This window comes from Nansenia antarctica (genome assembly GCF_963989245.1).
Source record: "Nansenia antarctica genome assembly, chromosome: 12".
In the NCBI taxonomy this organism is placed as follows: domain Eukaryota; kingdom Metazoa; phylum Chordata; class Actinopteri; order Argentiniformes; family Microstomatidae; genus Nansenia; species Nansenia antarctica.
Window position 1 is genome coordinate 6,418,015 of NC_137682.1, and position 67,820 is coordinate 6,485,834.

Genomic DNA, 67,820 nt, shown 5'->3' on the forward strand with positions numbered 1-67,820 from the left:
TGGGCGGAGCTTAAACCAAAGTGGGAGGAGCTTAAATCAAAGTGGGAGGAGCTTAAGTCAAAGTGGGCGGAGCTTAAGTTAAAGTGGGAGGAGCTTAAATCAAAGTGGGAGGAGCTTAAGTCAAAGTGGGAGGAGCTTAAGTCAAAGTGGGCGGAGCTTAAATCAAAGTGGGAGGAGCTTAAGTCAAAGTGGGAGGAGCTTAAGTCAAAGTGGGCGGAGCTTAAGCCAAAGTGGGAGGAGCTTAAATCAAAGTGGGAGGAGCTTAAGTCAAAGTGGGCAGAGCTTAAACCAAAGTGGGAGGAGCTTAAATCAAAGTGGGAGGAGCTTAAGTCAAAGTGGGCGGAGCTTAAATTAAAGTGGGAGGAGCTTAAGTCAAAGTGGGCGGAGCTTAAGTCAAAGTGGGAGGAGCTTAAATCAAAGTGGGAGGAGCTTAAGTCAAAGTGGGAGGAGCTTAAATCAAAGTGGGAGGAGCTTAAGTCAAAGTGGGAGGAGCTTAAGTCAAAGTGGGCGGAGCTTAAGCCAAAGTGGGAGGAGCTTAAATCAAAGTGGGAGGAGCTTAAGTCAAAGTGGGCGGAGCTTAAATCAAAGCGGGAGGAGCTTAAATCAAAGTGGGAGGAGCTTAAGTCAAAGTGGGCGGAGCTTAAATCAAAGTGGGAGGAGCTTAAATCAAAGTGGGAGGAGCTTAAGTCAAAGTGGGAGGAGCTTAAATCAAAGTGGGAGGAGCTTAAGTCAAAGTGGGCGGAGCTTAAATCAAAGTGGGCGGAGCTTAAATCAAAGTGGGAGGAGCTTAAATCAAAGTGGGAGGAGCTTAAATCAAAGTGGGAGGAGCTTAAGTCAAAGTGGGCGGAGCTTAAATCAAAGTGGGAGGAGCTTAAGTCAAAGTGGGCGGAGCTTAAGTCAAAGTGGGAGGAGCTTAAGTCAAAGTGGGAGGAGCTTAAGTCAAAGTGGGCGGAGCTTAAGCCAAAGTGGGAGGAGCTTAAATCAAAGTGGGAGGAGCTTAAGTCAAAGTGGGCGGAGCTTAAACCAAAGTGGGAGGAGCTTAAACCAAAGTGGGAGGAGCTTAAGTCAAAGTGGGCGGAGCTTAAATTAAAGTGGGAGGAGCTTAAATCAAAGTGGGAGGAGCTTAAGTCAAAGTGGGCGGAGCTTAAGTCAAAGTGAGAGGAGCTTAAATCAAAGTGGGAGGAGCTTAAATCAAAGTGGGAGGAGCTTAAGTCAAAGTGGGAGGAGCTTAAGTCAAAGTGGGAGGATCTTAAGTCAAAGTGGGCGGAGCTTAAATCAAAGTGGGCGGAGCTTAAGTCAAAGTGGGCGGAGCTTAAATCAAAGTGGGAGGAGCTTAAATCAAAGTGGGAGGAGCTTAAGTCAAAGTGGGCGGAGCTTAAACCAAAGTGGGAGGAGCTTAAATCAAAGTGGGAGGAGCTTAAGTCAAAGTGGGAGGAGCTTAAGTCAAAGTGGGAGGAGCTTAAGTCAAAGTGGGAGGAGCTTAAGTCAAAGTGGGAGGAGCTTAGGTTAAAGTGGGCGGAGCTTAAGGCAAAGTGGGAGGAGCTTAAGTCAAAGTGGGAGGAGCTTAAGTCAAAGTGGGAGGACCTTAAGTTAAAGTGGGCGGAGCTTAAACCAAAGTGGGAGGAGCTTAAATCAAAGTGGGAGGAGCTTAAGTCAAAGTGGGCGGAGCTTAAGTCAAAGTGGGAGGAGCTTAAGTCAAAGTGGGAGGAGCTTAAGTCAAAGTGGGCGGAGCTTAAATCAAAGTGGGAGGAGCTTAAATCAAAGTGGGAGGAGCTTAAGTCAAAGTGGGCGGAGCTTAAGCCAAAGTGGGAGGAGCTTAAATCAAAGTGGGAGGAGCTTAAGTCAAAGTGGGCGGAGCTTAAATTAAAGTGGGAGGAGCTTAAATCAAAGTGGGAGGAGCTTAAGTCAAAGTGGGCGGAGCTTAAGTCAAAGTGGGAGGAGCTTAAATCAAAGTGGGAGGAGCTTAAGTCAAAGTGGGAGGAGCTTAAATCAAAGTGGGAGGAGCTTAAATCAAAGTGGGAGGAGCTTAAATCAAAGTGGGAGGAGCTTAAATCAAAGTGGGAGGAGCTTAAATCAAAGTGGGAGGAGCTTAAGTCAAAGTGGGAGGAGCTTAAATCAAAGTGGGAGGAGCTTAAATCAAAGTGGGCGGAGCTTAAATCAAAGTGGGAGGAGCTTAAATCAAAGTGGGAGGAGCTTAAATCAAAGTGGGAGGAGCTTAAGTCAAAGTGGGCGGAGCTTAAATCAAAGTGGGAGGAGCTTAAGTCAAAGTGGGCGGAGCTTAAGTCAAAGTGGGAGGAGCTTAAGTCAAAGTGGGAGGAGCTTAAGTCAAAGTGGGCGGAGCTTAAATTAAAGTGGGAGGAGCTTAAATCAAAGTGGGAGGAGCTTAAGTCAAAGTGGGCGGAGCTTAAGTCAAAGTGGGAGGAGCTTAAATCAAAGTGGGAGGAGCTTAAGTCAAAGTGGGAGGAGCTTAAGTCAAAGTGGGAGGAGCTTAAGTCAAAGTGGGCGGAGCTTAAGTCAAAGTGGGCGGAGCTTAAGTCAAAGTGGGCGGAGCTTAAATCAAAGTGGGAGGAGCTTAAATCAAAGTGGGAGGAGCTTAAGTCAAAGTGGGCGGAGCTTAAACCAAAGTGGGAGGAGCTTAAATCAAAGTGGGAGGAGCTTAAGTCAAAGTGGGAGGAGCTTAAATCAAAGTGGGAGGAGCTTAAGTCAAAGTGGGCGGAGCTTAAATCAAAGTGTGAGGAGCTTAAATCAAAGTGGGAGGAGCTTAAGTCAAAGTGGGAGGAGCTTAAATCAAAGTGGGCGGAGCTTACATCAAAGTGGGAGGAGCTTACATCAAAGTGGGAGGTCTTAAGTCAAAGTGGGCGGAGCTTAAGTCAAAGTGGGTGGAGCTTAAATCAAAGTGGGAGGAGCTTAAGTCAAAGTGGACGGAGCTTAAGTCAAAGTGGGCGGAGCTTAAGTCAAAGTGGGCGGAGCTTAAGCCAAAGTGGGCGGAGCTTGTGTAAAAGTGGGCGGAGCTTGTGTAAAAGTGGGCGGAGCTTGTATCTAAGTGGGCGGAGCTTAAGTCAAAGTGGGCGGAGCTTGTGTCTAAGTGGGCGGAGCTTAAGTCAAAGTGGGCGGAGCTTAAGTCAAAGTGGGCGGAGCTTAAGTTAAAGTGGGCGGAGCTTGTGTCTGAGTGGGCGGATCTTAAGTCATAGTGGGCGGAGCTTAAGTTAAAGTGGGCGGAGCTAGTGTCTGAGTGGGCGGAGCTTAAGTCAAAGTGGGCGGAGCTTGACTCCGCCCACTTGACTCCGCCCACTCATTAGCATGAAGCTCATTAACATGAAGCTAATTAACATACAGCTCATTAACATACAGCTCATTAACATACAGCTCATTAGCATGAATCTCATTAACATACAGCTCATTAACATACAGCTCATTAACATACACACAGACACACGTATACACACACAGAGACACACACAGCTAATTAACATACAGCTCATTAACATACAGCTCATTAGCATGAATCTCATTAACATGAAGCTCATTAACATACAGCTAATTAACATACAGCTCATTAACATACACACACACACAGACACACGTATACACACACAGAGACACACACAGCTAATTAACATACAGCTCATTAACATACAGCTCATTAACATACAGCTCATTAGCATGAATCTCATTAACATACAGCTCATTAACATACAGCTCATTAACATACACACACAGACACACGTATACACACACAGAGACACACAGCTAATTAACATACAGCTCATTAACATACAGCTCATTAGCATGAATCTCATTAACATGAAGCTCATTAACATACAGCTCATTAACATACAGCTCATTAACATACACACACACGTATACACACAGAGACACACACAGCTCATTAACATACAGCTCATTAACATACAGCTCATTAACATACAGCTCATTAACATACAGCTCATTAACATACATAAGCATACACATACACATACTCATACACACATCCACACATACTCATATCCACATACTCATACACACACATCCACACACATACTCATACACACACATCCACACACATATACACATACTCACACATCCACACACATACTCATACACACATCCACACATACTCATACACACACATCCACACTCATACACATCCACATCCACACACTCATACAGCTCATTAACACATATATACACACACACATCCAGTCACACGGTGAGACACATTGAATGTAGACATCCAGTCACACACGCGCACAGACACGTCCAGCAGGTCTGATAATGGTCTGACTGGATTCGCCTCGAAGAGTAGATGTTCTTTGGTGTGTTTGGTGTCCAAAACGGTCATATAACTGACACATAACTGACACACTGACACACACTGACACAGAAGAAAAAAAAAAAAAAAAAAAAAAAATATTTTGAGGCGGGATTTTCAAAAAATATATTTTCAAAAGGGAAAATTCCTCTCTCTCTCTCTCTCTCTCTCTCTCTCTGGACTGAGCCCAGGAATTATTTGCCGCTGCGCATGCCTTTTTTTTTTTCTTCCTGTTTGGCCTTCACATTGAAAAGTGCAAATTGACCTGCCCGCCTGGGATTCGAACCCAGGACTACAAAGTCTACCTTGCGGCAGACTTACACACTGAGCTAACGAGCCAGTCATACAAACATATAAAAAAAAAAAATCTCGACATCTACTGGCCAGTGTGGAATCGCGGACATTGGCTGTCAGAGAATAGAATCCTATTATCCCATTTCTCTCTTCCTCTAGAATGACCTGTCGTTGTCTCCGTGTGTCTGTGTGTGTCTGTCTTTATTGAAATTGACAAGAAATGATGGACAATGACTCCACGCGGGGCTCGATCCTGGGTGGCTGCACGTCTCTCTCTCTGTCTGTCTTCTGAGACACAGGAGGGACTTCCGCATTAGCGGTGTTAGCTTAGCAATCTCGTTGTGTTTTAACTTCAGTTTAACATGACTTCCCGGGGTCGTAGAGGGCTGGGGTTAGGCTTCAAATGACCGTGTAGACCTAATGAACTTAAATATGAAAACCTTGTGTTTTTGAAATACAGTGTCCTCCATAAGTATTGTGTCTTCTTGTAGGTCTGTATTCCACCGGTTTTACATTTACATTTTTGGCATTTAGCAGACTCTTTTATCCAAAGCGACTTACAACAAATAAGTAAGTCTAAGTAAGTGAATCATCTATCCATCAGACATCATAAGAACAAGTCATCTGTTATGACCAGGGGCCATTGGCAGTTACAATGGTAGAAGAACAAAGTTTGGATTTGTAAACAAACAATTACTATACTGAGTGTCTCAGATTTAATTAAATGTTTTCTTTTTTCAGATTTGTTTCACCATTTAGAAATTACAAACCTTTTTATACATAGTCCCCCTATTTCAAGGCACCAAAAATCAACAGTTTGTAACATTGTAACATTGGTGAACTCAGCAAACTTAAACAGGCTGGTAGGCCAGGAAGTCAATGTTTTGTGAGATGGAACCTTTGTATTTTATGAATTACTAACTAAAAAATGTCAACATTTTAAAAATAACACCACACAGGCATTAATAAACACCTAATGGATCAGATCCTTATAATTCTAACGTCACGATTTCCTGATGATACGATTTTAGGCAAAAAGACCTCAAAACAAACAACAACAGAAGATGGCTTCAGTTACAGCTACAGACACCGGCGTCTGGTGGGGTCAATGGGTTGCAGACTTCATTTATTGCAAAGGATTGTCAACCAAATACTAAACATGAGTACTTTATTTGGACATTATATATTATTATTTTTTGGACCCCTGAAATAGGGGGAGTATGTTTAAAAAAAAAAATATACTTTCTAAATGGTGTACTGTACCCAATCGGAAAACAAACATAATTAAAGCTGAGATTTGCTACTTTGACCCTATAGCAATTATTTGATTTAAAATCCAAATTGTTAGTATCGAGATAAAAGAAGACAAACGGCTTCCTCTTTTCAGTACTTCGATGGTGGGCACTGTATAAGGTCAACCCAGGTCGCAGACAAGCTTAGAAAAGCTCTTTCAACAACACGATAGACAATAAGAAGTCTGAAAGACACACATCTGGCCATACCAATCAAACACAGACAAAGGCAGGTCTCAAGAGCAAGGGTCAACATTTATTCCAGAAAGGATTGGCAATAAACAGAAAAAAAAAGAAGAAAAACACAAACATCTAATAGAATTGATACACAATGAACTTCAAATCACAAAATACTCTTACTTTGTAAGTATTGGTTTAAAGATGGTGAAGACAACAGGAAAGCTAGAACAGGCTAGTCATTCCTTACCTCCTGTTCCTCTCGTTACCACATGCAGTTTGGTGATGCACTTTGACATTAGCAAAACTAACCAAACTAACTGAACCACAGTTCTTTTCTTTTGATCCTTTCGGCAGCATTACAGTGTAATCACATATATGTGCTTCCAATGATCCCAATGTCTCTACCTGAATCACACTGTCTGTTGTTCCAAACATCCACACTGTGTACCAAAGGGGAACCCAAATGTCTCCTTAAGTACAAAGAGCCTCCTATCTTTCCACAGCGCCAATTCATATACCATCTACATCTTTCTCTGTCTCTCCCTCTGTCTCATTCTCCCCTCTGTCTTTTCCATTTCTGTCTGTACTACTCTATGCATTTTCTTTAAATCTATCTATTTTGATGCCCTTCATTTGATGCTATCTGCTTTATTGTACTGTATTTCTCCAAACACCTGCTCAATTCTGATTCACACATTTTCACAATACTCCTATTCAGTCTATTGATGAATCGAAAAATAAAGCTTTTACAGTTTTACTAATATCAAACATATGAATAGCAATATAAAGTTGGATACTTGTATCAAAAAGCAGATAATGTCTATTCATTGCCATGATATGTGCGGCGCTTATGTGTGTGGAGGTGATAAAGATTTGTAGAAATGTCTTAAGTTGTCTTTCCTCTGACAAGACAAGTTAGATTTCCGTTGAGAATCCAACAACATGCTTTTACTAAACAATACAATCATGAGTAACAGGAAATGCCTTTAGGTGATAGTGTACACAATTGATTTGAGCTTGGAGCCAAACTAGGTTTAGTCGATGGATTTCTTTCATGCTGCATAAACTGTCTAATTCAACCCTGGTTCAGCAAACTACCCATGGCTAACAGGTGTTGTCATGCCTTCTTGGGACCATATATGTGTGGATCTATTTATGCATGTGTGTTTGTGTGCAAGTGTGTATGTGTGTAAGAGGGTGTGTTCTGTGCACATGTATGTGAGTATAACCTGTGCCTGTCTAATTGACTCCTTGTTTAAGGTGCTGGGGTTGCTGTAGACCCTGGGATATCTCCCCATTGATAATCTTGAACCATATCGGGATCGGGATCTGTAGGAAAGAAATCTCGCCCCCGTGGCAAATCACAGTTATCAGGGCTGAGCAGGAACCCGGAGAAGGTGCTGCTGCTCTCGGGATCGTGGTACATGCCGTTGTTATTGGTGTCCTTCACCTGGAGCCACACCTCGTCAAACATACTCAGGTGGAGCACCACCTGCTGGCTGATGACGCCTTGATCGATGGGTCCTGTCGTCTTGACGACGGGCGAAAAGTTATGGAACAGCCCCACTTTGAGCAGCCTAGCGGCGACCACTAGGTGGTAGCTGAACACATAGGTGCCGTTGACCACAGCCCGGTATTTACCCGTGGCCGGGTTATAGTTAAACCCTCGGTTACTGATGACAGTACGGAACGGTACGGGCATGCCAGGCTCGGGATAAATCGAGTCGAGTGCGGCGGTAAAAGAGGATTGCATGGCCGGCATGCACGGACCGGGCTGCCCCTGCATCCCCATCAGCCCCATGTCCCCCTTTTCACCATCCATGCCGTTGGCACCGTGGGTGCCTACCTCACCCTCCGGTCCCAGGGGCCCTGGAGGTCCCGGTTGCCCGTTGGCCCCGTCAGTCCCGTCCTCGCAGTTACAGTCACCCTCGGCCCCCTGTTCCCCTTTCTCGCCGTCTGACCCGGGGGCGCCGAACTCGCCCGCATCTCCCATGTCCCCCTTAGGTCCCGTAGCCCCGTCGGTGCCCGCCCCCCCAGGCAGGCCTCTGGTCCCTGGAATGAGAGGACTCCACAGAATCCAAACTAGGAATTTCCAACTTGGAAACTTAGCTTAAGTCAAAGTGGGCGGAGCTTAAATCAAAGTGGGCGGAGCTTAAATCAAAGTGGGAGGAGCTTAAATCAAAGTGGGAGGAGCTTAAATCAAAGTGGGCGGAGCTTAAGTCAAAGTGGGCGGAGCTTAAATCAAAGTGGGAGGAGCTTAAGTCAAAGTGGGCGGAGCTTAAACCAAAGTGGGAGGAGCTTAAATCAAAGTGGGAGGAGCTTAAGTCAAAGTGGGAGGAGCTTAAGTCAAAGTGGGAGGAGCTTAAGTCAAAGTGGGAGGAGCTTAAGTCAAAGTGGGAGGAGCTTAGGTTAAAGTGGGCGGAGCTTAAGGCAAAGTGGGAGGAGCTTAAGCCAAAGTGGGAGGAGCTTAAGTCAAAGTGGGAGGAGCTTAAATCAAAGTGGGAGGAGCTTAAATCAAAGTGGGAGGAGCTTAAGTCAAAGTGGGAGGAGCTTAAGTCAAAGTGGGAGGAGCTTAAGTCAAAGTGGGCGGAGCTTAAATCAAAGTGGGCGGAGCTTAAGTCAAAGTGGGCGGAGCTTAAATCAAAGTGGGCGGCGCTTAAGTCAAAGTGGGCGGAGCTTAAATCAAAGTGGGAGGAGCTTAAATCAAAGTGGGAGGAGCTTAAGTCAAAGTGGGCGGCGCTTAAACCAAAGTGGGAGGAGCTTAAATCAAAGTGGGAGGAGCTTAAGTCAAAGTGGGAGGAGCTTAAGTCAAAGTGGGAGGAGCTTAAGTCAAAGTGGGAGGAGCTTAAGTCAAAGTGGGAGGAGCTTAAGTCAAAGTGGGCGGAGCTTAAGTTAAAGTGGGAGGAGCTTAAAGCAAAGTGGGCGGAGCTTAAAGCAAAGTGGGCGGAGCTTGTGTCAAAGTGGGCGGAGCTTGTGTCAAAGTGGGCGGAGCTTGTGTCAAAGTGGGCGGAGCTTGTGTCAAAGTGGGCGGAGCTTAAGTCAAAGTGGGCGGAGCTTGTGTCAAAGTGGGCGGAGCTTAAGTCAAAGTGGGAGGAGCTTAAGTCAAAGTGGGAGGAGCTTAAATCAAAGTGGGCGGAGCTTAAATCAAAGTGGGCGGAGCTTAAACCAAAGTGGGAGGCGCTTAAATCAAAGTGGGAGGAGCTTAAGTCAAAGTGGGAGGAGCTTAAGTCAAAGTGGGAGGAGCTTAAGTCAAAGTGGGAGGAGCTTAAGTCAAAGTGGGAGGAGCTTAGGTTAAAGTGGGCGGAGCTTAAGGCAAAGTGGGAGGAGCTTAAGTCAATGTGGGAGGAGCTTAAGTCAAAGTGGGAGGAGCTTAAGTCGAAGTGGGTGGAGCTTAAGTTAAAGTGGGAGGAGCTTAAGTCAAAGTGGGCGGAGCTTAAGTTAAAGTGGGAGGAGCTTAAATCAAAGTGGGAGGAGCTTAAGTCAAAGTGGGCGGAGCTTAAGTTAAAGTGGGAGGAGCTTAAATCAAAGTGGGAGGAGCTTAAGTCAAAGTGGGCGGAGCTTAAGTCAAAGTGGGAGGAGCTTAAGTCAAAGTGGGAGGATCTTAAGTTAAAGTGGGCGGAGCTTAAACCAAAGTGGGAGGAGCTTAAATCAAAGTGGGAGGAGCTTAAGTCAAAGTGGGCGGAGCTTAAATTAAAGTGGGAGGAGCTTAAATCAAAGTGGGAGGAGCTTAAGTCAAAGTGGGCGGAGCTTAAGTCAAAGTGGGAGGAGCTTAAATCAAAGTGGGAGGAGCTTAAATCAAAGTGGGAGGAGCTTAAGTCAAAGTGGGAGGAGCTTAAGTCAAAGTGGGAGGAGCTTAAGTCAAAGTGGGCGGAGCTTAAATCAAAGTGGGCGGAGCTTAAGTCAAAGTGGGAGGAGCTTAAATCAAAGTGGGAGGAGCTTAAATCAAAGTGGGAGGAGCTTAAGTCAAAGTGGGCGGAGCTTAAACCAAAGTGGGAGGAGCTTAAATCAAAGTGGGAGGAGCTTAAGTCAAAGTGGGAGGAGCTTAAGTCAAAGTGGGAGGAGCTTAAGTCAAAGTGGGAGGAGCTTAAGTCAAAGTGGGAGGAGCTTAGGTTAAAGTGGGCGGAGCTTAAGGCAAAGTGGGAGGCGCTTAAGTCAAAGTGGGAGGAGCTTAAGTCAAAGTGGGAGGAGCTTAAGTTAAAGTGGGCGGAGCTTAACCCAAAGTGGGAGGAGCTTAAATCAAAGTGGGAGGAGCTTAAGTCAAAGTGGGCGGAGCTTAAGTCAAAGTGGGAGGAGCTTAAGTCAAAGTGGGAGGAGCTTAAGTCAAAGTGGACGGAGCTTAAATTAAAGTGGGAGGAGCTTAAATCAAAGTGGGCGGAGCTTAAGTCAAAGTGGGCGGAGCTTAAATCAAAGTGGGAGGAGCTTAAATCAAAGTGGGAGGAGCTTAAGTCAAAGTGGGCGGAGCTTAAATCAAAGTGGGAGGAGCTTAAGTCAAAGTGGGCGGAGCTTAAATTAAAGTGGGAGGAGCTTAAATCAAAGTGGGAGGAGCTTAAGTCAAAGTGGGCGGCGCTTAAGTCAAAGTGGGAGGAGCTTAAATCAAAGTGGGAGGAGCTTAAGTCAAAGTGGGAGGAGCTTAAGTCAAAGTGGGAGGAGCTTAAGTCAAAGTGGGCGGAGCTTAAATCAAAGTGGGCGGAGCTTAAGTCAAAGTGGGCGGAGCTTAAATCAAAGTGGGAGGAGCTTAAATCAAAGTGGGAGGAGCTTCAGTCAAAGTGGGCGGAGCTTAAACCAAAGTGGGAGGAGCTTAAATCAAAGTGGGAGGAGCTTAAGTCAAAGTGGGAGGAGCTTAAGTCAAAGTGGGAGGAGCTTAAGTCAAAGTGGGAGGAGATTAGGTTAAAGTGGGCGGAGCTTAAGGCAAAGTGGGAGGAGCTTAAGTCAAAGTGGGAGGAGCTTAAGTCAAAGTGGGAGGAGCTTAAGTTAAAGTGGGCGGAGCTTAAACCAAAGTGGGAGGAGCTTATATCAAAGTGGGAGGAGCTTAAGTCAAAGTGGGCGGAGCTTAAGTTAAAGTGGGAGGAGCTTAAGTCAAAGTGGGAGGAGCTTAAGTCAAAGTGGGCGGAGCTTAAGTCAAAGTGGGAGGAGCTTAAATCAAAGTGGGAGGAGCTTAAGTCAAAGTGGGAGGAGCTTAAGTCAAAGTGGGCGGAGCTTAAGTCAAAGTGAGAGGAGCTTAAATCAAAGTGGGAGGAGCTTAAGTCAAAGTGGGCGGAGCTTAAACCAAAGTGGGAGGAGCTTAAATCAAAGTGGGAGGAGCTTAAGTCAAAGTGGGCGGAGCTTAAATTAAAGTGGGAGGAGCTTAAATCAAAGTGGGAGGAGCTTAAGTCAAAGTGGGCAGAGCTTAAGTCAAAGTGGGAGGAGCTTAAATCAAAGTGGGAGGAGCTTAAATCAAAGTGGGAGGAGCTTAAGTCAAAGTGGGAGGAGCTTAAGTCAAAGTGGGAGGAGCTTAAGTCAAAGTGGGCGGAGCTTAAATCAAAGTGGGCGGAGCTTAAGTCAAAGTGGGCGGAGCTTAAATCAAAGTGGGAGGAGCTTAAATCAAAGTGGGAGGAGCTTAAGTCAAAGTGGGAGGAGCTTAAGTCAAAGTGGGAGGAGCTTAAGTCAAAGTGGGAGGAGCTTAAGTCAAAGTGGGAGGAGCTTAGGTTAAAGTGGGCGGAGCTTAAGGCAAAGTGGGAGGAGCTTAAGTCAAAGTGGGAGGAGCTTAAGTCAAAGTGGGAGGAGCTTAAGTTAAAGTGGGCGGAGCTTAAACCAAAGTGGGAGGAGCTTAAACCAAAGTGGGAGGAGCTTAAGTCAAAGTGGGCGGAGCTTAAGTCAAAGTGGGCGGAGCTTAAGTCAAAGTGGGAGGAGCTTAAGTCAAAGTGGGCGGAGCTTAAATTAAAGTGGGAGGAGCTTAAATCAAAGTGGGCGGAGCTTAAGTCAAAGTGGGCGGAGCTTAAATCAAAGTGGGAGGAGCTTAAATCAAAGTGGGAGGAGCTTAAATCAAAGTGGGAGGAGCTTAAATCAAAATGGGAGGAGCTTAAGTCAAAGTGGGAGGAGCTTAAGTCAAAGCGGGAGGAGCTTAAGTCAAAGTGGGCGGAGCTTAAATCAAAGTGGGCGGAGCTTAAATCAAAGTGGGAGGAGCTTAAGTCAAAGTGGGCGGAGCTTAAACCAAAGTGGGAGGAGCTTAAATCAAAGTGGGAGGAGCTTAAGTCAAAGTGGGAGGAGCTTAAGTCAAAGTGGGAGGAGCTTAAGTCAAAGTGGGAGGAGCTTAGGTTAAAGTGGGCGGAGCTTAAGGCAAAGTGGGAGGAGCTTAAGTCAAAGTGGGAGGAGCTTAAGTCAAAGTGGGAGGAGCTTAAGTTAAAGTGGGCGGAGCTTAAACCAAAGTGGGAGGAGCTTAAATCAAAGTGGGAGGAGCTTAAGTCAAAGTGGGAGGAGCTTAAATCAAAGTGGGAGGAGCTTAAGTCAAAGTGGGCGGAGCTTAAACCAAAGTGGGAGGAGCTTAAATCAAAGTGGGAGGAGCTTAAGTCAAAGTGGGCGGAGCTTAAATTAAAGTGGGAGGAGCTTAAATCAAAGTGGGAGGAGCTTAAGTCAAAGTGGGCGGAGCTTAAGTCAAAGTGGGAGGAGCTTCAATCAAAGTGGGAGGAGCTTAAGTCAAAGTGGGAGGAGCTTAAGTCAAAGTGGGAGGAGCTTAAGTCAAAGTGGGAGGAGCTTAAGTCAAAGTGGGCGGAGCTTAAGTCAAAGTGGGAGGAGCTTAAATCAAAGTGGGAGGAGCTTAAGTCAAAGTGGGCGGAGCTTAAACCAAAGTGGGAGGAGCTTAAATCAAAGTGGGAGGAGCTTAAGTCAAAGTGGGCGGAGCTTAAATTAAAGTGGGAGGAGCTTAAATCAAAGTGGGAGGAGCTTAAGTCAAAGTGGGTGGAGCTTAAGTCAAAGTGGGAGGAGCTTAAATCAAAGTGGGAGGAGCTTAAATCAAAGTGGGAGGAGCTTAAGTCAAAGTGGGAGGAGCTTAAGTCAAAGTGGGAGGAGCTTAAGTCAAAGTGGGCGAAGCTTAAACCAAAGTGGGAGGAGCTTAAATCAAAGTGGGAGGAGCTTAAGTCAAAGTGGGAGGAGCTTAAGTCAAAGTGGGAGGAGCTTATGTTAAAGTGGGCGGAGCTTAAGGCAAAGTGGGAGGAGCTTAAGTCAAAGTGGGAGGAGCTTAAGTCAAAGTGGGAGGAGCTTAAGTTAAAGTGGGCGGAGCTTAAACCAAAGTGGGAGGAGCTTAAATCAAAGTGGGAGGAGCTTAAGTCAAAGTGGGAGGAGCTTAAATCAAAGTGGGAGGAGCTTAAGTCAAAGTGGGCGGAGCTTAAGTCAAAGTGGGAGGAGCTTAAATCAAAGTGGGAGGAGCTTAAATCAAAATGGGAGGAGCTTAAGTCAAAGTGGGAGGAGCTTAAGTCAAAGTGGGAGGAGCTTAAGTCAAAGTGGGCGGAGCTTAAATCAAAGTGGGCGGAGCTTAAATCAAAGTGGGAGGAGCTTAAGTCAAAGTGGGCGGAGCTTAAACCAAAGTGGGAGGAGCTTAAATCAAAGTGGGAGGAGCTTAAGTCAAAGTGGGAGGAGCTTAAGTTAAAGTGGGCGGAGCTTAAACCAAAGTGGGAGGAGCTTAAATCAAAGTGGGAGGAGCTTAAGTCAAAGTGGGAGGAGCTTAAATCAAAGTGGGAGGAGCTTAAGTCAAAGTGGGCGGAGCTTAAACCAAAGTGGGAGGAGCTTAAATCAAAGTGGGAGGAGCTTAAGTCAAAGTGGGCGGAGCTTAAATTAAAGTGGGAGGAGCTTAAATCAAAGTGGGAGGAGCTTAAGTCAAAGTGGGCGGAGCTTAAGTCAAAGTGGGAGGAGCTTCAATCAAAGTGGGAGGAGCTTAAGTCAAAGTGGGAGGAGCTTAAGTCAAAGTGGGAGGAGCTTAAGTCAAAGTGGGAGGAGCTTAAGTCAAAGTGGGCGGAGCTTAAATTAAAGTGGGAGGAGCTTAAATCAAAGTGGGAGGAGCTTAAGTCAAAGTGGGCGGAGCTTAAGTCAAAGTGGGAGGAGCTTAAATCAAAGTGGGAGGAGCTTAAATCAAAGTGGGAGGAGCTTAAGTCAAAGTGGGAGGAGCTTAAGTCAAAGTGGGAGGAGCTTAAGTCAAAGTGGGCGGAGCTTAAACCAAAGTGGGAGGAGCTTAAATCAAAGTGGGAGGAGCTTAAGGCAAAGTGGGCGGAGCTTAAATTAAAGTGGGAGGAGCTTAAATCAAAGTGGGAGGAGCTTAAGTCAAAGTGGGCGGAGCTTAAGTCAAAGTGGGAGGAGCTTAAATCAAAGTGGGAGGAGCTTAAATCAAAGTGGGAGGAGCTTAAGTCAAAGTGGGAGGAGCTTAAGTCAAAGTGGGAGGAGCTTAAGTCAAAGTGGGCGGAGCTTAAATCAAAGTGGGCGGAGCTTAAGTCAAAGTGGGCGGAGCTTAAATCAAATTGGGAGGAGCTTAAATCAGAGTGGGAGGAGCTTAAGTCAAAGTGGGCGGCGCTTAAACCAAAGTGGGAGGAGCTTAAATCAAAGTGGGAGGAGCTTAAGTCAAAGTGGGCGGCGCTTAAACCAAAGTGGGAGGAGCTTAAATCAAAGTGGGAGGAGCTTAAGTCAAAGTGGGAGGAGCTTAAGTCAAAGTGGGAGGAGCTTAAGTCAAAGTGGGAGGAGCTTAAGACAAAGTGGGAGGAGCTTAAGTCAAAGTGGGAGGAGCTTAGGTTAAAGTGGGCGGAGCTTAAGGCAAAGTGGGAGGAGCTTAAGTCAAAGTGGGAGGAGCTTAAATCAAAGTGGGAGGAGCTTAAGTCAAAGTGGGCGGAGCTTAAACCAAAGTGGGAGGAGCTTAAATCAAAGTGGGAGGAGCTTAAGTTAAAGTGGGCGGAGCTTAAACCAAAGTGGGAGGAGCTTAAATCAAAGTGGGAGGAGCTTAAGTCAAAGTGGGCGGAGCTTAAGTCAAAGTGGGAGGAGCTTAAATCAAAGTGGGAGGAGCTTAAATCAAAGTGGGAGGAGCTTAAGTCAAAGTGGGAGGAGCTTAAGTCAAAGTGGGAGGAGCTTAAATCAAAGTGGGAGGAGCTTAAGTCAAAGTGGGAGGAGCTTAAGTCAAAGTGGGAGGAGCTTAAGTCAAAGTGGGCGGAGCTTAAATCAAAGTGGGCGGAGCTTAAGTCAAAGTGGGCGGAGCTTAAATCAAAGTGGGAGGAGCTTAAATCAAAGTGGGAGGAGCTTAAGTCAAAGTGGGCGGCGCTTAAACGAAAGGGGGAGGAGCTTAAATCAAAGTGGGAGGAGCTTAAGTCAAAGTGGGAGGAGCTTAAGTCAAAGTGGGAGGAGCTTAAGTCAAAGTGGGAGGAGCTTAGGTTAAAGTGGGCGGAGCTTAAGGCAAAGTGGGAGGAGCTTAAGTCAAAGTGGGAGGAGCTTAAGTCAAAGTGGGAGGAGCTTAAGTCAAAGTGGGAGGAGCTTAAGTCAAAGTGGGAGGAGCTTAAATCAAAGTGGGAGGAGCTTAAGTCAAAGTGGGCGGAGCTTAAGTCAAAGTGGGAGGAGCTTAAATCAAAGTGGGAGGAGCTTAAATCAAAGTGGGATGAGCTTAAGTCAAAGTGGGAGGAGCTTAAGTCAAAGTGGGAGGAGCTTAAGTCAAAGTGGGCGGAGCTTAAATCAAAGTGGGCGGAGCTTAAGTCAAAGTGGGCGGAGCTTAAATCAAAGTGGGAGGAGCTTAAATCAAAGTGGGAGGAGCTTAAGTCAAAGTGGGCGGCGCTTAAACCAAAGTGGGAGGAGCTTAAATCAAAGTGGGAGGAGCTTAAGTCAAAGTGGGAGGAGCTTAAGTCAAAGTGGGAGGAGCTTAAGTCAAAGTGGGAGGAGCTTAAGTCAAAGTGGGAGGAGCTTAGGTTAAAGTGGGCGGAGCTTAAGGCAAAGTGGGAGGAGCTTAAGTCAAAGTGGGAGGAGCTTACGTCAAAGTGGGAGGAGCTTAAGTCAAAGTGGGAGGAGCTTAAGTCAAAGTGGGCGGAGCTTAAGTTAAAGTGGGAGGAGCTTAAGTCAAAGTGGGCGGAGCTTAAGTTAAAGTGGGAGGAGCTTAAAGCAAAGTGGGCGGAGCTTAAAGCAAAGTGGGCGGAGCTTGTGTAAAAGTGGGCGGAGCTTGTGTCAAAGTGGGCGGAGCTTGTGTCAAAGTGGGCGGAGCTTGTGTCAAAGTGGGCGGAGCTTAAGTCAAAGTGGGCGGAGCTTGTGTCAAAGTGGGCGGAGCTTAAGTCAAAGTGGGAGGAGCTTAAGTCAAAGTGAGAGGAGCTTAAGTCAAAGTGGGAGGAGCTTAAATCAAAGTGGGCGGAGCTTAAACCAAAGTGGGAGGAGCTTAAATCAAAGTGGGAGGAGCTTAAGTCAAAGTGGGAGGAGCTTAAGTCAAAGTGGGAGGAGCTTAAGTCAAAGTGGGAGGAGCTTAAGTCAAAGTGGGAGGAGCTTAAGTCAAAGTGGGAGGAGCTTGTGTAAAAGTGGGCGGAGCTTGTGTCAAAGTGGGCGGCGCTTGTGTCAAAGTGGGCGGAGCTTGTGTCAAAGTGGGCGGAGCTTAAGTCAAAGTGGGCGGAGCTTGTGTCAAAGTGGGCGGAGCTTAAGTCAAAGTGGGAGGAGCTTAAGTCAAAGTGAGAGGAGCTTAAGTCAAAGTGGGAGGAGCTTAAATCAAAGTGGGCGGAGCTTAAACCAAAGTGGGAGGAGCTTAAATCAAAGTGGGAGGAGCTTAAGTCAAAGTGGGAGGAGCTTAAGTCAAAGTGGGAGGAGCTTAAGTCAAAGTGGGAGGAGCTTAAGTCAAAGTGGGAGGAGCTTAAGTCAAAGTGGGTGGAGCTTAAGTTAAAGTGGGAGGAGCTTAAGTCAAAGTGGGCGGAGCTTAAGTTAAAGTGGGAGGAGCTTAAATCAAAGTGGGAGGAGCTTAAGTCAAAGTGGGCGGAGCTTAAGTCAAAGTGGGAGGAGCTTAAATCAAAGTGGGAGGAGCTTAAGTCAAAGTGGGCGGAGCTTAAGTCAAAGTGGGCGGAGCTTAAACCAAACTGGGAGGAGCTTAAATCAAAGTGGGAGGAGCTTAAGTCAAAGTGGGCGGAGCTTAAATTAAAGTGGGAGGAGCTTAAATCAAAGTGGGAGGAGCTTAAGTCAAAGTGGGCGGAGCTTAAGTCAAAGTGGGAGGAGCTTAAATCAAAGTGAGAGGAGCTTAAATCAAAGTGGAAGGAGCTTAAGTCAAAGTGGGAGGAGCTTAAGTCAAAGTGGGAGGAGCTTAAGTCAAAGTGGGCGGAGCTTAAACCAAAGTGGGAGGAGCTTAAATCAAAGTGGGAGGAGCTTAAGTCAAAGTGGGCGGAGCTTTAATTAAAGTGGGAGGAGCTTAAATCAAAGTGGGAGGAGCTTAAGTCAAAGTGGGCGGAGCTTAAGTCAAAGTGGGAGGAGCTTAAATCAAAGTGGGAGGAGCTTAAATCAAAGTGGGAGGAGCTTAAGTCAAAGTGGGAGGAGCTTAAGTCAAAGTGGGCGGAGCTTAAATCAAAGTGGGCGGAGCTTAAGTCAAAGTGGGAGGAGCTTAAATCAAAGTGGGAGGAGCTTAAATCAAAGTGGGAGGAGCTTAAGTCAAAGTGGGCGGAGCTTAAATTAAAGTGGGAGGAGCTTAAATCAAAGTGGGAGGAGCTTAAGTCAAAGTGGGCGGAGCTTAAGTCAAAGTGGGAGGAGCTTAAATCAAAGTGGGAGGAGCTTAAATCAAAGTGGGAGGAGCTTAAGTCAAAGTGGGAGGAGCTTAAGTCAAAGTGGGAGGAGCTTAAGTCAAAGTGGGCGGAGCTTAAATCAAAGTGGGCGGAGCTTAAGTCAAAGTGGGCGGAGCTTAAATCAGAGTGGGAGGAGCTTAAATCAGAGTGGGAGGAGCTTAAGTCAAAGTGGGCGGAGCTTAAGGCAAAGTGGGAGGAGCTTAAGTCAAAGTGGGAGGAGCTTAAATCAAAGTGGGAGGAGTTTAAGTCAAAGTGGGCGGAGCTTAAACCAAAGTGGGAGGAGCTTAAATCAAAGTGGGAGGAGCTTAAGTTAAAGTGGGCGGAGCTTAAACCAAAGTGGGAGGAGCTTAAATCAAAGTGGGAGGAGCTTAAGTCAAAGTGGGCGGAGCTTAAGTCAAAGTGGGAGGAGCTTAAATCAAAGTGGGAGGAGCTTAAATCAAAGTGGGAGGAGCTTAAGTCAAAGTGGGAGGAGCTTAAGTCAAAGTGGGAGGAGCTTAAGTCAAAGTGGGCGGAGCTTAAATCAAAGTGGGCGGAGCTTAAGTCAAAGTGGGCTGAGCTTAAATCAAAGTGGGAGGAGCTTAAATCAAAGTGGGAGGAGCTTACGCCAAAGTGGGCGGAGCTTAAACCAAAGTGGGAGGAGCTTAAATCAAAGTGGGAGGAGCTTAAGTCAAAGTGGGAGGAGCTTAAGTCAAAGTGGGAGGAGCTTAAGTCAAAGTGGGAGGAGCTTAAGTCAAAGTGGGAGGAGCTTAGGTTAAAGTGGGCGGAGCTTAAGACAAAGTGGGAGGAGCTTAAGTCAAAGTGGGAGGAGCTTAAGTCAAAGTGGGAGGATCTTAAGTTAAAGTGGGCGGAGCTTAAACCAAAGTGGGAGGAGCTTAAATCAAAGTGGGAGGAGCTTAAGTCAAAGTGGGCGGAGCTTAAATTAAAGTGGGAGGAGCTTAAATCAAAGTGGGAGGAGCTTAAGTCAAAGTGGGCGGAGCTTAAGTCAAAGTGGGCGGAGCTTAAATCAAAGTGGGAGGAGCTTAAATCAAAGTGGGAGGAGCTTAAGTCAAAGTGGGAGGAGCTTAAGTCAAAGTGGGAGGAGCTTAAGTCAAAGTGGGCGGAGCTTAAATCAAAGTGGGCGGAGCTTAAGTCAAAGTGGGCGGAGCTTAAATCAAAGTGGGAGGAGCTTAAATCAAAGTGGGCGGAGCTTAAACCAAAGTGGGAGGAGCTTAAATCAAAGTGGGAGGAGCTTAAATCAAAGTGGGAGGAGCTTAAGTCAAAGTGGGCGGAGCTTAAATTAAAGTGGGAGGACCTTAAGTCAAAGTGGGAGGAGCTTAAATCAAAGTGGGAGGAGCTTAAGTCAAAGTGGGCGGAGCTTAAGTGGGAGTGGGAGTGGCTTAGACCGTTAGTGGGCGGAGCTTGTGTCAAAAGTGGGCGGAGCTTGTGTCAAAGTGGGCGGAGCTTAAGTGGGAGTGGGAGTGGCTTAGACATTTAGTGGGCGGAGCTTGTGTCAAAGTGGGAGTGGCTTAATTGATTAATTCCAATTTTCTTTCATTTGCCAACAAACGACCTACCTAGACTGTACGCAGTTGCACCCTAGGATGAAAGCCTAGGATGAAAAACAGAAATCGGTGCCAGAAAGTCCCAGTCACCCAAAAATCGGCACCGTGAAGCGTCACAGGGGTCCGGTCGCGTGCCCCGAGTTTCGAGGCGCTAGCTCAAACGGTCGCTCCGTGGCGCCCCCTTTAATTACGGATTTCGCACTTACGTCAAAGCTCCCCGTTTGGGCCACGAATGGCCGATCAAGCCGAAACTCTGGGTAAACACTTGTCTCACCGAGATGTTCGACATATGTGAAAACCAGACCTCTAGCTCACAGCTAGGAGGGGAGTTATGAATTCTCTGCACTTACGAATGGCCGATCAAGCCGAAACGTTGGGTAAACACTTGTCTCACCAAGATGTTCGACATATGTGAAAACCAGACCTCTAGCTCACTCAGGAGGGGAGTTATAAGTAATGAGCTTAAGTCAAAGTGGGCGGAGCTTAAATCAAAGTGGGCGGAGCTTAAATCAAAGCGGGAGGAGCTAAAATCAAAGTGGGCGGAGCTTAAGTCAAAGTGGGCGGAGCTTAAATCAAAGTGGGAGGAGCTTAAATCAAAGTGGGATGAGCTTAAGTCAAAGTGGGAGGAGCTTAAGTCAAAGTGGGAGGAGCTTAAATCAAAGTGGGAGGAGCTTAAGTCAAAGTGGGCGGAGCTTAAGTCAAAGTGGGCGGAGCTTAAATCAAAGTGGGAGGAGCTTAAATCAAAGTGGGAGGAGCTTAAGTCAAAGTGGGCGGAGCTTAAATCAAAGCGGGAGGAGCTTAAATCAAAGCGGGAGGAGCTTAAGTCAAAGTGGGCGGAGCTTAAATCAAAGTGGGAGGAGCTTAAATCAAAGTGGGAGGAGCTTCAGTCAAAGTGGGCGGAGCTTAAACCAAAGTGGGAGGAGCTTAAATCAAAGTGGGAGGAGCTTAAGTCAAAGTGGGAGGAGCTTAAGTCAAAGTGGGAGGAGCTTAAGTCAAAGTGGGAGGAGATTAGGTTAAAGTGGGCGGAGCTTAAGGCAAAGTGGGAGGAGCTTAAGTCAAAGTGGGAGGAGCTTAAGTCAAAGTGGGAGGAGCTTAAGTTAAAGTGGGCGGAGCTTAAACCAAAGTGGGAGGAGCTTATATCAAAGTGGGAGGAGCTTAAGTCAAAGTGGGCGGAGCTTAAGTTAAAGTGGGAGGAGCTTAAGTCAAAGTGGGAGGAGCTTAAGTCAAAGTGGGCGGAGCTTAAGTCAAAGTGGGAGGAGCTTAAATCAAAGTGGGAGGAGCTTAAGTCAAAGTGGGAGGAGCTTAAGTCAAAGTGGGCGGAGCTTAAGTCAAAGTGAGAGGAGCTTAAATCAAAGTGGGAGGAGCTTAAGTCAAAGTGGGCGGAGCTTAAACCAAAGTGGGAGGAGCTTAAATCAAAGTGGGAGGAGCTTAAGTCAAAGTGGGCGGAGCTTAAATTAAAGTGGGAGGAGCTTAAATCAAAGTGGGAGGAGCTTAAGTCAAAGTGGGCAGAGCTTAAGTCAAAGTGGGAGGAGCTTAAATCAAAGTGGGAGGAGCTTAAATCAAAGTGGGAGGAGCTTAAGTCAAAGTGGGAGGAGCTTAAGTCAAAGTGGGAGGAGCTTAAGTCAAAGTGGGCGGAGCTTAAATCAAAGTGGGCGGAGCTTAAGTCAAAGTGGGCGGAGCTTAAATCAAAGTGGGAGGAGCTTAAATCAAAGTGGGAGGAGCTTAAGTCAAAGTGGGAGGAGCTTAAGTCAAAGTGGGAGGAGCTTAAGTCAAAGTGGGAGGAGCTTAAGTCAAAGTGGGAGGAGCTTAGGTTAAAGTGGGCGGAGCTTAAGGCAAAGTGGGAGGAGCTTAAGTCAAAGTGGGAGGAGCTTAAGTCAAAGTGGGAGGAGCTTAAGTTAAAGTGGGCGGAGCTTAAACCAAAGTGGGAGGAGCTTAAACCAAAGTGGGAGGAGCTTAAGTCAAAGTGGGCGGAGCTTAAGTCAAAGTGGGCGGAGCTTAAGTCAAAGTGGGAGGAGCTTAAGTCAAAGTGGGCGGAGCTTAAATTAAAGTGGGAGGAGCTTAAATCAAAGTGGGCGGAGCTTAAGTCAAAGTGGGCGGAGCTTAAATCAAAGTGGGAGGAGCTTAAATCAAAGTGGGAGGAGCTTAAATCAAAGTGGGAGGAGCTTAAATCAAAATGGGAGGAGCTTAAGTCAAAGTGGGAGGAGCTTAAGTCAAAGCGGGAGGAGCTTAAGTCAAAGTGGGCGGAGCTTAAATCAAAGTGGGCGGAGCTTAAATCAAAGTGGGAGGAGCTTAAGTCAAAGTGGGCGGAGCTTAAACCAAAGTGGGAGGAGCTTAAATCAAAGTGGGAGGAGCTTAAGTCAAAGTGGGAGGAGCTTAAGTCAAAGTGGGAGGAGCTTAAGTCAAAGTGGGAGGAGCTTAGGTTAAAGTGGGCGGAGCTTAAGGCAAAGTGGGAGGAGCTTAAGTCAAAGTGGGAGGAGCTTAAGTCAAAGTGGGAGGAGCTTAAGTTAAAGTGGGCGGAGCTTAAACCAAAGTGGGAGGAGCTTAAATCAAAGTGGGAGGAGCTTAAGTCAAAGTGGGAGGAGCTTAAATCAAAGTGGGAGGAGCTTAAGTCAAAGTGGGCGGAGCTTAAACCAAAGTGGGAGGAGCTTAAATCAAAGTGGGAGGAGCTTAAGTCAAAGTGGGCGGAGCTTAAATTAAAGTGGGAGGAGCTTAAATCAAAGTGGGAGGAGCTTAAGTCAAAGTGGGCGGAGCTTAAGTCAAAGTGGGAGGAGCTTCAATCAAAGTGGGAGGAGCTTAAGTCAAAGTGGGAGGAGCTTAAGTCAAAGTGGGAGGAGCTTAAGTCAAAGTGGGAGGAGCTTAAGTCAAAGTGGGCGGAGCTTAAGTCAAAGTGGGAGGAGCTTAAATCAAAGTGGGAGGAGCTTAAGTCAAAGTGGGCGGAGCTTAAACCAAAGTGGGAGGAGCTTAAATCAAAGTGGGAGGAGCTTAAGTCAAAGTGGGCGGAGCTTAAATTAAAGTGGGAGGAGCTTAAATCAAAGTGGGAGGAGCTTAAGTCAAAGTGGGTGGAGCTTAAGTCAAAGTGGGAGGAGCTTAAATCAAAGTGGGAGGAGCTTAAATCAAAGTGGGAGGAGCTTAAGTCAAAGTGGGAGGAGCTTAAGTCAAAGTGGGAGGAGCTTAAGTCAAAGTGGGCGAAGCTTAAACCAAAGTGGGAGGAGCTTAAATCAAAGTGGGAGGAGCTTAAGTCAAAGTGGGAGGAGCTTAAGTCAAAGTGGGAGGAGCTTATGTTAAAGTGGGCGGAGCTTAAGGCAAAGTGGGAGGAGCTTAAGTCAAAGTGGGAGGAGCTTAAGTCAAAGTGGGAGGAGCTTAAGTTAAAGTGGGCGGAGCTTAAACCAAAGTGGGAGGAGCTTAAATCAAAGTGGGAGGAGCTTAAGTCAAAGTGGGAGGAGCTTAAATCAAAGTGGGAGGAGCTTAAGTCAAAGTGGGCGGAGCTTAAGTCAAAGTGGGAGGAGCTTAAATCAAAGTGGGAGGAGCTTAAATCAAAATGGGAGGAGCTTAAGTCAAAGTGGGAGGAGCTTAAGTCAAAGTGGGAGGAGCTTAAGTCAAAGTGGGCGGAGCTTAAATCAAAGTGGGCGGAGCTTAAATCAAAGTGGGAGGAGCTTAAGTCAAAGTGGGCGGAGCTTAAACCAAAGTGGGAGGAGCTTAAATCAAAGTGGGAGGAGCTTAAGTCAAAGTGGGAGGAGCTTAAGTTAAAGTGGGCGGAGCTTAAACCAAAGTGGGAGGAGCTTAAATCAAAGTGGGAGGAGCTTAAGTCAAAGTGGGAGGAGCTTAAATCAAAGTGGGAGGAGCTTAAGTCAAAGTGGGCGGAGCTTAAACCAAAGTGGGAGGAGCTTAAATCAAAGTGGGAGGAGCTTAAGTCAAAGTGGGCGGAGCTTAAATTAAAGTGGGAGGAGCTTAAATCAAAGTGGGAGGAGCTTAAGTCAAAGTGGGCGGAGCTTAAGTCAAAGTGGGAGGAGCTTCAATCAAAGTGGGAGGAGCTTAAGTCAAAGTGGGAGGAGCTTAAGTCAAAGTGGGAGGAGCTTAAGTCAAAGTGGGAGGAGCTTAAGTCAAAGTGGGCGGAGCTTAAATTAAAGTGGGAGGAGCTTAAATCAAAGTGGGAGGAGCTTAAGTCAAAGTGGGCGGAGCTTAAGTCAAAGTGGGAGGAGCTTAAATCAAAGTGGGAGGAGCTTAAATCAAAGTGGGAGGAGCTTAAGTCAAAGTGGGAGGAGCTTAAGTCAAAGTGGGAGGAGCTTAAGTCAAAGTGGGCGGAGCTTAAACCAAAGTGGGAGGAGCTTAAATCAAAGTGGGAGGAGCTTAAGGCAAAGTGGGCGGAGCTTAAATTAAAGTGGGAGGAGCTTAAATCAAAGTGGGAGGAGCTTAAGTCAAAGTGGGCGGAGCTTAAGTCAAAGTGGGAGGAGCTTAAATCAAAGTGGGAGGAGCTTAAATCAAAGTGGGAGGAGCTTAAGTCAAAGTGGGAGGAGCTTAAGTCAAAGTGGGAGGAGCTTAAGTCAAAGTGGGCGGAGCTTAAATCAAAGTGGGCGGAGCTTAAGTCAAAGTGGGCGGAGCTTAAATCAAATTGGGAGGAGCTTAAATCAGAGTGGGAGGAGCTTAAGTCAAAGTGGGCGGCGCTTAAACCAAAGTGGGAGGAGCTTAAATCAAAGTGGGAGGAGCTTAAGTCAAAGTGGGCGGCGCTTAAACCAAAGTGGGAGGAGCTTAAATCAAAGTGGGAGGAGCTTAAGTCAAAGTGGGAGGAGCTTAAGTCAAAGTGGGAGGAGCTTAAGTCAAAGTGGGAGGAGCTTAAGACAAAGTGGGAGGAGCTTAAGTCAAAGTGGGAGGAGCTTAGGTTAAAGTGGGCGGAGCTTAAGGCAAAGTGGGAGGAGCTTAAGTCAAAGTGGGAGGAGCTTAAATCAAAGTGGGAGGAGCTTAAGTCAAAGTGGGCGGAGCTTAAACCAAAGTGGGAGGAGCTTAAATCAAAGTGGGAGGAGCTTAAGTTAAAGTGGGCGGAGCTTAAACCAAAGTGGGAGGAGCTTAAATCAAAGTGGGAGGAGCTTAAGTCAAAGTGGGCGGAGCTTAAGTCAAAGTGGGAGGAGCTTAAATCAAAGTGGGAGGAGCTTAAATCAAAGTGGGAGGAGCTTAAGTCAAAGTGGGAGGAGCTTAAGTCAAAGTGGGAGGAGCTTAAATCAAAGTGGGAGGAGCTTAAGTCAAAGTGGGAGGAGCTTAAGTCAAAGTGGGAGGAGCTTAAGTCAAAGTGGGCGGAGCTTAAATCAAAGTGGGCGGAGCTTAAGTCAAAGTGGGCGGAGCTTAAATCAAAGTGGGAGGAGCTTAAATCAAAGTGGGAGGAGCTTAAGTCAAAGTGGGCGGCGCTTAAACGAAAGGGGGAGGAGCTTAAATCAAAGTGGGAGGAGCTTAAGTCAAAGTGGGAGGAGCTTAAGTCAAAGTGGGAGGAGCTTAAGTCAAAGTGGGAGGAGCTTAGGTTAAAGTGGGCGGAGCTTAAGGCAAAGTGGGAGGAGCTTAAGTCAAAGTGGGAGGAGCTTAAGTCAAAGTGGGAGGAGCTTAAGTCAAAGTGGGAGGAGCTTAAGTCAAAGTGGGAGGAGCTTAAATCAAAGTGGGAGGAGCTTAAGTCAAAGTGGGCGGAGCTTAAGTCAAAGTGGGAGGAGCTTAAATCAAAGTGGGAGGAGCTTAAATCAAAGTGGGATGAGCTTAAGTCAAAGTGGGAGGAGCTTAAGTCAAAGTGGGAGGAGCTTAAGTCAAAGTGGGCGGAGCTTAAATCAAAGTGGGCGGAGCTTAAGTCAAAGTGGGCGGAGCTTAAATCAAAGTGGGAGGAGCTTAAATCAAAGTGGGAGGAGCTTAAGTCAAAGTGGGCGGCGCTTAAACCAAAGTGGGAGGAGCTTAAATCAAAGTGGGAGGAGCTTAAGTCAAAGTGGGAGGAGCTTAAGTCAAAGTGGGAGGAGCTTAAGTCAAAGTGGGAGGAGCTTAAGTCAAAGTGGGAGGAGCTTAGGTTAAAGTGGGCGGAGCTTAAGGCAAAGTGGGAGGAGCTTAAGTCAAAGTGGGAGGAGCTTACGTCAAAGTGGGAGGAGCTTAAGTCAAAGTGGGAGGAGCTTAAGTCAAAGTGGGCGGAGCTTAAGTTAAAGTGGGAGGAGCTTAAGTCAAAGTGGGCGGAGCTTAAGTTAAAGTGGGAGGAGCTTAAAGCAAAGTGGGCGGAGCTTAAAGCAAAGTGGGCGGAGCTTGTGTAAAAGTGGGCGGAGCTTGTGTCAAAGTGGGCGGAGCTTGTGTCAAAGTGGGCGGAGCTTGTGTCAAAGTGGGCGGAGCTTAAGTCAAAGTGGGCGGAGCTTGTGTCAAAGTGGGCGGAGCTTAAGTCAAAGTGGGAGGAGCTTAAGTCAAAGTGAGAGGAGCTTAAGTCAAAGTGGGAGGAGCTTAAATCAAAGTGGGCGGAGCTTAAACCAAAGTGGGAGGAGCTTAAATCAAAGTGGGAGGAGCTTAAGTCAAAGTGGGAGGAGCTTAAGTCAAAGTGGGAGGAGCTTAAGTCAAAGTGGGAGGAGCTTAAGTCAAAGTGGGAGGAGCTTAAGTCAAAGTGGGAGGAGCTTGTGTAAAAGTGGGCGGAGCTTGTGTCAAAGTGGGCGGCGCTTGTGTCAAAGTGGGCGGAGCTTGTGTCAAAGTGGGCGGAGCTTAAGTCAAAGTGGGCGGAGCTTGTGTCAAAGTGGGCGGAGCTTAAGTCAAAGTGGGAGGAGCTTAAGTCAAAGTGAGAGGAGCTTAAGTCAAAGTGGGAGGAGCTTAAATCAAAGTGGGCGGAGCTTAAACCAAAGTGGGAGGAGCTTAAATCAAAGTGGGAGGAGCTTAAGTCAAAGTGGGAGGAGCTTAAGTCAAAGTGGGAGGAGCTTAAGTCAAAGTGGGAGGAGCTTAAGTCAAAGTGGGAGGAGCTTAAGTCAAAGTGGGTGGAGCTTAAGTTAAAGTGGGAGGAGCTTAAGTCAAAGTGGGCGGAGCTTAAGTTAAAGTGGGAGGAGCTTAAATCAAAGTGGGAGGAGCTTAAGTCAAAGTGGGCGGAGCTTAAGTCAAAGTGGGAGGAGCTTAAATCAAAGTGGGAGGAGCTTAAGTCAAAGTGGGCGGAGCTTAAGTCAAAGTGGGCGGAGCTTAAACCAAACTGGGAGGAGCTTAAATCAAAGTGGGAGGAGCTTAAGTCAAAGTGGGCGGAGCTTAAATTAAAGTGGGAGGAGCTTAAATCAAAGTGGGAGGAGCTTAAGTCAAAGTGGGCGGAGCTTAAGTCAAAGTGGGAGGAGCTTAAATCAAAGTGAGAGGAGCTTAAATCAAAGTGGAAGGAGCTTAAGTCAAAGTGGGAGGAGCTTAAGTCAAAGTGGGAGGAGCTTAAGTCAAAGTGGGCGGAGCTTAAACCAAAGTGGGAGGAGCTTAAATCAAAGTGGGAGGAGCTTAAGTCAAAGTGGGCGGAGCTTTAATTAAAGTGGGAGGAGCTTAAATCAAAGTGGGAGGAGCTTAAGTCAAAGTGGGCGGAGCTTAAGTCAAAGTGGGAGGAGCTTAAATCAAAGTGGGAGGAGCTTAAATCAAAGTGGGAGGAGCTTAAGTCAAAGTGGGAGGAGCTTAAGTCAAAGTGGGCGGAGCTTAAATCAAAGTGGGCGGAGCTTAAGTCAAAGTGGGAGGAGCTTAAATCAAAGTGGGAGGAGCTTAAATCAAAGTGGGAGGAGCTTAAGTCAAAGTGGGCGGAGCTTAAATTAAAGTGGGAGGAGCTTAAATCAAAGTGGGAGGAGCTTAAGTCAAAGTGGGCGGAGCTTAAGTCAAAGTGGGAGGAGCTTAAATCAAAGTGGGAGGAGCTTAAATCAAAGTGGGAGGAGCTTAAGTCAAAGTGGGAGGAGCTTAAGTCAAAGTGGGAGGAGCTTAAGTCAAAGTGGGCGGAGCTTAAATCAAAGTGGGCGGAGCTTAAGTCAAAGTGGGCGGAGCTTAAATCAGAGTGGGAGGAGCTTAAATCAGAGTGGGAGGAGCTTAAGTCAAAGTGGGCGGAGCTTAAGGCAAAGTGGGAGGAGCTTAAGTCAAAGTGGGAGGAGCTTAAATCAAAGTGGGAGGAGTTTAAGTCAAAGTGGGCGGAGCTTAAACCAAAGTGGGAGGAGCTTAAATCAAAGTGGGAGGAGCTTAAGTTAAAGTGGGCGGAGCTTAAACCAAAGTGGGAGGAGCTTAAATCAAAGTGGGAGGAGCTTAAGTCAAAGTGGGCGGAGCTTAAGTCAAAGTGGGAGGAGCTTAAATCAAAGTGGGAGGAGCTTAAATCAAAGTGGGAGGAGCTTAAGTCAAAGTGGGAGGAGCTTAAGTCAAAGTGGGAGGAGCTTAAGTCAAAGTGGGCGGAGCTTAAATCAAAGTGGGCGGAGCTTAAGTCAAAGTGGGCTGAGCTTAAATCAAAGTGGGAGGAGCTTAAATCAAAGTGGGAGGAGCTTACGCCAAAGTGGGCGGAGCTTAAACCAAAGTGGGAGGAGCTTAAATCAAAGTGGGAGGAGCTTAAGTCAAAGTGGGAGGAGCTTAAGTCAAAGTGGGAGGAGCTTAAGTCAAAGTGGGAGGAGCTTAAGTCAAAGTGGGAGGAGCTTAGGTTAAAGTGGGCGGAGCTTAAGACAAAGTGGGAGGAGCTTAAGTCAAAGTGGGAGGAGCTTAAGTCAAAGTGGGAGGATCTTAAGTTAAAGTGGGCGGAGCTTAAACCAAAGTGGGAGGAGCTTAAATCAAAGTGGGAGGAGCTTAAGTCAAAGTGGGCGGAGCTTAAATTAAAGTGGGAGGAGCTTAAATCAAAGTGGGAGGAGCTTAAGTCAAAGTGGGCGGAGCTTAAGTCAAAGTGGGCGGAGCTTAAATCAAAGTGGGAGGAGCTTAAATCAAAGTGGGAGGAGCTTAAGTCAAAGTGGGAGGAGCTTAAGTCAAAGTGGGAGGAGCTTAAGTCAAAGTGGGCGGAGCTTAAATCAAAGTGGGCGGAGCTTAAGTCAAAGTGGGCGGAGCTTAAATCAAAGTGGGAGGAGCTTAAATCAAAGTGGGCGGAGCTTAAACCAAAGTGGGAGGAGCTTAAATCAAAGTGGGAGGAGCTTAAATCAAAGTGGGAGGAGCTTAAGTCAAAGTGGGCGGAGCTTAAATTAAAGTGGGAGGACCTTAAGTCAAAGTGGGAGGAGCTTAAATCAAAGTGGGAGGAGCTTAAGTCAAAGTGGGCGGAGCTTAAGTGGGAGTGGGAGTGGCTTAGACCGTTAGTGGGCGGAGCTTGTGTCAAAAGTGGGCGGAGCTTGTGTCAAAGTGGGCGGAGCTTAAGTGGGAGTGGGAGTGGCTTAGACATTTAGTGGGCGGAGCTTGTGTCAAAGTGGGAGTGGCTTAATTGATTAATTCCAATTTTCTTTCATTTGCCAACAAACGACCTACCTAGACTGTACGCAGTTGCACCCTAGGATGAAAGCCTAGGATGAAAAACAGAAATCGGTGCCAGAAAGTCCCAGTCACCCAAAAATCGGCACCGTGAAGCGTCACAGGGGTCCGGTCGCGTGCCCCGAGTTTCGAGGCGCTAGCTCAAACGGTCGCTCCGTGGCGCCCCCTTTAATTACGGATTTCGCACTTACGTCAAAGCTCCCCGTTTGGGCCACGAATGGCCGATCAAGCCGAAACTCTGGGTAAACACTTGTCTCACCGAGATGTTCGACATATGTGAAAACCAGACCTCTAGCTCACAGCTAGGAGGGGAGTTATGAATTCTCTGCACTTACGAATGGCCGATCAAGCCGAAACGTTGGGTAAACACTTGTCTCACCAAGATGTTCGACATATGTGAAAACCAGACCTCTAGCTCACTCAGGAGGGGAGTTATAAGTAATGAGCTTAAGTCAAAGTGGGCGGAGCTTAAATCAAAGTGGGCGGAGCTTAAATCAAAGCGGGAGGAGCTAAAATCAAAGTGGGCGGAGCTTAAGTCAAAGTGGGCGGAGCTTAAATCAAAGTGGGAGGAGCTTAAATCAAAGTGGGATGAGCTTAAGTCAAAGTGGGAGGAGCTTAAGTCAAAGTGGGAGGAGCTTAAATCAAAGTGGGAGGAGCTTAAGTCAAAGTGGGCGGAGCTTAAGTCAAAGTGGGCGGAGCTTAAATCAAAGTGGGAGGAGCTTAAATCAAAGTGGGAGGAGCTTAAGTCAAAGTGGGCGGAGCTTAAATCAAAGCGGGAGGAGCTTAAATCAAAGCGGGAGGAGCTTAAGTCAAAGTGGGCGGAGCTTAAATCAAAGTGGGAGGAGCTTAAATCAAAGTGGGAGGAGCTTCAGTCAAAGTGGGCGGAGCTTAAACCAAAGTGGGAGGAGCTTAAATCAAAGTGGGAGGAGCTTAAGTCAAAGTGGGAGGAGCTTAAGTCAAAGTGGGAGGAGCTTAAGTCAAAGTGGGAGGAGATTAGGTTAAAGTGGGCGGAGCTTAAGGCAAAGTGGGAGGAGCTTAAGTCAAAGTGGGAGGAGCTTAAGTCAAAGTGGGAGGAGCTTAAGTTAAAGTGGGCGGAGCTTAAACCAAAGTGGGAGGAGCTTATATCAAAGTGGGAGGAGCTTAAGTCAAAGTGGGCGGAGCTTAAGTTAAAGTGGGAGGAGCTTAAGTCAAAGTGGGAGGAGCTTAAGTCAAAGTGGGCGGAGCTTAAGTCAAAGTGGGAGGAGCTTAAATCAAAGTGGGAGGAGCTTAAGTCAAAGTGGGAGGAGCTTAAGTCAAAGTGGGCGGAGCTTAAGTCAAAGTGAGAGGAGCTTAAATCAAAGTGGGAGGAGCTTAAGTCAAAGTGGGCGGAGCTTAAACCAAAGTGGGAGGAGCTTAAATCAAAGTGGGAGGAGCTTAAGTCAAAGTGGGCGGAGCTTAAATTAAAGTGGGAGGAGCTTAAATCAAAGTGGGAGGAGCTTAAGTCAAAGTGGGCAGAGCTTAAGTCAAAGTGGGAGGAGCTTAAATCAAAGTGGGAGGAGCTTAAATCAAAGTGGGAGGAGCTTAAGTCAAAGTGGGAGGAGCTTAAGTCAAAGTGGGAGGAGCTTAAGTCAAAGTGGGCGGAGCTTAAATCAAAGTGGGCGGAGCTTAAGTCAAAGTGGGCGGAGCTTAAATCAAAGTGGGAGGAGCTTAAATCAAAGTGGGAGGAGCTTAAGTCAAAGTGGGAGGAGCTTAAGTCAAAGTGGGAGGAGCTTAAGTCAAAGTGGGAGGAGCTTAAGTCAAAGTGGGAGGAGCTTAGGTTAAAGTGGGCGGAGCTTAAGGCAAAGTGGGAGGAGCTTAAGTCAAAGTGGGAGGAGCTTAAGTCAAAGTGGGAGGAGCTTAAGTTAAAGTGGGCGGAGCTTAAACCAAAGTGGGAGGAGCTTAAACCAAAGTGGGAGGAGCTTAAGTCAAAGTGGGCGGAGCTTAAGTCAAAGTGGGCGGAGCTTAAGTCAAAGTGGGAGGAGCTTAAGTCAAAGTGGGCGGAGCTTAAATTAAAGTGGGAGGAGCTTAAATCAAAGTGGGCGGAGCTTAAGTCAAAGTGGGCGGAGCTTAAATCAAAGTGGGAGGAGCTTAAATCAAAGTGGGAGGAGCTTAAATCAAAGTGGGAGGAGCTTAAATCAAAATGGGAGGAGCTTAAGTCAAAGTGGGAGGAGCTTAAGTCAAAGCGGGAGGAGCTTAAGTCAAAGTGGGCGGAGCTTAAATCAAAGTGGGCGGAGCTTAAATCAAAGTGGGAGGAGCTTAAGTCAAAGTGGGCGGAGCTTAAACCAAAGTGGGAGGAGCTTAAATCAAAGTGGGAGGAGCTTAAGTCAAAGTGGGAGGAGCTTAAGTCAAAGTGGGAGGAGCTTAAGTCAAAGTGGGAGGAGCTTAGGTTAAAGTGGGCGGAGCTTAAGGCAAAGTGGGAGGAGCTTAAGTCAAAGTGGGAGGAGCTTAAGTCAAAGTGGGAGGAGCTTAAGTTAAAGTGGGCGGAGCTTAAACCAAAGTGGGAGGAGCTTAAATCAAAGTGGGAGGAGCTTAAGTCAAAGTGGGAGGAGCTTAAATCAAAGTGGGAGGAGCTTAAGTCAAAGTGGGCGGAGCTTAAACCAAAGTGGGAGGAGCTTAAATCAAAGTGGGAGGAGCTTAAGTCAAAGTGGGCGGAGCTTAAATTAAAGTGGGAGGAGCTTAAATCAAAGTGGGAGGAGCTTAAGTCAAAGTGGGCGGAGCTTAAGTCAAAGTGGGAGGAGCTTCAATCAAAGTGGGAGGAGCTTAAGTCAAAGTGGGAGGAGCTTAAGTCAAAGTGGGAGGAGCTTAAGTCAAAGTGGGAGGAGCTTAAGTCAAAGTGGGCGGAGCTTAAGTCAAAGTGGGAGGAGCTTAAATCAAAGTGGGAGGAGCTTAAGTCAAAGTGGGCGGAGCTTAAACCAAAGTGGGAGGAGCTTAAATCAAAGTGGGAGGAGCTTAAGTCAAAGTGGGCGGAGCTTAAATTAAAGTGGGAGGAGCTTAAATCAAAGTGGGAGGAGCTTAAGTCAAAGTGGGTGGAGCTTAAGTCAAAGTGGGAGGAGCTTAAATCAAAGTGGGAGGAGCTTAAATCAAAGTGGGAGGAGCTTAAGTCAAAGTGGGAGGAGCTTAAGTCAAAGTGGGAGGAGCTTAAGTCAAAGTGGGCGAAGCTTAAACCAAAGTGGGAGGAGCTTAAATCAAAGTGGGAGGAGCTTAAGTCAAAGTGGGAGGAGCTTAAGTCAAAGTGGGAGGAGCTTATGTTAAAGTGGGCGGAGCTTAAGGCAAAGTGGGAGGAGCTTAAGTCAAAGTGGGAGGAGCTTAAGTCAAAGTGGGAGGAGCTTAAGTTAAAGTGGGCGGAGCTTAAACCAAAGTGGGAGGAGCTTAAATCAAAGTGGGAGGAGCTTAAGTCAAAGTGGGAGGAGCTTAAATCAAAGTGGGAGGAGCTTAAGTCAAAGTGGGCGGAGCTTAAGTCAAAGTGGGAGGAGCTTAAATCAAAGTGGGAGGAGCTTAAATCAAAATGGGAGGAGCTTAAGTCAAAGTGGGAGGAGCTTAAGTCAAAGTGGGAGGAGCTTAAGTCAAAGTGGGCGGAGCTTAAATCAAAGTGGGCGGAGCTTAAATCAAAGTGGGAGGAGCTTAAGTCAAAGTGGGCGGAGCTTAAACCAAAGTGGGAGGAGCTTAAATCAAAGTGGGAGGAGCTTAAGTCAAAGTGGGAGGAGCTTAAGTTAAAGTGGGCGGAGCTTAAACCAAAGTGGGAGGAGCTTAAATCAAAGTGGGAGGAGCTTAAGTCAAAGTGGGAGGAGCTTAAATCAAAGTGGGAGGAGCTTAAGTCAAAGTGGGCGGAGCTTAAACCAAAGTGGGAGGAGCTTAAATCAAAGTGGGAGGAGCTTAAGTCAAAGTGGGCGGAGCTTAAATTAAAGTGGGAGGAGCTTAAATCAAAGTGGGAGGAGCTTAAGTCAAAGTGGGCGGAGCTTAAGTCAAAGTGGGAGGAGCTTCAATCAAAGTGGGAGGAGCTTAAGTCAAAGTGGGAGGAGCTTAAGTCAAAGTGGGAGGAGCTTAAGTCAAAGTGGGAGGAGCTTAAGTCAAAGTGGGCGGAGCTTAAATTAAAGTGGGAGGAGCTTAAATCAAAGTGGGAGGAGCTTAAGTCAAAGTGGGCGGAGCTTAAGTCAAAGTGGGAGGAGCTTAAATCAAAGTGGGAGGAGCTTAAATCAAAGTGGGAGGAGCTTAAGTCAAAGTGGGAGGAGCTTAAGTCAAAGTGGGAGGAGCTTAAGTCAAAGTGGGCGGAGCTTAAACCAAAGTGGGAGGAGCTTAAATCAAAGTGGGAGGAGCTTAAGGCAAAGTGGGCGGAGCTTAAATTAAAGTGGGAGGAGCTTAAATCAAAGTGGGAGGAGCTTAAGTCAAAGTGGGCGGAGCTTAAGTCAAAGTGGGAGGAGCTTAAATCAAAGTGGGAGGAGCTTAAATCAAAGTGGGAGGAGCTTAAGTCAAAGTGGGAGGAGCTTAAGTCAAAGTGGGAGGAGCTTAAGTCAAAGTGGGCGGAGCTTAAATCAAAGTGGGCGGAGCTTAAGTCAAAGTGGGCGGAGCTTAAATCAAATTGGGAGGAGCTTAAATCAGAGTGGGAGGAGCTTAAGTCAAAGTGGGCGGCGCTTAAACCAAAGTGGGAGGAGCTTAAATCAAAGTGGGAGGAGCTTAAGTCAAAGTGGGCGGCGCTTAAACCAAAGTGGGAGGAGCTTAAATCAAAGTGGGAGGAGCTTAAGTCAAAGTGGGAGGAGCTTAAGTCAAAGTGGGAGGAGCTTAAGTCAAAGTGGGAGGAGCTTAAGACAAAGTGGGAGGAGCTTAAGTCAAAGTGGGAGGAGCTTAGGTTAAAGTGGGCGGAGCTTAAGGCAAAGTGGGAGGAGCTTAAGTCAAAGTGGGAGGAGCTTAAATCAAAGTGGGAGGAGCTTAAGTCAAAGTGGGCGGAGCTTAAACCAAAGTGGGAGGAGCTTAAATCAAAGTGGGAGGAGCTTAAGTTAAAGTGGGCGGAGCTTAAACCAAAGTGGGAGGAGCTTAAATCAAAGTGGGAGGAGCTTAAGTCAAAGTGGGCGGAGCTTAAGTCAAAGTGGGAGGAGCTTAAATCAAAGTGGGAGGAGCTTAAATCAAAGTGGGAGGAGCTTAAGTCAAAGTGGGAGGAGCTTAAGTCAAAGTGGGAGGAGCTTAAATCAAAGTGGGAGGAGCTTAAGTCAAAGTGGGAGGAGCTTAAGTCAAAGTGGGAGGAGCTTAAGTCAAAGTGGGCGGAGCTTAAATCAAAGTGGGCGGAGCTTAAGTCAAAGTGGGCGGAGCTTAAATCAAAGTGGGAGGAGCTTAAATCAAAGTGGGAGGAGCTTAAGTCAAAGTGGGCGGCGCTTAAACGAAAGGGGGAGGAGCTTAAATCAAAGTGGGAGGAGCTTAAGTCAAAGTGGGAGGAGCTTAAGTCAAAGTGGGAGGAGCTTAAGTCAAAGTGGGAGGAGCTTAGGTTAAAGTGGGCGGAGCTTAAGGCAAAGTGGGAGGAGCTTAAGTCAAAGTGGGAGGAGCTTAAGTCAAAGTGGGAGGAGCTTAAGTCAAAGTGGGAGGAGCTTAAGTCAAAGTGGGAGGAGCTTAAATCAAAGTGGGAGGAGCTTAAGTCAAAGTGGGCGGAGCTTAAGTCAAAGTGGGAGGAGCTTAAATCAAAGTGGGAGGAGCTTAAATCAAAGTGGGATGAGCTTAAGTCAAAGTGGGAGGAGCTTAAGTCAAAGTGGGAGGAGCTTAAGTCAAAGTGGGCGGAGCTTAAATCAAAGTGGGCGGAGCTTAAGTCAAAGTGGGCGGAGCTTAAATCAAAGTGGGAGGAGCTTAAATCAAAGTGGGAGGAGCTTAAGTCAAAGTGGGCGGCGCTTAAACCAAAGTGGGAGGAGCTTAAATCAAAGTGGGAGGAGCTTAAGTCAAAGTGGGAGGAGCTTAAGTCAAAGTGGGAGGAGCTTAAGTCAAAGTGGGAGGAGCTTAAGTCAAAGTGGGAGGAGCTTAGGTTAAAGTGGGCGGAGCTTAAGGCAAAGTGGGAGGAGCTTAAGTCAAAGTGGGAGGAGCTTACGTCAAAGTGGGAGGAGCTTAAGTCAAAGTGGGAGGAGCTTAAGTCAAAGTGGGCGGAGCTTAAGTTAAAGTGGGAGGAGCTTAAGTCAAAGTGGGCGGAGCTTAAGTTAAAGTGGGAGGAGCTTAAAGCAAAGTGGGCGGAGCTTAAAGCAAAGTGGGCGGAGCTTGTGTAAAAGTGGGCGGAGCTTGTGTCAAAGTGGGCGGAGCTTGTGTCAAAGTGGGCGGAGCTTGTGTCAAAGTGGGCGGAGCTTAAGTCAAAGTGGGCGGAGCTTGTGTCAAAGTGGGCGGAGCTTAAGTCAAAGTGGGAGGAGCTTAAGTCAAAGTGAGAGGAGCTTAAGTCAAAGTGGGAGGAGCTTAAATCAAAGTGGGCGGAGCTTAAACCAAAGTGGGAGGAGCTTAAATCAAAGTGGGAGGAGCTTAAGTCAAAGTGGGAGGAGCTTAAGTCAAAGTGGGAGGAGCTTAAGTCAAAGTGGGAGGAGCTTAAGTCAAAGTGGGAGGAGCTTAAGTCAAAGTGGGAGGAGCTTGTGTAAAAGTGGGCGGAGCTTGTGTCAAAGTGGGCGGCGCTTGTGTCAAAGTGGGCGGAGCTTGTGTCAAAGTGGGCGGAGCTTAAGTCAAAGTGGGCGGAGCTTGTGTCAAAGTGGGCGGAGCTTAAGTCAAAGTGGGAGGAGCTTAAGTCAAAGTGAGAGGAGCTTAAGTCAAAGTGGGAGGAGCTTAAATCAAAGTGGGCGGAGCTTAAACCAAAGTGGGAGGAGCTTAAATCAAAGTGGGAGGAGCTTAAGTCAAAGTGGGAGGAGCTTAAGTCAAAGTGGGAGGAGCTTAAGTCAAAGTGGGAGGAGCTTAAGTCAAAGTGGGAGGAGCTTAAGTCAAAGTGGGTGGAGCTTAAGTTAAAGTGGGAGGAGCTTAAGTCAAAGTGGGCGGAGCTTAAGTTAAAGTGGGAGGAGCTTAAATCAAAGTGGGAGGAGCTTAAGTCAAAGTGGGCGGAGCTTAAGTCAAAGTGGGAGGAGCTTAAATCAAAGTGGGAGGAGCTTAAGTCAAAGTGGGCGGAGCTTAAGTCAAAGTGGGCGGAGCTTAAACCAAACTGGGAGGAGCTTAAATCAAAGTGGGAGGAGCTTAAGTCAAAGTGGGCGGAGCTTAAATTAAAGTGGGAGGAGCTTAAATCAAAGTGGGAGGAGCTTAAGTCAAAGTGGGCGGAGCTTAAGTCAAAGTGGGAGGAGCTTAAATCAAAGTGAGAGGAGCTTAAATCAAAGTGGAAGGAGCTTAAGTCAAAGTGGGAGGAGCTTAAGTCAAAGTGGGAGGAGCTTAAGTCAAAGTGGGCGGAGCTTAAACCAAAGTGGGAGGAGCTTAAATCAAAGTGGGAGGAGCTTAAGTCAAAGTGGGCGGAGCTTTAATTAAAGTGGGAGGAGCTTAAATCAAAGTGGGAGGAGCTTAAGTCAAAGTGGGCGGAGCTTAAGTCAAAGTGGGAGGAGCTTAAATCAAAGTGGGAGGAGCTTAAATCAAAGTGGGAGGAGCTTAAGTCAAAGTGGGAGGAGCTTAAGTCAAAGTGGGCGGAGCTTAAATCAAAGTGGGCGGAGCTTAAGTCAAAGTGGGAGGAGCTTAAATCAAAGTGGGAGGAGCTTAAATCAAAGTGGGAGGAGCTTAAGTCAAAGTGGGCGGAGCTTAAATTAAAGTGGGAGGAGCTTAAATCAAAGTGGGAGGAGCTTAAGTCAAAGTGGGCGGAGCTTAAGTCAAAGTGGGAGGAGCTTAAATCAAAGTGGGAGGAGCTTAAATCAAAGTGGGAGGAGCTTAAGTCAAAGTGGGAGGAGCTTAAGTCAAAGTGGGAGGAGCTTAAGTCAAAGTGGGCGGAGCTTAAATCAAAGTGGGCGGAGCTTAAGTCAAAGTGGGCGGAGCTTAAATCAGAGTGGGAGGAGCTTAAATCAGAGTGGGAGGAGCTTAAGTCAAAGTGGGCGGAGCTTAAGGCAAAGTGGGAGGAGCTTAAGTCAAAGTGGGAGGAGCTTAAATCAAAGTGGGAGGAGTTTAAGTCAAAGTGGGCGGAGCTTAAACCAAAGTGGGAGGAGCTTAAATCAAAGTGGGAGGAGCTTAAGTTAAAGTGGGCGGAGCTTAAACCAAAGTGGGAGGAGCTTAAATCAAAGTGGGAGGAGCTTAAGTCAAAGTGGGCGGAGCTTAAGTCAAAGTGGGAGGAGCTTAAATCAAAGTGGGAGGAGCTTAAATCAAAGTGGGAGGAGCTTAAGTCAAAGTGGGAGGAGCTTAAGTCAAAGTGGGAGGAGCTTAAGTCAAAGTGGGCGGAGCTTAAATCAAAGTGGGCGGAGCTTAAGTCAAAGTGGGCTGAGCTTAAATCAAAGTGGGAGGAGCTTAAATCAAAGTGGGAGGAGCTTACGCCAAAGTGGGCGGAGCTTAAACCAAAGTGGGAGGAGCTTAAATCAAAGTGGGAGGAGCTTAAGTCAAAGTGGGAGGAGCTTAAGTCAAAGTGGGAGGAGCTTAAGTCAAAGTGGGAGGAGCTTAAGTCAAAGTGGGAGGAGCTTAGGTTAAAGTGGGCGGAGCTTAAGACAAAGTGGGAGGAGCTTAAGTCAAAGTGGGAGGAGCTTAAGTCAAAGTGGGAGGATCTTAAGTTAAAGTGGGCGGAGCTTAAACCAAAGTGGGAGGAGCTTAAATCAAAGTGGGAGGAGCTTAAGTCAAAGTGGGCGGAGCTTAAATTAAAGTGGGAGGAGCTTAAATCAAAGTGGGAGGAGCTTAAGTCAAAGTGGGCGGAGCTTAAGTCAAAGTGGGCGGAGCTTAAATCAAAGTGGGAGGAGCTTAAATCAAAGTGGGAGGAGCTTAAGTCAAAGTGGGAGGAGCTTAAGTCAAAGTGGGAGGAGCTTAAGTCAAAGTGGGCGGAGCTTAAATCAAAGTGGGCGGAGCTTAAGTCAAAGTGGGCGGAGCTTAAATCAAAGTGGGAGGAGCTTAAATCAAAGTGGGCGGAGCTTAAACCAAAGTGGGAGGAGCTTAAATCAAAGTGGGAGGAGCTTAAATCAAAGTGGGAGGAGCTTAAGTCAAAGTGGGCGGAGCTTAAATTAAAGTGGGAGGACCTTAAGTCAAAGTGGGAGGAGCTTAAATCAAAGTGGGAGGAGCTTAAGTCAAAGTGGGCGGAGCTTAAGTGGGAGTGGGAGTGGCTTAGACCGTTAGTGGGCGGAGCTTGTGTCAAAAGTGGGCGGAGCTTGTGTCAAAGTGGGCGGAGCTTAAGTGGGAGTGGGAGTGGCTTAGACATTTAGTGGGCGGAGCTTGTGTCAAAGTGGGAGTGGCTTAATTGATTAATTCCAATTTTCTTTCATTTGCCAACAAACGACCTACCTAGACTGTACGCAGTTGCACCCTAGGATGAAAGCCTAGGATGAAAAACAGAAATCGGTGCCAGAAAGTCCCAGTCACCCAAAAATCGGCACCGTGAAGCGTCACAGGGGTCCGGTCGCGTGCCCCGAGTTTCGAGGCGCTAGCTCAAACGGTCGCTCCGTGGCGCCCCCTTTAATTACGGATTTCGCACTTACGTCAAAGCTCCCCGTTTGGGCCACGAATGGCCGATCAAGCCGAAACTCTGGGTAAACACTTGTCTCACCGAGATGTTCGACATATGTGAAAACCAGACCTCTAGCTCACAGCTAGGAGGGGAGTTATGAATTCTCTGCACTTACGAATGGCCGATCAAGCCGAAACGTTGGGTAAACACTTGTCTCACCAAGATGTTCGACATATGTGAAAACCAGACCTCTAGCTCACTCAGGAGGGGAGTTATAAGTAATGAGCTTAAGTCAAAGTGGGCGGAGCTTAAATCAAAGTGGGCGGAGCTTAAATCAAAGCGGGAGGAGCTAAAATCAAAGTGGGCGGAGCTTAAGTCAAAGTGGGCGGAGCTTAAATCAAAGTGGGAGGAGCTTAAATCAAAGTGGGATGAGCTTAAGTCAAAGTGGGAGGAGCTTAAGTCAAAGTGGGAGGAGCTTAAATCAAAGTGGGAGGAGCTTAAGTCAAAGTGGGCGGAGCTTAAGTCAAAGTGGGCGGAGCTTAAATCAAAGTGGGAGGAGCTTAAATCAAAGTGGGAGGAGCTTAAGTCAAAGTGGGCGGAGCTTAAATCAAAGCGGGAGGAGCTTAAATCAAAGCGGGAGGAGCTTAAGTCAAAGTGGGCGGAGCTTAAATCAAAGTGGGAGGAGCTTAAATCAAAGTGGGAGGAGCTTAAGTCAAAGTGGGAGGAGCTTAAATCAAAGTGGGAGGAGCTTAAGTCAAAGTGGGCGGAGCTTAAATCAAAGTGGGCGGAGCTTAAATCAAAGTGGGAGGAGCTTAAATCAAAGTGGGAGGAGCTTAAATCAAAGTGGGAGGAGCTTAAGTCAAAGTGGGAGGAGCTTAAGTCAAAGTGGGCAGAGCTTAAGCCAAAGTGGGCGGAGCTTGTGTAAAAGTGGGCGGAGCTTGTGTAAAAGTGGGCGGAGCTTGTATCTAAGTGGGCGGAGCTTAAGTCAAAGTGGGCGGAGCTTGACTCCGCCCACTTGACTCCGCCCACTCATTAGCATGAAGCTCATTAACATACAGCTCATTAACATACAGCTCATTAACATACAGCTCATTAGCATGAATCTCATTAACATACAGCTCATTAACATACAGCTCATTAACATACACACAGACACACGTATACACACAGAGACACACACAGCTAATTAACATACAGCTCATTAACATACAGCTCATTAGCATGAATCTCATTAACATGAAGCTCATTAACATACAGCTCATTAACATACAGCTCATTAACATACACACACAGACACACGTATACACACAGAGACACACACAGCTAATTAACATACAGCTCATTAACATACAGCTCATTAACATACAGCTCATTAACATACAGCTCATTAACATACAGCTCATTAACATACAGCTCATTAACATACACACACAGACACACGTATACACACACAGAGACACACAGCTAATTAACATACAGCTCATTAACATACAGCTCATTAGCATGAATCTCATTAACATGAAGCTCATTAACATACAGCTCATTAACATACACACACACACGTATACACACAGAGACACACACAGCTCATTAACATACAGCTCATTAACATACAGCTCATTAACATACAGCTCATTAACATACAGCTCATTAACATACATAAGCATACACATACTCATACACACACATCCACACATACTCATATCCACATACTCATACACACACATCCACACACATACTCATACACACACATCCACACACATATACACATACTCACACATCCACACACATACTCATACACACATCCACACATACTCATACACACACATCCACACTCATACACATCCACATACACACACTCATACAGCTCATTAACACATATATACACACACACATCCAGTCACACGGTGAGACACATTGAATGTAGACATCCAGTCACACACGCGCACAGACACGTCCAGCAGGTCTGATAATGGTCTGACTGGATTCGCCTCGAAGAGTAGATGTTCTTTGGTGTGTTTGGTGTCCAAAACGGTCATTGCATTCCCCCATAGAGACTCGGGCCGGTAGACGCACTGACACATAACTGACACACTGACACACACTGACACAGAAGAAAAAAAAAAAAAAAAAAAAAAATATTTTGAGGCGGGATTTTCAAAAAATATATTTTCAAAAGGGAAAATTCCTCTCTCTCTCTCTCTCTCTCTCTCTGGACTGAGCCCAGGAATTATTTGCCGCTGCGCATGCCTTTTTTTTTTTCTTCCTGTTTGTCCTTCACATTGAAAAGTGCAAATTGACCTGCCCGCCTGGGATTCGAACCCAGGACTACAAAGTCTACCTTGCGGCAGACTTACACACTGAGCTAACGAGCCAGTCATACAAACATATAAAAAAAAAAAATCTCGACATCTACTGGCCAGTGTGGAATCGCGGACATTGGCTGTCAGAGAATAGAATCCTATTATCCCATTTCTCTCTTCCTCTAGAATGACCTGTCGTTGTCTCCGTGTGTCTGTGTGTGTCTGTCTTTATTGAAATTGACAAGAAATGATGGACAATGACTCCACGCGGGGCTCGATCCTGGGTGGCTGCACGTCTCTCTCTCTGTCTGTCTTCTGAGACACAGGAGGGACTTCCGCATTAGCGGTGTTAGCTTAGCAATCTCGTTGTGTTTTAACTTCAGTTTAACATGACTTCCCGGGGTCGTAGAGGGCTGGGGTTAGGCTTCAAATGACCGTGTAGACCTAATGAACTTAAATATGAAAACCTTGTGTTTTTGAAATACAGTGTCCTCCATAAGTATTGTGTCTTCTTGTAGGTCTGTATTCCACCGGTTTTACATTTACATTTTTGGCATTTAGCAGATTCTTTCATCCAAAGCGACTTACAACAAATACATCTGTCTAAGTAACTGAATCATCTATCCATCAGACATCATAAGAACAAGTCATCTGTTATGACCAGGGGCCATTGGCAGTTACAATGGTAGAAGAACAAAGTTTGAATTTGTAAACAAACAATAACTATACTGAGTTTCTCAGATTTAATTAAATGTTTTCTTTTTTCAAGATTTGTTTCACCATTTAGAAATTACAAACCTTTTATACATAGCCCCCCTATTTCAGGGCACCAAAAATCAACAGTTTGTAACATTGTAACATTGGTGAACTCAGCAAACGTAAACAGGCTGGTAGGCCAGGAAGTCGAGATAAAAGAAGACAAACGGCTTCCTCTTTTCAGTACTTCGATGGTGGGCACTGTATAAGGTCAACCCAGGTCGCAGACAAGCTTAGAAAAGCTCTTTCAACAACACGTTAGACAATAAGAAGTCTGAAAGACACAAATCTGGCCAAACCAATCAAACACAGACAAAGGCAGGTTTCAAGAGCAAGGGTCAACATTTATTCCAGAAAGGATTGGCAATAAACAGAAAAAAAAGAAGAAAAACACAAACATCTAATAGAATTGATACACAATGAACTTCAAATCACAAAATACTCTTACTTTGTAAGTATTGGTTTAAAGATGGTGAAGACAACAGGAAAGCTAGAACAGGCTAGTCATTCCTTACCTCCTGTTCCTCTCGTTACCACATGCAGTATGGTGATGCACTTTGACATTAGCAAAACTAACCAAACTAACTGAACCACAGTTCTTTTCTTTTGATCCTTTAGGCAGCATTACAGTGTAATCACATATATGTGCTTCCAATGATCCCAATGTCTCTACCTGAATCACACTGTCTGTTGTTCCAAACATCCACACTGTGTACCAAAGGGGAACCCAAATGTCTCCTTAAGTACAAAGAGCCTCCTATCTTTCCACAGCGCCAATTCATATACCATCTACATCTTTCTCTGTCTCTCCCTCTGTCTCATTCTCCCCTCTGTCTTTTCCATTTCTGTCTGTACTACTCTATGCATTTTCTTTAAATCTATCTATTTTGATGCCCTTCATTTGATGCTATCTGCTTTATTGTACCGTATTTCTCCAAACACCTGCTCAATTCGGATTCACACATTTTCACAATACTCCTATTCAGTCTATTGATGAATCGAAAAATAAAGCTTTTACAGTTTTACTAATATCAAACATATGAATAGCAATATAAAGTTGGATACTTGTATCAAAAAGCAGATAATGTCTATTCATTGCCATGATATGTGTGGCGCTTATGTGTGTGGAGGTGATAAAGATTTGTAGAAAGGTCTTAAGTTGTCTTTCCTCTGACAAGACAAGTTAGATTTCCGTTGAGAATCCAACAACATGCTTTTACTAAACAATACAATCATGAGTAACAGGAAATGCCTTTAGGTGATAGTGTACACAATTGATTTGAGCTTGGAGCCAAACTAGGTTTAGTCGATGGATTTCTTTCATGCTGCTTAAACTGTCTAATTCAACCCTGGTTCAGCAAACTACCCATGGCTAACAGGTGTTGTCATGCCTTCTTGGGACCATATATGTGTGGATCTATTTATGCATGTGTGTTTGTGTGCAAGCGTGTATGTGTGTAAGAGGGTGTGTTCTGTGCACATGTATGTCAGTATAACCTGTGCCTGTCTAATTGACTCCTTGTTTAAGGTGCCGGGGTTGCTGTAGACCCGGGGATATCTCCCCATTGATAATCTTGAACCATATCGGGATCGGGATCTGTAGGGAAGAAATCTCGCCCCCGTGGCAAATCACAGTTGTCAGGGCTGAGCAGGAACCCGGAGAAGGTGCTGCTGCTCTCTGGATCGTGGTACATGCCGTTGTTATTGGTGTCCTTCACCTGGAGCCACACCTCGTCAAACATACTCAGGTGGAGCACCACCTGCTGGCTGATGACGCCTTGATCGATGGGTCCTGTCGTCTTGACGACGGGCGAAAAGTTATGGAACAGCCCCACTTTGAGCAGCCTAGCGGCGACCACTAGGTGGTAGCTGAACACATAGGTGCCGTTGACCACAGCCCGGTATTTACCCGTGGCCGGGTTATAGTTCAACCCTCGGTTACTGATGACAGTACGGAACGGTACGGGCATGCCAGGCTCAGGATAAATCGAGTCGAGTGCGGCGGTAAAAGAGGATTGCATGGCCGGCATGCACGGACCAGGCTGCCCCTGCATCCCCATCAGCCCCATGTCCCCCTTTTCACCGTCCATGCCGTTGGCACCGTGGGTGCCTACCTCACCCTCCGGTCCCAGGGGCCCTGGTGGTCCTGGTTGCCCGTTGGCCCCGTCAGTCCCGTCCTCGCAGTTACAGCAATTTGTTCAGTATTTGTATTCAGTATAGTGTCATTTCATGATGAGTGCATTGTTTCTTATTTTACCCGTTTAACTGTAAGTGAGGCTATTATGTTTTTCTCTTTTTTTATATGAGTTTTTCCAAATTGTATATAGAATAATTGTACAATGACATGAATATACAAAGTTATTATAACCGAAATCTGTGTTAGTTGTTATTTATGACCGGTGATTGCACTTCTCCGTCTCTGCTCTTCCTTCTCCTTCTCTCAACCTCTTTCCCTCTTTAACTCATTCACTCTTTCTTTCTGTCTCTCTCTTCTCCCTCTGCCCTGTGCAGTCCTCGTAGAGTGTGATGTGCTAGCATCTCTGGCCCCTCCGGTGCATCTATCAGGTGAGAGGGTGGGCTGGACGCTGTTGGTGTGTGTGGTCAGTGACCTGAGGAGGGGCCATCTCGAGGTCACCTGGAGGTCATCGTCATCCCAGGGTCACCAGCGCAGTCCCAGAGTTCCACTGCACATGTTGAGTATTTGTCACCACTGCGCTCAGAGCGAATTTACGAACGTAACCCAAGTGGCGTGGCTTCCTGTGCTAAATCCTTTAATTCAATACACACTGATCAGTACAAGTTTTAAACAGTCGAATTTATCAGTTCCTCCGTGGCGCAACGCGTTCGCTCGTGCGCGACTCATTCATAGGTACACGGTTCGAATCCCAGGTCTGGCGGATGGCCCCCGAGTGCGCGCGGAGAGAGAGAGAGAGAGATTTCAAAGATCGAGTATTTTGCGTTTTGGATAGCAGAGTGTAAGTGTGTAAGTCTGTACCATCTAATATTTATATTTTGGAACATCTCTGTGAACCAGGGAGAAACGGAGTTTCGCATTCATGGACTTCCGTAATTCACTGCGTGTGTGACTGTGTCTGTCTCTCTGCCAGCCTGCACGGGCTTTGTGGGAGGAGCTACGGAGCCGGCTCGCGTTGACTTCGGAGAACTCCGGCGATCTTCGGAAAACTGTGTCCGCGATGACAAACCAATGTGTCTACATTCACTCTATGGGGGAATGCAATGACCGTTTTGGACACCAAACACACCAAAGAACATCTACTCTTCGAGGCGAATCCAGTCAGACCATTATCAGACCTGCTGGACGTGTCTGTGCGCGTGTGTGACTGGATGTCTACATTCAATGTGTCTCACCGTGTGACTGGATGTGTGTGTGTATATATGTGTTAATGAGCTGTATGAGTGTGTGTATGTGGATGTGTATGAGTGTGGATGTGTGTGTATGAGTATGTGTGGATGAGTATGTGTGTGGATCTGTGAGTATGTGTATATGTGTGTGGATGTGTGTATGAGTATGTGTGTGGATGTGTGTGTATGAGTATGTGGATATGAGTATGTGTGTGTATGAGTATGTGTATATGTATGTGTATGCTTATGTATGTTAATGAGCTTCATGTTAATGAGCTTCATGCTAATGAGCTTCATGCTAATGAGCTGTATGTTAATGAGCTGTATGTTAATGAGCTGTATGTTAATTAGCTGTATGTTAATTAGCTGTGTGTATACGTGTGTCTGTGTGTGTGTATGTTAATGAGCTGTATGTTAATGAGCTTCATGCTAATGAGCTTCATGCTAATGAGCTGTATGTTAATTAGCTGTATGTTAAAGTGGGCGGAGCTTGTGTCTAAGTGGGCGGAGCTTAAGTCAAAGTGGGCGGAGCTTGTGTCTAAGTGGGCGGAGCTTAAGTCAAAGTGGGCGGAGCTTAAAGCAAAGTGGGCGGAGCTTAAGTCAAAGTGGGCGGAGCTTAAGTCAAAGTGGGCGGAGCTTGTGTCAAAGTGGGCGGAGCTTAAGTCAAAGTGGGCGGAGCTTGTGTCAAAGTGGGCGGAGCTTAAGTCAAAGTGGGCGGAGCTTGTGTAAAAGTGGGTGGAGCTTAAGTCAAAGTGGGCGGAGCTTAAAGCAAAGTGGGCGGAGCTTAAAGCAAAGTGGGCGGAGCTTAAGTCAAAGTGGGCGGAGCTTAAGTCAAAGTGGGCGGAGCTTGTGTCAAAGTGGGCGGAGCTTAAGTCAAAGTGGGCGGAGCTTGTGTAAAAGTGGGTGGAGCTTAAGTCAAAGTGGGCGGAGCTTGTGTAAAAGTGGGTGGAGCTTAAAGCAAAGTGGGCGGAGCTTAAGCCAAAGTGGGCGGAGCTTAAAGCAAAGTGGGCGGAGCTTAAGTCAAAGTGGGCGGAGCTTAAGTCAAAGTGGGCGGAGCTTAAGTCAAAGTGAGAGGAGCTTAAATCAAAGTGGGAGGAGCTTAAGTCAAAGTGGGCGGAGCTTAAACCAAAGTGGGAGGAGCTTAAATCAAAGTGGGAGGAGCTTAAGTCAAAGTGGGCGGAGCTTAAATTAAAGTGGGAGGAGCTTAAATCAAAGTGGGAGGAGCTTAAGTCAAAGTGGGCGGAGCTTAAGCCAAAGTGGGCGGAGCTTAAAGCAAAGTGGGCGGAGCTTAAGTCAAAGTGGGAGGAGCTTAAGTCAAAGTGGGCGGAGCTTAAGTCAAAGTGAGAGGAGCTTAAATCAAAGTGGGAGGAGCTTAAGTCAAAGTGGGCGGAGCTTAAACCAAAGTGGGAGGAGCTTAAATCAAAGTGGGAGGAGCTTAAGTCAAAGTGGGCGGAGCTTAAATTAAAGTGGGAGGAGCTTAAATCAAAGTGGGAGGAGCTTAAGTCAAAGTGGGCGGAGCTTAAGTCAAAGTGGGAGGAGCTTAAATCAAAGTGGGAGGAGCTTAAATCAGAGTGGGAGGAGCTTAAGTCAAAGTGGGAGGAGCTTAAGTCAAAGTGGGAGGAGCTTAAGTCAAAGTGGGCGGAGCTTAAATCAAAGTGGGCGGAGCTTAGATCAAAGTGGGAGGAGCTTAAATCAAAGTGGGAGGAGCTTAAATCAAAGTGGGAGGAGCTTAAGTCAAAGTGGGAGGAGCTTAAGTCAAAGTGGGCGGAGCTTAAATCAAAGTGGGAGGAGCTTAAGTCAAAGTGGGCGGAGCTTAAGTCAAAGTGGGCGGAGCTTAAGTTAAAGTGGGCGGAGCTTGTGTCTGAGTGGGCGGATCTTAAGTCAAAGTGGGCGGAGCTTAAGTTAAAGTGGGCGGAGCTAGTGTCTGAGTGGGCGGAGCTTAAGTCAAAGTGGGCGGAGCTTGACTCCGCCCACTTGACTCCGCCCACTCATTAGCATGAAGCTCATTAACATGAAGCTAATTAACATACAGCTCATTAACATACAGCTCATTAACATACAGCTCATTAGCATGAATCTCATTAACATACAGCTCATTAACATACAGCTCATTAACATACACACAGACACACGTATACACACACAGAGACACACACAGCTAATTAACATACAGCTCATTAACATACAGCTCATTAGCATGAATCTCATTAACATGAAGCTCATTAACATACAGCTAATTAACATACAGCTCATTAACATACACACACACACAGACACACGTATACACACACAGAGACACACACAGCTAATTAACATACAGCTCATTAACATACAGCTCATTAACATACAGCTCATTAGCATGAATCTCATTAACATGAAGCTCATTAACATACAGCTCATTAACATACAGCTCATTAACATACACACACACACGTATACACACACAGAGACACACAGCTAATTAACATACAGCTCATTAGCATGAATCTCATTAACATGAAGCTCATTAACATACAGCTCATTAACATACAGCTCATTAACATACACACACACACGTATACACACAGAGACACACACAGCTCATTAACATACAGCTCATTAACATACAGCTCATTAACATACAGCTCATTAACATACAGCTCATTAACATACATAAGCATACACATACTCATACACACACATCCACACATACTCATATCCACATACTCATACACACACATCCACACACATACTCATACACACACATCCACACACATATACACATACTCACACATCCACACACATACTCATACACACACATCCACACTCATACACATCCACATACACACACTCATACAGCTCATTAACACATATATACACACACACATCCAGTCACACGGTGAGACACATTGAATGTAGACATCCAGTCACACACGCGCACAGACACGTCCAGCAGGTCTGATAATGGTCTGACTGGATTCGCCTCGAAGAGTAGATGTTCTTTGGTGTGTTTGGTGTCCAAAACGGTCATATAACTGACACATAACTGACACACTGACACACACTGACACAGAAGAAAAAAAAAAAAAAAAATATATATTTTGAGGCGGGATTTTAGCATTTAGCAGATTCTTTCATCCAAAGCGACTTACAACAAATACATCTGTCTAAGTAGCTGAATCATCTATCCATCAGACATCATAAGAACAAGTCAGCTGTTATGACCAGGGGCCATTGGCAGTTACAATGGTAGAGGAACAAAGTTTGAATTTGTAAACAAACAATTACTATACTGAGTTTCTCAGATTTAATTAAATGTTTTCTTTTTTCTGATTTGTTTCACCATTTAGAAATTACAAACCTTTTTATACATAGTCCCCCTATTTCAAGGCACCAAAAATCAACAGTTTGTAACATTGTAACATTGGTGAACTCAGCAAACTTAAACAGGCTGGTAGGCCAGGAAGTCTTAAGCCCAATGCACACGGCGTGCGATGTTGTCGCACCGCCGAATTCGATTCCAGCTACAGAACCTGGCAGAGCATCACCAGACACCGGCGTCTGGTGGGGTCAATGGGTTGCAGACTTCATTTATTGCAAAGGATTGTCAACCAAATACTAAACATGAGTACTTTATTTGGACATTATATATTATTATTTTTTGGACCCCTGAAATAGGGGGAGTATGTTTTTTTTTTAAAATATATACTTTCTAAATGGTGTACTGTACCCAATCGGAAAACAAACATAATTAAAGCTGAGATTTGCTACTTTGACCCTATAGCAATTATTTGATTTAAAATCCAAATTGTTAGTATCGAGATAAAAGAAGACAAACGGCTTCCTCTTTTCAGTACTTCGATGGTGGGCACTGTATAAGGTCAACCCAGGTCGCAGACAAGCTTAGAAAAGCTCTTTCAACAACACGTTAGACAATAAGAAGTCTGAAAGACACAAATCTGGCCATACCAATCAAACACAGACAAAGGCAGGTCTCAAGAGCAAGGGTCAACATTTATTCCAGAAAGGATTGGCAATAAACAGAAAAAAAAGAAGAAAAACACAAACATCTAATAGAATTGATACACAATGAACTTCAAATCACAAAATACTCTTACTTTGTAAGTATTGGTTTAAAGATGGTGAAGACAACAGGAAAGCTAGAACAGGCTAGTCATTCCTTACCTCCTGTTCCTCTCGTTACCACATGCAGTATGGTGATGCACTTTGACATTAGCAAAACTAACCAAACTAACTGAACCACAGTTCTTTTCTTTTGATCCTTTAGGCAGCATTACAGTGTAATCACATATATGTGCTTCCAATGATCCCAATGTCTCTACCTGAATCACACTGTCTGTTGTTCCAAACATCCACACTGTGTACCAAAGGGGAACCCAAATGTCTCCTTAAGTACAAAGAGCCTCCTATCTTTCCACAGCGCCAATTCATATACCATCTACATCTTTCTCTATCTCTCCCTCTGTCTCATTCTCCCCTCTGTCTTTTCCATTTCTGTCTGTACTACTCTATGCATTTTCTTTAAATCGATCTATTTTGATGCCCTTCATTTGATGCTATCTGCTTTATTGTACTGTATTTCTCCAAACACCTGCTCAATTCTGATTCACACATTTTCACAATACTCCTATTCAGTCTATTGATGAATCGAAAAATAAAGCTTTTACAGTTTTACTAATATCAAACATATGAATAGCAATATAAAGTTGGATACTTGTATCAAAAAGCAGATAATGTCTATTCATTGCCATGATATGTGTGGCGCTTATGTGTGTGGAGGTGATACAGATTTGTAGAAATGTCTTAAGTTGTCTTTCCTCTGACAAGACAAGTTAGATTTCCGTTGAGAATCCAACAACATGCTTTTACTAAACAATACAATCATGAGTAACAAGAAATGCCTTTAGGTGATAGTGTACACAATTGATTTGAGCTTGGAGCCAAACTAGGTTTAGTCGATGGATTTCTTTCATGCTGCATAAACTGTCTAATTCAACCCTGGTTCAGCAAACTACCCATGGCTAACAGGTGTTGTCATGCCTTCTTGGGACCATATATGTGTGGATCTATTTATGCATGTGTGCTTGTGTGCAAGTGTGTATGTGTGTAAGAGGGTGTGTTCTGTGCACATGTATGTGAGTATAACCTGTGCCTGTCTAATTGACTCCTTGTTTAAGGTGCTGGGGTTGCTGTAGACCCTGGGATATCTCCCCATTGATAATCTTGAACCCTATCGGGATCGGGATCTGTAGGGAAGAAATCTCGCCCCCGTGGCAAATCACAGTTATCAGGGCTGAGCAGGAACCCGGAGAAGGTGCTGCTGCTCTCCGGATCGTGGTACATGCCGTTGTTATTGGTGTCCTTCACCTGGAGCCACACCTCGTCAAACCTACTCAGGTGGAGCACCACCTGCTGGCTGATGACGCCTTGGTCGATGGGTCCTGTCGTCTTGACGACGGGCGAAAAGTTATGGAACAGCCCCACTTTGAGCAGCCTAGCGGCGACCACTAGGTGGTAGCTGAACACATAGGTGCCGTTGACCACAGCCCGGTATTTACCCGTGGCCGGGTTATAGTTAAACCCTCGGTTACTGATGACAGTACGGAACGGTACGGGCATGCCAGGCTCAGGATAAATCGAGTCGAGTGCGGCGGTAAAAGAGGATTGCATGGCCGGCATGCACGGACCGGGCTGCCCCTGCATCCCCATCAGCCCCATGTCCCCCTTTTCACCGTCCATGCCGTTGGCACCGTGGGTGCCTACCTCACCCTCCGGTCCCAGGGGCCCTGGAGGTCCCGGTTGCCCGTTGGCCCCGTCAGTCCCGTCCTCGCAGTTACAGCAATTTGTTCAGTATTTGTATTCAGTATAGCGTCATTTCATGATGAGTGCATTGTTTCTTATTTTACCCGTTTAACTGTAAGTGAGGCTATTATGTTTTTCTCTTTTTTTATATGAGTTTTTCCAAATTGTATATAGAATAATTGTACAATGACATGAATATACAAAGTTATTATAACCGAAATCTGTGTTAGTTGTTATTTATGACCGGTGATTGCACTTCTCCGTCTCTGCTCTTCCTTCTCCTTCTCTCAACCTCTTTCCCTCTTTAACTCATTCACTCTTTCTTTCTGTCTCTCTCTTCTCCCTCTGCCCTGTGCAGTCCTCGTAGAGTGTGATGTGCTAGCATCTCTGGCCCCTCCGGTGCATCTATCAGGTGAGAGGGTGGGCTGGACGCTGTTGGTGTGTGTGGTCAGTGACCTGAGGAGGGGCCATCTCGAGGTCACCTGGAGGTCATCGTCATCCCAGGGTCACCAGCGCAGTCCCAGAGTTCCACTGCACATGTTGAGTATTTGTCACCACTGCGCTCAGAGCGAATTTACGAACGTAACCCAAGTGGCGTGGCTTCCTGTGCTAAATCCTTTAATTCAATACACACTGATCAGTACAAGTTTTAAACAGTCGAATTTATCAGTTCCTCCGTGGCGCAACGCGTTCGCTCGTGCGCGACTCATTCATAGGTACACGGTTCGAATCCCAGGTCTGGCGGATGGCCCCCGAGTGCGCGCGGAGAGAGAGAGAGAGAGATTTCAAAGATCGAGTATTTTGCGTTTTGGATAGCAGAGTGTAAGTGTGTAAGTCTGTACCATCTAATATTTATATTTTGGAACATCTCTGTGAACCAGGGAGAAACGGAGTTTCGCATTCATGGACTTCCGTAATTCACTGCGTGTGTGACTGTGTCTGTCTCTCTGCCAGCCTGCACGGGCTTTGTGGGAGGAGCTACGGAGCCGGCTCGCGTTGACTTCGGAGAACTCCGGCGATCTTCGGAAAACTGTGTCCGCGATGACAAACCAATGTGTCTACATTCACTCTATGGGGGAATGCAATGACCGTTTTGGACACCAAACACACCAAAGAACATCTACTCTTCGAGGCGAATCCAGTCAGACCATTATCAGACCTGCTGGACGTGTCTGTGCGCGTGTGTGACTGGATGTCTACATTCAATGTGTCTCACCGTGTGACTGGATGTGTGTGTGTATATATGTGTTAATGAGCTGTATGAGTGTGTGTATGTGGATGTGTATGAGTGTGGATGTGTGTGTATGAGTATGTGTGGATGAGTATGTGTGTGGATCTGTGAGTATGTGTATATGTGTGTGGATGTGTGTATGAGTATGTGTGTGGATGTGTGTGTATGAGTATGTGGATATGAGTATGTGTGTGTATGAGTATGTGTATATGTATGTGTATGCTTATGTATGTTAATGAGCTTCATGTTAATGAGCTTCATGCTAATGAGCTTCATGCTAATGAGCTGTATGTTAATGAGCTGTATGTTAATGAGCTGTATGTTAATTAGCTGTATGTTAATTAGCTGTGTGTATACGTGTGTCTGTGTGTGTGTATGTTAATGAGCTGTATGTTAATGAGCTTCATGCTAATGAGCTTCATGCTAATGAGCTGTATGTTAATTAGCTGTATGTTAAAGTGGGCGGAGCTTGTGTCTAAGTGGGCGGAGCTTAAGTCAAAGTGGGCGGAGCTTGTGTCTAAGTGGGCGGAGCTTAAGTCAAAGTGGGCGGAGCTTAAAGCAAAGTGGGCGGAGCTTAAGTCAAAGTGGGCGGAGCTTAAGTCAAAGTGGGCGGAGCTTGTGTCAAAGTGGGCGGAGCTTAAGTCAAAGTGGGCGGAGCTTGTGTCAAAGTGGGCGGAGCTTAAGTCAAAGTGGGCGGAGCTTGTGTAAAAGTGGGTGGAGCTTAAGTCAAAGTCAGCTCCTTCCCTTTTTTTTTCTTTTTTTTTTCTTAAAGTGTTTTTTTCCCCTTTCCTAACACCAGGGGAGCCACCCCTCCTAAATTTCGTTGTTTGGTACCTGTACTGTAGCAATGACAATAAAGTCCATTCATTCATTCATTCATTCAACATGAACATTATCATGTACCAGAGTGATTGCAAGAGGAAAAAGGATCAGATTTACAGAATACTATCTGATCTGTGAAACATGGTGGAGGGGTTGTTTTGTTCGGGGCATGTACAGTATAGCTGCCACTAGAACTGGCTTACTTGTCTTAAATGATGACGCAACTGCTGATGGTAGCAGCAGAATGTATTCTGAAGTGTACAGGAACAGTGTGTTTGCTCGCATACAGAAGTAAATGCCTCCAAATGTATTGGATGCCGCTTATAGTAAGACAATGACCCCGAACATACTGCCATAACAACTAGGGAGTTTTTTCAGGGCCAAAAATTGGAAAGTTCTTCAGATTTAAATCTAATTGAACATGCATGTCATTTCCTGATGATACGATTTTAGGCAAAAAGACCTCAAAACAAACAACAACAGAAGATGGCTTCAGTTACAGCTACAGACACTGGCGTCTGGTGGGGTCAATGGGTTGCAGACTTCATTTATTGCAAAGGATTGTCAACCAAATACTAAACATGAGTACTTTATTTGGACATTATATATTATTATTTTTTGGACCCCTGAAATAGGGGGAGTATGTTTTTTAAAATATATATACTTTCTAAATGGTGTACCCAATCGGAAAACAAACATAATTAGAGCTGAGATTTGCTACTTTGACCCTATAGCAATTATTTGATTTAAAATCCAAATTGTTAGTATCGAGATAAAAGAAGACAAACGGCTTCCTCTTTTCAGTACTTCGATGGTGGGCACTGTATAAGGTCAACCCAGGTCGCAGACAAGCTTAGAAAAGCTCTTTCAACAACATGTTAGACAATAAGAAGTCTGAAAGACACAAATCTGGCCATACCAATCAAACACAGACAAAGGCAGGTCTCAAGAGCAAGGGTCAACATTTATTCCAGAAAGGATTGGCAATAAACAGAAAAAAAAGAAGAAAAACACAAACATCTAATAGAATTGATACACAATGAACTTCAAATCACAAAATACTATTACTTTGTAAGTATTGGTTTAAAGATGGTGAAGACAACAGGAAAGCTAGAACAGGCTAGTCATTCCTTACCTCCTGTTCCTCTCGTTACCACATGCAGTATGGTGATGCACTTTGACATTAGCAAAACTAACCAAACTAACTGAACCACAGTTCTTTTCTTTTGATCCTTTAGGCAGCATTACAGTGTAATCACATATATGTGCTTCCAATGATCCCAATGTCTCTACCTGAATCACACTGTCTGTTGTTCCAAACATCCACACTGTGTACCAAAGGGGAACCCAAATGTCTCCTTAAGTACAAAGAGCCTCCTATCTTTCCACAGCGCCAATTCATATACCATCTACATCTTTCTCTGTCTCTCCCTCTGTCTCATTCTCCCCTCTGTCTTTTCCATTTCTGTCTGTACTACTCTATGCATTTTCTTTAAATCTATCTATTTTGATGCCCTTCATTTGATGCTATCTGCTTTATTGTACTGTATTTCTCCAAACACCTGCTCAATTCTGATTCACACATTTTCACAATACTCCTATTCAGTCTATTGATGAATCGAAAAATAAAGCTTTTACAGTTTTACTAATATCAAACATATGAATAGCAATATAAAGTTGGATACTTGTATCAAAAAGCAGATAATGTCTATTCATTGCCATGATATGTGTGGCGCTTATGTGTGTGGAGGTGATAAAGATTTGTAGAAATGTCTTAAGTTGTCTTTCCTCTGACAAGACAAGTTAGATTTCCGTTGAGAATCCAACAACATGCTTTTACTAAACAATACAATCATGAGTAACAGGAAATGCCTTTAGGTGATAGTGTACACAATTGGTTTGAGCTTGGAGCCAAACTAGGTTTAGTCGATGGATTTATTTTATGCTGCATAAACTGTCTAATTCAACCCTGGTTCAGCAAACTACCCATGGCTAACAGGTGTTGTCATGCCTTCTTGGGACCATATATGTGTGGATCTATTTATGCATGTGTGTTTGTGTGCAAGTGTGTACGTGTGTAAGAGGGTGTGTTCTGTGCACATGTATGTGAGTATAACCTGTGCCTGTCTAATTGACTCCTTGTTTAAGGCGCTGGGGTTGCTGTAGACCCTGGGATATCTCCCCATTGATAATCTTGAACCATATCGGGATCGGGATCTGTAGGAAAGAAATCTCGCCCCCGTGGCAAATCACAGTTATCAGGGCTGAGCAGGAACCCGGAGAAGGTGCTGCTGCTCTCCGGATCGTGGTACATGCCGTTGTTATTGGTGTCCTTCACCTGGAGCCACACCTCGTCAAACATACTCAGGTGGAGCACCACCTGCTGGCTGATGACGCCTTGGTCGATGGGTCCTGTCGTCTTGACGACGGGCGAAAAGTTATGGAACAGCCCCACTTTGAGCAGCCTAGCGGCGACCACTAGGTGGTAGCTGAACACATAGGTGCCGTTGACCACAGCCCGGTATTTACCCGTGGCCGGGTTATAGTTAAACCCTCGGTTACTGATGACAGTACGGAACGGTACGGGCATGCCAGGCTCGGGATAAATCGAGTCGAGTGCGGCGGTAAAAGAGGATTGCATGGCCGGCATGCACGGACCGGGCTGCCCCTGCATCCCCATCAGCCCCATGTCCCCCTTTTCACCATCCATGCCGTTGGCACCGTGGGTGCCTACCTCACCCTCCGGTCCCAGGGGCCCTGGAGGTCCCGGTTGCCCGTTGGCCCCGTCAGTCCCGTCCGCGCAGTTACAGTCACCCTCGGCCCCCTGTTCCCCTTTCTCACCGTCTGACCCGGGGGCGCCGAACTCGCCCGCGTCTCCCATGTCCCCCTTAGGTCCCGTAGCCCCGTCGGTGCCCGCCCCCCCAGGCAGGCCTCTGGTCCCTGGAATGAGAGGACTCCACAGAATCCAAACTAGGAATTTCCAACTTGGAAACTTAGCTTAAGTCAAAGTGGGCGGAGCTTAAATCAAAGTGGGCGGAGCTTAAATCAAAGTGGGAGGAGCTTAAATCAAAGTGGGAGGAGCTTAAATCAAAGTGGGCGGAGCTTAAGTCAAAGTGGGCGGAGCTTAAATCAAAGTGGGAGGAGCTTAAATCAAAGTGGGAGGAGCTTAAGTCAAAGTGGGAGGAGCTTAAGTCAAAGTGGGAGGAGCTTAAGTCAAAGTGGGCGGAGCTTAAATCAAAGTGGGCGGAGCTTAAGTCAAAGTGGGCGGAGCTTAAATCAAAGTGGGAGGAGCTTAAATCAAAGTGGGAGGAGCTTAAGTCAAAGTGGGCGGCGCTTAAACCAAAGTGGGAGGAGCTTAAATCAAAGTGGGAGGAGCTTAAGTCAAAGTGGGAGGAGCTTAAGTCAAAGTGGGAGGAGCTTAAGTCAAAGTGGGAGGAGCTTAGGTTAAAGTGGGCGGAGCTTAAGGCAAAGTGGGAGGAGCTTAAGTCAAAGTGGGAGGAGCTTAAATCAAAGTGGGAGGAGCTTAAGTCAAAGTGGGAGGAGCTTAAGTCAAAGTGGGAGGAGCTTAAGTCAAAGTGGGAGGAGCTTAGGTTAAAGTGGGCGGAGCTTAAGGCAAAGTGGGAGGAGCTTAAATCAAAGTGGGAGGAGCTTAAGTCAAAGTGGGAGGAGCTTAAGTCAAAGTGGGCGGAGCTTAAACCAAAGTGGGAGGAGCTTAAATCAAAGTGGGAGGAGCTTAAGTCAAAGTGGGCGGAGCTTAAATTAAAGTGGGAGGAGCTTAAATCAAAGTGGGAGGAGCTTAAGTCAAAGTGGGCGGAGCTTAAGTCAAAGTGGGAGGAGCTTAAATCAAAGTGGGAGGAGCTTAAGTCAAAGTGGGCGGAGCTTAAACCAAAGTGGGAGGAGCTTAAATCAAAGTGGGAGGAGCTTAAGTCAAAGTGGGAGGAGCTTAAGTCAAAGTGGGAGGAGCTTAAATCAAAGTGGGAGGAGCTTAAGTCAAAGTGGGAGGAGCTTAAGTCAAAGTGGGAGGAGCTTAAGTCAAAGTGGGAGGAGCTTAAGTCAAAGTGGGAGGAGCTTAGGTTAAAGTGGGCGGAGCTTAAGGCAAAGTGGGAGGAGCTTAAGTCAAAGTGGGAGGAGCTTAAGTCAAAGTGGGAGGAGCTTAAGTCAAAGCGGGAGGAGCTTAAGTCAAAGTGGGCGGAGCTTAAGTTAAAGTGGGAGGAGCTTAAGTCAAAGTGGGCGGAGCTTAAGTTAAAGTGGGAGGAGCTTAAAGCAAAGTGGGCGGAGCTTAAAGCAAAGTGGGCGGAGCTTGTGTAAAAGTGGGCGGAGCTTGTGTCAAAGTGGGCGGAGCTTGTGTCAAAGTGGGCGGAGCTTGTGTCAAAGTGGGCGGAGCTTAAGTCAAAGTGGGCGGAGCTTGTGTCAAAGTGGGCGGAGCTTAAGTCAAAGTGGGAGGAGCTTAAGTCAAAGTGAGAGGAACTTAAGTCAAAGTGGGAGGAGCTTAAATCAAAGTGGGCGGAGCTTAAACCAAAGTGGGAGGAGCTTAAATCAAAGTGGGAGGAGCTTAAGTCAAAGTGGGAGGAGCTTAAGTCAAAGTGGGAGGAGCTTAAGTCAAAGTGGGAGGAGCTTAAGTCAAAGTGGGAGGAGCTTAAGTCAAAGTGGGAGGAGCTTAGGTTAAAGTGGGTGGAGCTTAAGGCAAAGTGGGAGGAGCTTAAGTCAAAGTGGGAGGAGCTTAAATCAAAGTGGGAGGAGCTTAAATCAAAGTGGGAGGAGCTTAAGTCAAAGTGGGAGGAGCTTAAGTCAAAGTGGGAGGAGCTTAAGTCAAAGTGGGCGGAGCTTAAGTCAAAGTGGGCGGAGCTTAAGTCAAAGTGGGCGGAGCTTAAATCAAAGTGGGAGGAGCTTAAGTCAAAGCGGGAGGAGCTTAAGTCAAAGTGGGCGGAGCTTAAGTTAAAGTGGGAGGAGCTTAAGTCAAAGTGGGCGGAGCTTAAGTTAAAGTGGGAGGAGCTTAAAGCAAAGTGGGCGGAGCTTAAAGCAAAGTGGGCGGAGCTTGTGTAAAAGTGGGCGGAGCTTGTGTCAAAGTGGGCGGAGCTTGTGTCAAAGTGGGCGGAGCTTGTGTCAAAGTGGGCGGAGCTTAAGTCAAAGTGGGCGGAGCTTGTGTCAAAGTGGGCGGAGCTTAAGTCAAAGTGGGAGGAGCTTAAGTCAAAGTGAGAGGAACTTAAGTCAAAGTGGGAGGAGCTTAAATCAAAGTGGGCGGAGCTTAAGTCAAAGTGGGCGGAGCTTAAATCAAAGTGGGAGGAGCTTAAATCAAAGTGGGAGGAGCTTAAGTCAAAGTGGGATGAGCTTAAGTCAAAGTGGGAGGAGCTTAAGTCAAAGTGGGCGGAGCTTAAATTAAAGTGGGGGGAGCTTAAATCAAAGTGGGAGGAGCTTAAGTCAAAGTGGGCGGAGCTTAAGTCAAAGTGGGCGGAGCTTAAATCAAAGTGGGAGGAGCTTAAATCAAAGTGGGAGGAGCTTAAGTTAAAGTGGGAGGAGCTTAAAGCAAAGTGGGCGGAGCTTAAAGCAAAGTGGGCGGAGCTTGTGTAAAAGTGGGCGGAGCTTGTGTCAAAGTGGGCGGAGCTTGTGTCAAAGTGGGCGGAGCTTAAGTCAAAGTGGGCGGAGCTTGTGTCAAAGTGGGCGGAGCTTAAGTCAAAGTGGGCGGAGCTTGTGTAAAAGTGGGTGGAGCTTAAGTCAAAGTGGGCGGAGCTTAAGTCAAAGTGGGAGGAGCTTAAGTCAAAGTGGGAGGAGCTTAAATCAAAGTGGGAGGAGCTTAAGTGAAAGTGGGCGGAGCTTAAGTCAAAGTGGGAGGAGCTTAAGTCAAAGTGGGCGGAGCTTAAATCAAAGTGGGCGGAGCTTAAGTCAAAGTGGGCGGAGCTTAAATCAAAGTGGGAGGAGCTTAAATCAAAGTGGGAGGAGCTTAAGTCAAAGTGTGAGGAGCTTAAGTCAAAGTGGGAGGAGCTTAAGTCAAAGTGGGAGGAGCTTAGGTTAAAGTGGGCGGAGCTTAAGGCAAAGTGGGAGGAGCTTAAGTCAAAGTGGGAGGAGCTTAAGTCAAAGTGGGAGGAGCTTAAGTCAAAGTGGGAGGAGCTTAAGTCAAAGTGGGCGGAGCTTAAGTTAAAGTGGGAGGAGCTTAAGTCAAAGTGGGCGGAGCTTAAGTTAAAGTGGGAGGAGCTTAAAGCAAAGTGGGCGGAGCTTAAAGCAAAGTGGGCGGAGCTTATGTAAAAGTGGGCGGAGCTTGTGTCAAAGTGGGCGGAGCTTGTGTCAAAGTGGGCGGAGCTTGTGTCAAAGTGGGCGGAGCTTAAGTCAAAGTGGGCGGAGCTTGTGTCAAAGTGGGCGGAGCTTAAGTCAAAGTGGGAGGAGCTTAAATCAAAGTGGGAGGAGCTTAAATCAAAGTGGGAGGAGCTTAAATCAAAGTGGGAGGAGCTTAAGTCAAAGTGGGAGGAGCTTAAGTCAAAGTGGGAGGAGCTTAAGTCAAAGTGGGAGGAGCTTAAGTCAAAGCGGGCGGAGCTTAAATCAAAGTGGGCGGAGCTTAAGTCAAAGTGGGCGGAGCTTAAATCAAAGTGGGAGGAGCTTAAATCAAAGTGGGAGGAGCTTAAGTCAAAGTGGGCGGAGCTTAAACCAAAGTGGGAGGAGCTTAAATCAAAGTGGGAGGAGCTTAAGTCAAAGTGGGAGGAGCTTAAGTCAAAGTGGGAGGAGCTTAAGTCAAAGTGGGAGGAGCTTAGGTTAAAGTGGGCGGAGCTTAAGACAAAGTGGGAGGAGCTTAAGTCAAAGTGGGAGGAGCTTAAGTCAAAGTGGGAGGATCTTAAGTTAAAGTGGGCGGAGCTTAAGTCAAAGTGGGCGGAGCTTAAATCAAAGTGGGCGGAGCTTAAGTCAAAGTGGGCGGAGCTTAAATCAAAGTGGGAGGAGCTTAAATCAAAGTGGGCGGAGCTTAAACCAAAGTGGGAGGAGCTTAAATCAAAGTGGGAGGAGCTTACGTCAAAGTGGGAGGAGCTTAAGTCAAAGTGGGAGGAGCTTAAGTCAAAGTGGGCGGAGCTTAAGTCAAAGTGGGAGGAGCTTAAATCAAAGTGGGAGGAGCTTAAATCAAAGTGGGAGGAGCTTAAGTCAAAGTGGGAGGAGCTTAAGTCAAAGTGGGCGGAGCTTAAATCAAAGTGGGCGGAGCTTAAGTCAAAGTGGGCGGAGCTTAAATCAAAGTGGGAGGAGCTTAAATCAAAGTGGGAGGAGCTTAAGTCAAAGTGGGAGGAGCTTAAACCAAAGTGGGAGGAGCTTAAATCAAAGTGGGAGGAGCTTAAGTCAAAGTGGGAGGAGCTTAAGTCAAAGTGGGAGGAGCTTAAGACAAAGTGGGAGGAGCTTAAGTCAAAGTGGGAGGAGCTTAGGTTAAAGTGGGCGGAGCTTAAGACAAAGTGGGAGGAGCTTAAGTCAAAGTGGGAGGAGCTTAAGTCAAAGTGGGAGGATCTTAAGTTAAAGTGGGCGGAGCTTAAACCAAAGTGGGAGGAGCTTAAATCAAAGTGGGAGGAGCTTAAGTCAAAGTGGGCGGAGCTTAAATTAAAGTGGGAGGAGCTTAAATCAAAGTGGGAGGAGCTTAAGTCAAAGTGGGCGGAGCTTAAGTCAAAGTGGGAGGAGCTTAAATCAAAGTGGGAGGAGCTTAAATCAAAGTGGGAGGAGCTTAAGTCAAAGTGGGAGGAGCTTAAGTCAAAGTGGGAGGAGCTTAAGTCAAAGTGGGCGGAGCTTAAATCAAAGTGGGCGGAGCTTAAGTCAAAGTGGGCGGAGCTTAAATCAAAGTGGGAGGAGCTTAAATCAAAGTGGGAGGAGCTTAAGTCAAAGTGGGCGGCGCTTAAACCAAAGTGCGAGGAGCTTAAATCAAAGTGGGAGGAGCTTAAGTCAAAGTGGGAGGAGCTTAAGTCAAAGTGGGAGGAGCTTAAGTCAAAGTGGGAGGAGCTTAAGTCAAAGTGGGAGGAGCTTAGGTTAAAGTGGGCGGAGCTTAAGGCAAAGTGGGAGGAGCTTAAGTCAAAGTGGGCGGAGCTTAAATTAAAGTGGGAGGAGCTTAAGTCAAAGTGGGCGGAGCTTAAATCAAAGTGGGCGGAGCTTAAGTCAAAGTGGGCGGAGCTTAAATCAAAGTGGGAGGAGCTTAAATCAAAGTGGGAGGAGCTTAAGTCAAAGTGGGCGGCGCTTAAACCAAAGTGGGAGGAGCCTAAATCAAAGTGGGAGGAGCTTAAGTCAAAGTGGGAGGAGCTTAAGTCAAAGTGGGAGGAGCTTAAGTCAAAGTGGGAGGAGCTTAAGTCAAAGTGGGAGGAGCTTAGGTTAAAGTGGGCGGAGCTTAAGGCAAAGTGGGAGGAGCTTAAGTCAAAGTGGGAGGAGCTTAGGTTAAAGTGGGCGGAGCTTAAGGCAAAGTGGGAGGAGCTTAAGTCAAAGTGGGAGGAGCTTAAGTCAAAGTGGGAGGAGCTTAAGTCAAAGTGAGAGGAGCTTAAGTCAAAGTGGGCGGAGCTTAAGTTAAAGTGGGAGGAGCTTAAGTCAAAGTGGGCGGAGCTTAAGTTAAAGTGGGAGGAGCTTAAAGCAAAGTGGGCGGAGCTTAAAGCAAAGTGGGCGGAGCTTGTGTAAAAGTGGGCGGAGCTTGTGTCAAAGTGGGCGGAGCTTGTGTCAAAGTGGGCGGAGCTTAAGTCAAAGTGGGCGGAGCTTGTGTCAAAGTGGGCGGAGCTTAAGTCAAAGTGGGAGGAGCTTAAATCAAAGTGGGCGGAGCTTAAACCAAAGTGGGAGGAGCTTAAATCAAAGTGGGAGGAGCTTAAGTCAAAGTGGGAGGAGCTTAAGTCAAAGTGGGAGGAGCTTAAGTCAAAGTGGGAGCAGCTTAAGTCAAAGTGGGAGGAGCTTAGGTTAAAGTGGGCGGAGCTTAAGGCAAAGTGGGAGGAGCTTAAGTCAAAGTGGGAGGAGCTTAAGTCAAAGTGGGAGGAGCTTAAATCAAAGTGGGAGGAGCTTAAGTCAAAGTGGGAGGAGCTTAAGTCAAAGTGGGAGGAGCTTAAGTCAAAGTGGGCGGAGCTTAAATCAAAGTGGGCGGAGCTTAAGTCAAAGTGGGCGGAGCTTAAATCAAAGTGGGAGGAGCTTAAATCAAAGTGGGAGGAGCTTAAGTCAAAGTGGGAGGAGCTTAGGTTAAAGTGGGCGGAGCTTAAGGCAAAGTGGGAGGAGCTTAAGTCAAAGTGGGAGGAGCTTAAGTCAAAGTGGGAGGAGCTTAAGTCAAAGTGGGAGGAGCTTAAGTCAAAGTGGGCGGAGCTTAAGTTAAAGTGGGAGGAGCTTAAGTCAAAGTGGGCGGAGCTTAAGTTAAAGTGGGAGGAGCTTAAAGCAAAGTGGGCGTAGCTTAAAGCAAAGTGGGCGGAGCTTGTGTAAAAGTGGGCGGAGCTTGTGTCAAAGTGGGCGGAGCTTGTGTTAAAGTGGGCGGAGCTTGTGTCAAAGTGGGCGGAGCTTAAGTCAAAGTGGGCGGAGCTTGTGTAAAAGTGGGTGGAGCTTAAGTCAAAGTGGGCGGAGCTTAAGTCAAAGTGGGAGGAGCTTAAGTCAAAGTGGGAGGAGCTTAAATCTAAGTGGGAGGAGCTTAAGTGAAAGTGGGCGGAGCTTAAGTCAAAGTGGGAGGAGCTTAAGTCAAAGTGGGCGGAGCTTAAATCAAAGTGGGCGGAGCTTAAGTCAAAGTGGGCGGAGCTTAAATCAAAGTGGGAGGAGCTTAAATCAAAGTGGGAGGAGCTTAAGTCAAAGTGGGCGGCGCTTAAACCAAAGTGGGAGGAGCTTAAATCAAAGTGGGAGGAGCTTAAGTCAAAGTGGGAGGAGCTTAAGTCAAAGTGGGAGGAGCTTAAGTCAAAGTGGGAGGAGCTTAAGTCAAAGTGGGAGGAGCTTAGGTTAAAGTGGGCGGAGCTTAAGGCAAAGTGGGAGGAGCTTAAGTCAAAGTGGGAGGAGCTTAAGTCAAAGTGGGAGGAGCTTAAGTCAAAGCGGGAGGAGCTTAAGTCAAAGTGGGCGGAGCTTAAGTTAAAGTGGGAGGAGCTTAAGTCAAAGTGGGCGGAGCTTAAGTTAAAGTGGGAGGAGCTTAAAGCAAAGTGGGCGGAGCTTAAAGCAAAGTGGGCGGAGCTTGTGTAAAAGTGGGCGGAGCTTGTGTCAAAGTGGGCGGAGCTTGTGTCAAAGTGGGCGGAGCTTGTGTCAAAGTGGGCGGAGCTTAAGTCAAAGTGGGCGGAGCTTGTGTCAAAGTGGGCGGAGCTTAAGTCAAAGTGGGAGGAGCTTAAGTCAAAGTGAGAGGAACTTAAGTCAAAGTGGGAGGAGCTTAAATCAAAGTGGGCGGAGCTTAAACCAAAGTGGGAGGAGCTTAAATCAAAGTGGGAGGAGCTTAAGTCAAAGTGGGAGGAGCTTAAGTCAAAGTGGGAGGAGCTTAAGTCAAAGTGGGAGGAGCTTAAGTCAAAGTGGGAGGAGCTTAAGTCAAAGTGGGAGGAGCTTAGGTTAAAGTGGGTGGAGCTTAAGGCAAAGTGGGAGGAGCTTAAGTCAAAGTGGGAGGAGCTTAAATCAAAGTGGGAGGAGCTTAAATCAAAGTGGGAGGAGCTTAAGTCAAAGTGGGAGGAGCTTAAGTCAAAGTGGGAGGAGCTTAAGTCAAAGTGGGCGGAGCTTAAGTCAAAGTGGGCGGAGCTTAAGTCAAAGTGGGCGGAGCTTAAATCAAAGTGGGAGGAGCTTAAGTCAAAGCGGGAGGAGCTTAAGTCAAAGTGGGCGGAGCTTAAAGCATAGTGGGCGGAGCTTAAGTCAAAGTGGGCGGAGCTTAAATCAAAGTGGGAGGAGCTTAAGTCAAAGCGGGAGGAGCTTAAGTCAAAGTGGGCGGAGCTTAAGTTAAAGTGGGAGGAGCTTAAGTCAAAGTGGGCGGAGCTTAAGTTAAAGTGGGAGGAGCTTAAAGCAAAGTGGGCGGAGCTTAAAGCAAAGTGGGCGGAGCTTGTGTAAAAGTGGGCGGAGCTTGTGTCAAAGTGGGCGGAGCTTGTGTCAAAGTGGGCGGAGCTTGTGTCAAAGTGGGCGGAGCTTAAGTCAAAGTGGGCGGAGCTTGTGTCAAAGTGGGCGGAGCTTAAGTCAAAGTGGGAGGAGCTTAAGTCAAAGTGAGAGGAACTTAAGTCAAAGTGGGAGGAGCTTAAATCAAAGTGGGCGGAGCTTAAACCAAAGTGGGAGGAGCTTAAATCAAAGTGGGAGGAGCTTAAGTCAAAGTGGGAGGAGCTTAAGTCAAAGTGGGAGGAGCTTAAGTCAAAGTGGGAGGAGCTTAAGTCAAAGTGGGAGGAGCTTAGGTTAAAGTGGGCGGAGCTTAAGGCAAAGTGGGAGGAGCTTAAGTCAAAGTGGGAGGAGCTTAAATCAAAGTGGGAGGAGCTTAAATCAAAGTGGGAGGAGCTTAAGTCAAAGTGGGAGGAGCTTAAGTCAAAGTGGGAGGAGCTTAAGTCAAAGTGGGCGGAGCTTAAATCAAAGTGGGCGGAGCTTAAGTCAAAGTGGGCGGAGCTTAAATCAAAGTGGGAGGAGCTTAAATCAAAGTGGGAGGAGCTTAAGTCAAAGTGGGATGAGCTTAAGTCAAAGTGGGAGGAGCTTAAGTCAAAGTGGGCGGAGCTTAAATTAAAGTGGGGGGAGCTTAAATCAAAGTGGGAGGAGCTTAAGTCAAAGTGGGCGGAGCTTAAGTCAAAGTGGGCGGAGCTTAAATCAAAGTGGGAGGAGCTTAAATCAAAGTGGGCGGAGCTTAAGTTAAAGTGGGAGGAGCTTAAAGCAAAGTGGGCGGAGCTTAAAGCAAAGTGGGCGGAGCTTAAATCAAAGTGGGAGGAGCTTAAGTCAAAGTGGGCGGAGCTTAAACCAAAGTGGGAGGAGCTTAAATCAAAGTGGGAGGAGCTTAAGTCAAAGTGGGAGGAGCTTAAGTCAAAGTGGGAGGAGCTTAAGTCAAAGTGGGAGCAGCTTAAGTCAAAGTGGGAGGAGCTTAGGTTAAAGTGGGCGGAGCTTAAGGCAAAGTGGGAGGAGCTTAAGTCAAAGTGGGAGGAGCTTAAGTCAAAGTGGGAGGAGCTTAAATCAAAGTGGGAGGAGCTTAAATCAAAGTGGGCGGAGATTAAGTCAAAGTGGGAGGAGCTTAAATCAAAGTGGGCGGAGATTAAGTCAAAGTGGGCGGAGCTTAAATCAAAGTGGGAGGAGCTTAAGTCAAAGTGGGCGGAGCTTAAACCAAAGTGGGAGGAGCTTAAATCAAAGTGGGAGGAGCTTAAGTCAAAGTGGGAGGAGCTTAAGTCAAAGTGGGAGGAGCTTAAGTCAAAGTGGGAGCAGCTTAAGTCAAAGTGGGAGGAGCTTAGGTTAAAGTGGGCGGAGCTTAAGGCAAAGTGGGAGGAGCTTAAGTCAAAGTGGGAGGAGCTTAAGTCAAAGTGGGAGGAGCTTAAATCAAAGTGGGAGGAGCTTAAATCAAAGTGGGAGGAGCTTAAGTCAAAGTGGGAGGAGCTTAAGTCAAAGTGGGAGGAGCTTAAGTCAAAGTGGGCGGAGCTTAAATCAAAGTGGGCGGAGCTTAAGTCAAAGTGGGCGGAGCTTAAATCAAAGTGGGAGGAGCTTAAATCAAAGTGGGAGGAGCTTAAGTCAAAGTGGGAGGAGCTTAGGTTAAAGTGGGCGGAGCTTAAGGCAAAGTGGGAGGAGCTTAAGTCAAAGTGGGAGGAGCTTAAGTCAAAGTGGGAGGAGCTTAAGTCAAAGTGGGAGGAGCTTAAGTCAAAGTGGGCGGAGCTTAAGTTAAAGTGGGAGGAGCTTAAGTCAAAGTGGGCGGAGCTTAAGTTAAAGTGGGAGGAGCTTAAAGCAAAGTGGGCGTAGCTTAAAGCAAAGTGGGCGGAGCTTGTGTAAAAGTGGGCGGAGCTTGTGTCAAAGTGGGCGGAGCTTGTGTTAAAGTGGGCGGAGCTTGTGTCAAAGTGGGCGGAGCTTAAGTCAAAGTGGGCGGAGCTTGTGTAAAAGTGGGTGGAGCTTAAGTCAAAGTGGGCGGAGCTTAAGTCAAAGTGGGAGGAGCTTAAGTCAAAGTGGGAGGAGCTTAAATCTAAGTGGGAGGAGCTTAAGTGAAAGTGGGCGGAGCTTAAGTCAAAGTGGGAGGAGCTTAAGTCAAAGTGGGCGGAGCTTAAATCAAAGTGGGCGGAGCTTAAGTCAAAGTGGGCGGAGCTTAAATCAAAGTGGGAGGAGCTTAAATCAAAGTGGGAGGAGCTTAAGTCAAAGTGGGCGGCGCTTAAACCAAAGTGGGAGGAGCTTAAATCAAAGTGGGAGGAGCTTAAGTCAAAGTGGGAGGAGCTTAAGTCAAAGTGGGAGGAGCTTAAGTCAAAGTGGGAGGAGCTTAAGTCAAAGTGGGAGGAGCTTAGGTTAAAGTGGGCGGAGCTTAAGGCAAAGTGGGAGGAGCTTAAGTCAAAGTGGGAGGAGCTTAAGTCAAAGTGGGAGGAGCTTAAGTCAAAGCGGGAGGAGCTTAAGTCAAAGTGGGCGGAGCTTAAGTTAAAGTGGGAGGAGCTTAAGTCAAAGTGGGCGGAGCTTAAGTTAAAGTGGGAGGAGCTTAAAGCAAAGTGGGCGGAGCTTAAAGCAAAGTGGGCGGAGCTTGTGTAAAAGTGGGCGGAGCTTGTGTCAAAGTGGGCGGAGCTTGTGTCAAAGTGGGCGGAGCTTGTGTCAAAGTGGGCGGAGCTTAAGTCAAAGTGGGCGGAGCTTGTGTCAAAGTGGGCGGAGCTTAAGTCAAAGTGGGAGGAGCTTAAGTCAAAGTGAGAGGAACTTAAGTCAAAGTGGGAGGAGCTTAAATCAAAGTGGGCGGAGCTTAAACCAAAGTGGGAGGAGCTTAAATCAAAGTGGGAGGAGCTTAAGTCAAAGTGGGAGGAGCTTAAGTCAAAGTGGGAGGAGCTTAAGTCAAAGTGGGAGGAGCTTAAGTCAAAGTGGGAGGAGCTTAAGTCAAAGTGGGAGGAGCTTAGGTTAAAGTGGGTGGAGCTTAAGGCAAAGTGGGAGGAGCTTAAGTCAAAGTGGGAGGAGCTTAAATCAAAGTGGGAGGAGCTTAAATCAAAGTGGGAGGAGCTTAAGTCAAAGTGGGAGGAGCTTAAGTCAAAGTGGGAGGAGCTTAAGTCAAAGTGGGCGGAGCTTAAGTCAAAGTGGGCGGAGCTTAAGTCAAAGTGGGCGGAGCTTAAATCAAAGTGGGAGGAGCTTAAGTCAAAGCGGGAGGAGCTTAAGTCAAAGTGGGCGGAGCTTAAGTTAAAGTGGGAGGAGCTTAAGTCAAAGTGGGCGGAGCTTAAGTTAAAGTGGGAGGAGCTTAAAGCAAAGTGGGCGGAGCTTAAAGCAAAGTGGGCGGAGCTTGTGTAAAAGTGGGCGGAGCTTGTGTCAAAGTGGGCGGAGCTTGTGTCAAAGTGGGCGGAGCTTGTGTCAAAGTGGGCGGAGCTTAAGTCAAAGTGGGCGGAGCTTGTGTCAAAGTGGGCGGAGCTTAAGTCAAAGTGGGAGGAGCTTAAGTCAAAGTGAGAGGAACTTAAGTCAAAGTGGGAGGAGCTTAAATCAAAGTGGGCGGAGCTTAAGTCAAAGTGGGCGGAGCTTAAATCAAAGTGGGAGGAGCTTAAATCAAAGTGGGAGGAGCTTAAGTCAAAGTGGGATGAGCTTAAGTCAAAGTGGGAGGAGCTTAAGTCAAAGTGGGCGGAGCTTAAATTAAAGTGGGGGGAGCTTAAATCAAAGTGGGAGGAGCTTAAGTCAAAGTGGGCGGAGCTTAAGTCAAAGTGGGCGGAGCTTAAATCAAAGTGGGAGGAGCTTAAATCAAAGTGGGAGGAGCTTAAGTTAAAGTGGGAGGAGCTTAAAGCAAAGTGGGCGGAGCTTAAAGCAAAGTGGGCGGAGCTTGTGTAAAAGTGGGCGGAGCTTGTGTCAAAGTGGGCGGAGCTTGTGTCAAAGTGGGCGGAGCTTAAGTCAAAGTGGGCGGAGCTTGTGTCAAAGTGGGCGGAGCTTAAGTCAAAGTGGGCGGAGCTTGTGTAAAAGTGGGTGGAGCTTAAGTCAAAGTGGGCGGAGCTTAAGTCAAAGTGGGAGGAGCTTAAGTCAAAGTGGGAGGAGCTTAAATCAAAGTGGGAGGAGCTTAAGTGAAAGTGGGCGGAGCTTAAGTCAAAGTGGGAGGAGCTTAAGTCAAAGTGGGCGGAGCTTAAATCAAAGTGGGCGGAGCTTAAGTCAAAGTGGGCGGAGCTTAAATCAAAGTGGGAGGAGCTT

The 67,820-nt window shown here is 46.5% G+C and overlaps 2 protein-coding genes across 2 annotated transcripts; both read right to left on the minus strand.

The window, feature by feature from the left end:
• Positions 1–7,333: 7,333 nt before the first annotated feature.
• On the minus strand, positions 7,334–43,491 carry LOC308168621 (uncharacterized protein; the record flags this gene model as incomplete). Its single annotated transcript, XM_080543221.1, has 2 exons — positions 7,334–8,130; positions 43,035–43,491. 2 exons carry the CDS (start codon positions 43,489–43,491, stop codon positions 7,334–7,336), a joined length of 1,254 nt encoding a protein of 417 aa, XP_080399347.1.
• An 11,271-nt stretch (positions 43,492–54,762) lies between these two features.
• LOC308168622 (complement C1q tumor necrosis factor-related protein 7-like) lies at positions 54,763–55,500 on the minus strand (the record flags this gene model as incomplete). Its single annotated transcript, XM_080543222.1, has 1 exon — positions 54,763–55,500. The coding sequence occupies one exon, from the start codon at positions 55,498–55,500 to the stop codon at positions 54,763–54,765; it is 738 nt and encodes a 245-aa protein (XP_080399348.1).
• Between the last annotated feature and the right edge of the window lie 12,320 nt (positions 55,501–67,820).